At 49.2% G+C, this 63,031-nt stretch overlaps 2 protein-coding genes across 5 annotated transcripts; one reads left to right on the forward strand and one right to left on the reverse strand.

Moving 5' to 3' along the window:
• The first annotated feature begins 19,877 nt into the window (after positions 1–19,877).
• On the forward strand, positions 19,878–25,169 carry Zdhhc22 (zinc finger DHHC-type palmitoyltransferase 22). The gene is made up of 2 exons (XM_050152374.1): positions 19,878–20,403; positions 24,904–25,169. Exons 1-2 carry the CDS (start codon positions 19,878–19,880, stop codon positions 25,167–25,169), a joined length of 792 nt encoding a protein of 263 aa, XP_050008331.1.
• Positions 25,170–41,590: 16,421 nt separating this feature from the next.
• Positions 41,591–59,583, reverse strand: Cipc (CLOCK interacting pacemaker). 4 transcript variants are annotated; one of them, XM_050152414.1, is made up of 4 exons: positions 59,341–59,583; positions 53,740–53,926; positions 47,809–47,978; positions 41,591–45,331 (listed from the first exon to the last, which is right to left on the reverse strand). In XM_050152414.1, exons 2-4 carry the CDS (start codon positions 53,873–53,875, stop codon positions 44,438–44,440), a joined length of 1,200 nt encoding a protein of 399 aa, XP_050008371.1. In that variant the 5' UTR covers positions 53,876–53,926; positions 59,341–59,583; the 3' UTR covers positions 41,591–44,437. The 4 variants fall into 4 exon arrangements, with proteins under 4 accessions (XP_050008371.1, XP_050008373.1, XP_050008372.1 ...); XM_050152416.1 differs by lacking the exon at positions 59,341–59,583 and adding an exon at positions 59,230–59,328; XM_050152415.1 differs by lacking the exon at positions 59,341–59,583 and adding an exon at positions 54,023–57,264.
• Positions 59,584–63,031: the final 3,448 nt, after the last annotated feature.

Raw genomic sequence — 63,031 nt, forward strand, 5'->3', positions numbered from 1 at the left:
CATGAGGGCCAGGAAAGGTATGTGGTTTAATAATAGATATTTGCCTAGTACACTTGAAGCATGGTTCCAATACACACACCATACACACATACCACATACACACACATACACACATACACACACACACCACACACACACATACACACACACACATCCACACACCACACACACCACACACACCACACATACCACACACACCACACACCCCACACACCACATCACACACACCCCACACACAGATCAGGGTTTAGGGGAACATTTATCTCCTGTGGGCAGATGGAAGAATACAATGAAAGGCCTACTAATAACTTAACTACTGGGAATATTTTATTTCTTCAGCTGGGATCGCAGTCACAGAAAAGATATTTTATATGGGCTTGGTTTTGGTTATCACATATTTTGAAAGTAGACAAGGACCTGTGTCTCCAATGTCAGAGTCTCAGAAGGGAAAAATGGAAGAACTGACTTAACCAGCTCAGGAAAGCTGGGCTGCAGAAGTGAACCCCTGACACTTCCAGGGGTGTTCTCGCGGTCCCACGAGCAGCTCCTGAGGTAGAATGAGCAGTCCGGCTGTAGGCTGCGGATATCCACAGGCCACTGTACTGAGGCCCACGTGGCCTGATTATCAACACCACCCTTGGCCTTATTCCCAGGAGGTTATCAGAGTGCAGGGAAGTGTGGCTGACGACCGAGTGCCTTCTTGCGGGAATGAGATGGCTCTTGCTTTGTTTCCCCTTTACCACAGCAACATTTCATATTCTCAGCTTGGCTCCCTCTGTCCTTCCTTTCCCAAAAGAAATCCCGCCTTGCCTCCAGGGCCTCAGCATGGTAACCTGCAGGGTAGGGTAGCTCTGGCCTCATCCTTCAGCAAGGCATTTCCAAATTACAACAGCAGCAGCCCTAGTCACCTACTATGTAACTCTAAATCTGCTTCGGCCCTTTCTATCCAATAGGGAGCTATCACTGTTTTGTTGGCTTGCGTTAGTGAGACCGGTGGGGGGGGGGTCTCACTCTGTTATCCCAGGCTAACTTAGAACTCACTATAGAGCCCAGGCTGACCTCCAACTTCTCAACTTCTTGTGCTGAGATCATAGGCATGACCTAAGGCCTGGCTTAGGAGCTACATTATTATGGCTCTCCTCTGATTTTCTGTGTGTCTCCAGCATGGAGCACATGGCTGCTGTCCTCACAGATGAGACTGTGGTTCCATAATTAAGCTGGGGTCACACCACCACACAGTCACCCAGCTAAGCCTGCTTCCCAGATTTCTCTCTGTACGTGAAAAAGGGATGGATGTCTGAAGGGTAACCAGGACACAGAAAGAAACGATAGATCATTATTGCTTTAAGCCAGGGGATTTGGGAGGTTTGTTACATATCAGTACACACCTGAAACGCATGTTGGAAAATTAGATTGCAGATGAATACTTTGACACAAAAATCTCCAGTGCAGTGAGTGAAAACTGAGGCTGTAAAACAGTGCTGCCTGGAGATTTCCTTGCTGTTAAAATGAAGCACACAAGGTGCTGGAGACGTGGCTTGGCAGGTAAGAGCATCTACCACTCTTGCAGAGGACCAGTGTTCCGCTCCCAGCACCCGCCTGCAGTAGCTCACAACCGACCATCTGGAACTCCAGCTCCAGGGGATTTGATGCCCTCTTCTGGACCCCGTAAGCTTCTGCACTCATGTGCACATGCCCATACACATACACACACGTATACATATAAATTTTTAAAAAGTAAAATATATATCCTTTTAGCCGGGCAGTGGTGGTGCACGCCTTTAATCCCAGCACTCGGGAGGCAAAGGCAGGTGGATCTCTGTGAGTTCAAGACCACAGAGTTCAGCCTGGTCTACAAGAGCTAGTTCCAGGACAGGCTTGAAAGCTACAGAGAAACTCTGTCTCAAAAAACTTTAAAAAAAAAATCTTTTTTTAAAAAACACATTATTGGCCAGGCAGTGGTGGTGTACACCTTTAATCCCAGCACTCGGGGAGGCAGAGGCAGGCGGCAGATCTCTGATTCAAGGCCAGGCCAAAAAAAAAAAAAAAAAAAAANAAAAAAAACCCACACTTTTTAAAAAAAAACGTAGAGAGTGAGGGTTTGGGTTGATATTGCCTGGAAGTCCACAATGGATGGATGGATGGCAAAGTGTCAAACATCACTCTCTCTAAAGAGAGGTGGGAATCTCTATGGACTGCAGCACCTTGAGGGGACATCAATGGACCAGAACCAGCTCTGCTGCCCTCAGGATCACCAGGACCCTCCTCTCCTTCCCACAGGGCCGGTACTCACAGGCAAGGCTGGCATATGATATGATAAGAACCCACTATAAAGACAAATGAACGTCCCACTGTTCAAAAAGTATGGATTCTAAGACAGCAGAGTAATAATCAGAGGCCATCTGGGCCTGGGGCCCTATGTATCGTCATAGCCACTGCCCTGTCGATGAAGCCACCTTCTTTCCAGGCCCCTCTAGCCCTTTTTGGAAGGAGGAGTTGGCGGCTCAAAGAGAGGGGCTGTCTAGCAGGGAAGAGCAACATCCCAGGGCCCAGGGAAATAGAAAAGACAAGAATGGAGAGAAGTAACTGTGCAGGCAGGGAGCGATGGGTGGGGCCCTGTGCTGTCCTTTGGAGCATTTCCTGTGGTTCCTGTAAAGGTCCCTGGGGAACAGAGTCAGTGGGCGCGGAGAGCTGAGAGGGTATTGGGGAAGCATAGCCAGAGTTCCCCTCTCCCCATTTCCTCCTGAAAACTCAGCCACAAACCCCACCCTGGGGGCTTCCCACAGAGCTGCTGGTCACTGTGCAGTGCTGGCCCAGGGGTCATCACCTGCTCTGCACCCACCCAGCCTCCTTGTACCCCAACCGCTAATGCTGGAAACAGAAGGATGAAGAGGGAGGGAGAAGGAGCAACCTGACTCTCTTCCTAGCCTCGCCTGATTGCCACATGTCAGGGCAGGAGCCTATAATTGCTTGTGATGGTTGGTATTTTAATTGGACTAGGTTAATCAGGATTTTCTAATAACTGAAGATGACCAGAAAGCTCGAAGATCTTTCAGGAACATTGCTCAGGGACAGAGAGGGGATTTAGGAAGATGGAGTTGGAGGCTGTGATTACAGACAAAGCGACAGGGGTTGTGCTTACATTTGCTACTGGGCTTTTCTATAATCAGGCCCTGCGAAAAGAAATACCCCTAAAAGGATGTGTGCGGGTATCAGACAGCAACTGGGTGTTGAGATTTTGTAGACAAAAAGCGGCTTTGATGAGAGAAAGCATGGTGTCCATCATGTCACGGTTCCTGGGGCCCCATTCCCTGAGCCACACACGGGCAGCTCCTGTCTGTGGGCTGGCCTGGTTCACTCTCTCCCTACACCCCACCCCAGCACAAGGCCGGGCTCATGAACACTTCAGAACCAGGACTAGGCAAGCGGAGAGGATGCCCTTATGCTCAGATCTGCCTCGTGTCCTGGTCCTGTATCATCCTGGGGTAATCTCACGGCAGGATTGGAGGCAGAGGAGAAGGCCATGTGGGAATGGGACGAGGACAAAGAAGGGTAGAGGAACAGTGGAAGGGGAGTGGGCCAGCAGTGGTTTGCCTTTGCCTGTGTCTGTGGGGTCAAAACTGCTGTCTGCTGAGAGGGGCTCCTTTGCCTTGACTAGAGGCAAAGTGAAGTATGTGTGTGCGTGTGCGTGCATGCATGTAGGAATGTGTCTGTGTATGTGTGCATGCGTGCGCGTGCATGCTTGTGTGTATGTATGCCTGTGTGTGCATGCATGTTTGTGTGTGCATACATGCTTGTGTGTACATGCATGTTTGTGTGGTGCATATATGCATGCCTGTATGTGCGTGCATGTGTGTACATGCATGCTTATGTGTGTACATGCATGTGCTTGTGTGTGCGTGCAGGTGTGCGTGTTTGTGTGTATGTGTAGCACACACTCATTCACTCTCCCTTTCAGAGCAGGCCTGGCTCCCTTCCTTGGATTCTCAGTGGGAATGACTCAGCAAGAAAGCCAGTCTGCTTCCCACCCAGCCCAGACCCCTCATCTCCTCCCTAGTGCACCCACTCTCGCTGACACAGGGGGCCTGTAAGAACTTAGAGGCTGTGCCTCCTGCCACCTCCTCTTTTGGTAACCTTGAGGAGGGGCTGGTCCTCCCAGAGAGCATGAAGCCTCCTCTGGTCCCTTCCAGCTGCCTCTTACAGCATCCCCGAGTTCCTGGTTCATAATAGACTTATTCACCTTTACCTCAGCGGGTGGTGTGCTCATGGCCCTCACCTACAGATCTAGCGAGGGAGAGAGCACTGGTCCGGCACTCATTCATGCCCTGCCGTGACTGATGTGCACACCCACATGGTCTCAAGGGTCAGCGCAGCGAAGCTGTCTAAAGGACCACGGGAAGCAGTAATAAAGAGTAGCAAGCAGCAGCTGGAAGCAACCTGTGCTCATCTGGGAGAATATATTATATTATATTATATTATATTATATTATATTATATTATATGGTACAGTTTTATGGTGGGGCACTGTGCAGGTGCTCAAAACACAGGGGCACTAGTGCATGCAAAGAGGGAGCCGTCACAAAAGACAGCAGCATGCAAGAAAGAGTGCCTATGGTGTGCAAGGGTTGGGGCATGCACGTGCTTGCCTATAGCCCTAGAGGCTTTTGTCTGCACACTGAGTCCTCGGGAGGCAGGAGAAATTGATGGCTTTGGTTGTCCCTGGCAAGAGGAATAAGAGACTGGGGATGGATGCAGAAACAGACCTGTGTTGCAGTGCCTTTGCATGTGCCAGACTCCACGCTTTCAGAGAGAATGTGGTGCTTTTGCATGTGCCAGACTGCACGCTCTGAGAGAGAAGCCATTGCTATAGTTGAAAACCACAATTCAGTCCGTGAAAGAAAACGCCATGACTCTCTGACCCAAGAGCTCAGATTCCTTGCCTACTCATAAAAAAGCACTACCTCTCTGAGTTCTAAGCTCCTCTGCGCTGGGATCCTCCCCCAGAGGTTCACACAGCCTAGGCAAGGGCTCTGCCAGGGAGCTAACTCCTCAGTGGCCTCCGGCACTTTGAGACGAGGACTCACTAAATTGTATCACCCTACACCAGACAGGCTTTGGACTCTCAATCTTCCTGCCTTGGGCTCTTGAGTAACTGTGGGATTTCAGGCTTACATCACTAGGCCTGGCTTTTCACAGAATTTGAACTAAGGCATGTGGGGAGATGTGTGTCTGTGGGTGTGAGCGGGAATGTATTGTGTATGAAATCCCATTGGTACAGTCTTGCCATCTCGGATAAAGCGTGAAGGCATCGTGGGCCTTAGATTCAGAAATCGGATTCCCAGAGCAGCCAGTCAGGCAAACAGGCTCCAGGATACCAGAGGTGTGGGGCTGGCCTCAGGGCACCGGAAATCCATCTGTGAGAATCAGTCACTATGGGGGTCCTCCTAAGGGGCCAAAGGGTTCCAAGTCACCCTTACTGGAAGCGACCACCAGCAGGGACCTCGGTATCATGAAGAAATCATCAAAGGGCCAGGCAGGACTGGAGTCTCTCCACCACCAAGAGCTGTCCTGAGTGAGAAGGCGGGTGGCCGGTCAGGATGCCATGACTCACAGCAGCGTGGAAAACACTTTTGCTCAGCTCACCAAGGCAACCGTAGTCGCCTTGTCTACTGCTGTGCAGTCCCAGCATCCCCACCCCAGCTGTGACTGGAGCTGGATTTCACTTTAGACAGAGAGACAGTGATGAGAGAGGTGTCCACGCTGGCACGGAGATGCCACTCAGGGGCTGCGAGGGACTGAACTGTAGGCTGTGGGAACACTGGCCGTGGTGACGATGGCCACACATTGACGTGCAGAGTGGAAATGGCCCAGGGCTGTATGGGAATAGTTCTTGCTCTATACTGGTTTGATTGTTGGATTCTTGTTTTGTTAGTTTACTCCGGAGTCCATGGGTGGAAACACAGGGACTCCGTAGGCAGGAGGGGGCACCTCATCGGCAAGATGGGGCTCATTCGTAGCCACCGTCCTGCTCCCCTAGGAGTCGGAGGAGTTTTTAGTTAGATTTAAGAATAAAGACTCATCCCTCCCAAACATTGCTGTGGCTAGGTTTGGTCACGTGACTAAATCCCAACCAGTAGCAGCCACATGGAAATGTCACGAACTAGTAAAGAGAACCCTGCTAGAAAGGAGCCAGCCCTTGCCCCTCCTCCTTGTGAGTAGCCACTGGGCCATGGCTGGAAGCTGGGAAGAAAAGACGGCAGTCGCTATTTGTAGGCTAACCACCTGCTGCAAGGAACCGGGAAGCTTGGCCTAGGGATGGGAAGAGCTAAGGTACGCCCTAGGTCTAGAGCGATGGCCGAGGCTAAGAGAGAGGTACCCAGTGACTGAGGGGAAAGGGGGTTTGTGTCACAGACAAAACTGATGCCTCCCAGGCAAACAGCATGTCCTCCCAGGATCAGCAGAGTGACTGCATTATCCCAAACTTCTCTCTCTCTCTCTCTCTCTCTCTCTCTCTCTCTCTCTCTCTCTGGTGGTGGGGTGCTTCGCAGCTAGTGATAGCTGGGATAGCCTTTGCTCCTCACAGCCCAAACTCAAGGAGTATGCTGCACTCTGCTCAGAAGGAAAGCCAGGGTCTGGAACTCAAAAGTCCCTTGCCCAGGGTCACTCACTGAGAAATGCAGGAGTCGGGCCCTGCACTGAGACTTCTGTCCTTCTTGCAAGTTGGAACAATGAGGATTTCAGGGCACCCTCCTCCTGTGAACTCTCAGCCAAGCACCGAGGCCCTGGGAATGGGGGTGGGGAAGCTGGGAAGAAGTGGTTGGGCAAGGGACGGAAAGACTGTCAGACAACCTCTCCACAGCGTGGAGGACTGGTAGACAGATTGCCCAGCTCTGCCCACAACCTAGACAGTACATTTGTGCGCGCGCGCGCGTGTACACACACACACACACACACACACACACACACACACACACACACACACGGCAGGGAGGGGGAGGTACTCTTTAACTCAAGACACTCTACTGCCATCTACTGGGAGTTTGGAGTAACGCCCCCTAGGACCATAAAGGTGGCACCTGGACCTAAAGAGACCTTTTCTTGCCTAGAGAGACTAAAAAAGGCTGCTGCCACTAGGGTATCTGCTCCTTTGCTCCTTTCTTTCCTGTGTGTCCTTGGCTCACAAAGAGAGTTTCTAGTGGTCTGACCCTCCCCCCAGTTTCTCCATCCGTGGCCCTATAGAGAACCATCCATCCTTCCATGACCAGCAGGCACTGGCCCAGATCAGTCACTGCGGGTTATTGGTGCATTCTTGGGGTTTTCTTACAGACCTGGATCCTCCTTTGTTGGGTAGGTTATCTTTGCTGACAGCTTGAGACTTAGGTGAAGTAACATATAATCCCTGGTATAGCCAGGCAATGGTGGCGCACACCTTTAATCCCAGCACTGAGGAGGCAGAGGCAGGCAAATCTCTGAATTTAAGGTTAGCCTGATCTACAGAGTGAGTTCCAGGACAGCCAAGGCTACACAGAGGAACCTTGTCTCAAAAAGCCAAAAGAGAGAGGGGGGAGGGAGAGGAGGAAGAAAGGAAATAAAGAAGAGAGAGGAAAGAAGGAAGGAAGGAAGGAAGGAAGGAAGGAAGGAAGGAAGGAAGGAAGGAAGGAAGAAAACCCATGGCATATAACCAATACTTCCCTTGCACCCAAGGGTGGACTGTTTAATTCTCGGTCTGTGAGCGTTCCCAGCCAGCACTTGACCTGCCCCTGGAGATGTTAGACCTGAGTTGTACACATATGCCCCAGGAGGTTCCTCACGGGAGACAAGCTACAGTGTGTTTCCCTTCACAACCATCGAACTCTAGATACTGGGGGAGCAAAATGCAGACGGTATATGATGCAGACTCAGTTACAGACTCAGTAGATTCGGGCCTTCCTCCTCCCCTGTTCAGCCCCGGCTGGAACCTGGTGCAGACAGGGAGGAACTGAGGCTCTTTGTGTCTCCAGGAATGCTACACAGTTGGTGTCATGGAAACCAGGCACAGCAGCCTTCCTTTACCTGCAAGGGAAAGCTTGCTGACAGCTACTTGGCCAGGTCTCTGGAAACCTCTATTAGGGCTCAAATGGGGCTACCCAACCCTCTGAGATTCTGGTCATTTGTAAAATGAGGCCATCATACTTATTCTGTGTCACTGCCCAAGGATCAGGAGACAAGAGGCAGTAAACGGATCTGCATACGCCATACTGGAAATAATGGTAAACACAAAATATGCTCAGCTGCAGTACCAGCGATGGGCCCTAGGAGGCGCCGGCCACTGGCTGGAGTCTACCAAGCTGGGCAGCGAGGTCTCAAGAGCCAAGCCCTCTCTGTCTTACTCCTCTATGAGGGAAAGGGAAGTTAGAACACACTTTCTAGAAAGCGGTTTGGCTACGGGGTTCCTTCTGACCCAGGACCTTCATTTCTAGGAAGTCAACCAAATAAACAGCCATAGCCTCATGGTGTTAGTGCTGAGACCGTAATCATAATGCTACTAATATTGAGACGTTAGGACTGATCTAAAATTGACTTGTACACATTGAGTGAAGGCCAGATGGTCGGGTGCTGAAACCAGTGTTCGGGCGACATGCTTGGTGTGGCCATCCATGTTTCACCGTTTAACTCTGCAGAGCACGATCCCAGACTTCCAGCCTAAGAGGTAGCTACGTGGTTCTGCTGCTTGGGTCACGCACATTTGCATGACAACACGCTTGTGTTGATGGCCGCCGGGGAATTATGACACCTCCCTTTTTCTGACCACTTCTTTTCTTCATATTCTGAGTATTCTGTATAGCTGAATGTAGCCCCATATTGGATTCAATATGATTCGTTATAAACATCATCTGTGGGTTTAGGGATTTTCTTCCTTATGAAATCATCTGTCTTAGCTGACATTCTGTGTTCCTTTTATGTTTACAAGATGTCAAGAATGATAAACAAGGGGCTGGAGAGATGTCTCAGTGGTGAAGAGCACTGCCTGCTCTTCCAGAGAGGACCTGGGTTCAATTCCCAGCACCCACCTGGCAGCTCACACCCATCTGTAAGTCCAGTTCCATGGGACTCGATGCCCTTTTCTGGCCTCTGTGGAAACTGCCGGAAAGTGGTACACATACATGCAGCCAAACACTCATACACATTAGATAAAATTAATTTAGAAAAATAAACTTTAAATAAAGAAGAATTATAAATGAGGCTTTAAAAGAAAGCCTTATGGCCTATTAGAATAAAGCAACTAGAATTTGAACTGTTTTTGTAAGGTGTTTTATTAGCGTTGTGAAACAATTCTACAAGAATGGAACACTGGGGCTGGAGAGATGGCTCAGTGGTTAAGAGCACTGACTGCTCTTCTTGAAGGTCCTGAGTTCAATTCCCAGCAACCCACATGGTGGCTCACAACCATCTGTAATGAGACCTGGCGCCCCCTCTGGCCTGCAGGCATATATGGAGGCTGAACACTGTGTATATAATAAATAAATAAATAAATAAATAAATAAATAAATAAATAAATATTTTTAAAAAAAAGAATGGAACACTGATAAAATCGAACATCCACTATTTGACTTTATATTGTTAACTTTCTTTTTTAAAATATTTATTTATTTATTATGGATACATATTCTGTTTGCATATATGCCTGATAGAAGAGGACACTAGACCTCATTACAGATGGTTGTGAGCCACCATGTGGTTGCTGGGAATCGAACTCGGGTCCTTTGGAAGAGCACGCAATGCTCTTAACCGCTGAGCCATCTCTCCAGCCCCTATATTGTTAACTTTCATCATTGGCCCATAACACTTCCGATAGAAGCATCCAGTCAACATGCTTCCTCAAGCTTCATGTTCTCTGTCAACATCTTTCCTTCTGTATTTAAGGACTCAAAAGCTTTGAATTATTTCTACATAGAAAAGGAATCATGAGAAGCCACGCACAGTGAGATGCTGTGGTAGTCTAACAATAGAAGATAGATATTCACACCTTCCGTGGCTGATGGAGCTGCAGCAGATTGGAAGGAGGCATTATTACAAGCTGATCTAGGTTACCTATATTTGAAAGGTTTTTTTTTGGTATTTATTTTTAATTATGGGTGGTTTATGTGTGTATGGGGGGGTACTTGCAGGAGCCAGAGACACTGGATCTCCCTGGAGTTGGAGGTACAGGTATTTGTGGGTGCTGGGAACTGAATTTAGTCCTTCCGCAAGAGCAGTAAGTGCTCTTAACTGAGAAGCCTCTCTCCAGCCCCTTGAACATTTTTAACAGTGCGCATGATTGGCAGGCCATGTATGCATGCCGGTTGTCAACAAGCAGTCATTGTGTGTGACGGCATGGGACACGGTCACAGGACCGTTGACTTGTCAAGTCCAGGGAACTAAAACCTGTGGAAGCTTTGGGAGCCCAGGCCTATCTGGGCGAAGTGGGTCACTTGGGCATAGATCTTAGGGGAAACACCTCTGTCTGGTTCTAGCCTGATAGTCTCTCTCTCTCTCTCTCTCTCTCTCTCTCTCTCTCTCTCTCTCTCTCTGTGTGTGTGTGTGTGTGTGTGTGTGTGCGCGCACGCGCATCTCCTCTCTGTCTCACATTTCTCCCTCTTTCTTTCCTCTCTCCTCCCCCTTCCTCCCTTTCTCTCCTCCCCCACTTCCCCCTCCCTCTCTCCTCCTTTTTCTCTCCCCCTCTCTTCCCTCCCTCCACCCCTTTCTCCCTTCCTCCTCTCTCTTAACCCTCCTCCTCTTTCTGTCTCCCCTCCCCCACATCTCCCTCTCTACTTTCTCGCCATCACGAGCAAGCACCTCCTCACATTCTTGCCACCGCGGTTGGGAACTGCTCTCAGCACCACGCCTTCCCCTCCTGGTCAGACTACTCTGTCAAACCGGACGTCAAAAGACGCCCTTCTTCACGAAGCTGCTTCTTGTCAAGGAAAGGCTACTGTGTGCCTGTCCGCCCCTCCCATCCAGAAAAGAATATGAGCAAGATGGGAAAGGCAGGCTTAACCATTCTGGACCAATGGGGCAACAGAGGTGATGGAGCAACAATATGGAAAGAGCCTGAGTCTCACCTCCTCGTGGAGTCAGCACCCACCCTAGACCGGCTCCATGAAACCTCCACATTAACAGACTCACTGTCCCTCTGCTATGGAACCCAGTGGTGATTAATTACGGTCGTATGCAGCCCCACTTCCACATGTTCTGCACAGGTTTAATCTATGTGCGAACCCCGTGAGATCAGAGTTGTACAAAGTCCTATCTTACAGATCGGGAGAGAGCCTAACGGAGGCTGTGGTTTAAACATAGCTCTCAGATTTTATGTGCTCCAAGTTCGTTCTCCCCCCCCCCCCCATGCATCAGGGCGGAAAGGTAACTAAGTCACTGAGGCAACTTAATATATACACGGATCAGAGGGTTTCTATAAAAGTGGCCCATGGCAAAGGAGGGGTCTGCCTGACATACCTACTGTCTCACCATGAGACAAACTTCGCTTTACCCCAGGGTAGCAAGAAGCCCTCCCAGACACCAGCACCATGCTCTTGAATTTTTCAGCCTCCACCATGAGCTAAACAAGACTCTATTCTTTACAAATCACCCAGGCACAGGTATGTTGTTATAGCAACAAAAACTAGACTAAGACAACTGGAGCTTTCGCTCCAGACTACAATGAGTGGTGCAGGGAGCGCAAGCCAAATGTCAACATTTAATCCTACAATTTTCTTTGTCACCGCTTCTCTCTTGCCTTCCTGTTCATCCTCCAGTCCCATATACACGGCTACTCCCTGCTGCGCATGCTCTGTTCATCCTCTGGTCCCATATACAGGGCTGCTCCCTGCTGCGCATGCTCTGTTCAACTCCAGTCCTTCGCCCATCCAGCTCAGTTCCAAGAGGAAGCTTACTCCCTCCCACCCTGGTTCACTGGCAAAGGCTGATTCACACTAAAGCGTAAGAAGCCATTAGCAACACAACGCATTACCTCCCCATAAGAAAATAAGCTATTTATTCTTACATCACGTGAAGACTGGTGTGTGAGAGGCACGGGACTACAGGCTGTGAGATGAGCCTTGGAATCAGGTGACCTGAATTTCCTGCCTGTTACCAATAATCGTCACAACCTTAGCAATTCTGAGCCATTCTGAGCTTCCATATTCTCAATAAAACTGGTGGAGTCTGGCCTTAGACAGGGCTATGGCAGGGCTAACGTAAGTGAAATGAGCGAGGGGTATGCTCCTGACCCCACTGGTCTGGCACAAAATAGGAAGCAGGAAATAGGTGTCTTTGGTTAAGTTCTGTCTACTCATTGAGGTCTCAAGCCTGATTTTTTGTTTGTTTGTTTGTTTTGTTTTCCCAAGACAGAGTTTCTCTGTGTACAGCCCTGGCTCTCCTGAAGCTCACTCTGTAGGCCAGGCTGGCCTTGAACTCAGACATTCACCTGCCTCTGCCTCCCAAGTGCTGGAATTAAAGATGTGTGCCATCACGCCCAGCAATTGTACTTAGTTGCAATTCATTCATTCAAATATTTATTGAGCTCCTCCCCACCCCAAAGCAGACTCTGTGTTTGGGTACAGGCTACAAAAATGCTGCCCGATAAGGCCCTGCCACTGAGACTATTGATAAAAACAAACAAACAAACAAACAAACAAAAGCTATAGCCGCCAGTCTGGTGATGCAGGCCTTTAATCCCAGCAGTCAGTATGCAGAGGCAGGGGGATCTGTGTAAGTCGGAGGACAGCCTGGTCTACAGTGTGAGTTTTAGTCCAGTCAGGACTACACAGAGTGACACTCTGTCTCAAAAAGAGAGAGAAAGAGAAAAAGGAAAAGACACATAGGAAAGATGTCCACAGTAAGCATCCTAAGGCAGACAGGACTGTGCAGACAGGAAGCTAGAGGCCACATCAGAGAGAAAGGAAGGTATTCCTGAAGTGACTTCTTTGCTGCTTAAAACTCATGATGGTAGCTTGAGATGTGGCTTGATTGGAGGAGTGCTTGCCTCGTGTGCAGGAGGTCCTGTGTCTGATCTCCAGTCACATATACTAGACTCGAGGGCACATATCTGGAACCCCAGTCTTCAGAAGGTAAGGGTAGGAAGACCATCAGGACAGTCATCTTCAGGGACAGCGAGCCTGGGGCCAGGACCGTGTTAGAGTCTATCTCGAAATAAGTAAATAAGCAAATAATAAAGATGAACGAATTAAACTCAGTAGGCTCACATTTCATGGAGATGTAGTTGGAGGCTCAGGGAGGCAGAGGAATTCACCCAAGGTTGGACAACCAATAAGAATAAAGAGATTCGTGTCCAGGTCAGTGGGCACCAAATGCTTATGCTTTTATCCTCAGACCACATTGCCTCTCTCCTGAGCCCTGGCCTCTCTGCTGAGACACAAGAGTGAGGTGGGAGGGGCCAGATATAGGAGGAGTGTGCTGCCTGCTGCTCTTTGGTCACAAGGGCATATCCATGCAGCCTCTGAACAGCTAAGGACTCTGCGGTGACCTCACTGCTCTGGTCTTCCCTCCCTCCTTCTTGAATTGAGACGTCAGCCTTCTGCCTCATTTCTTCCTATCCTGGACATCTGGCACGGGAGGGCTCTCAGCAGAGACCAGAGATTTCCCCCTGTGTCTCCAGAACATCCTCCATCATGAAGACAAAGACTGTGGGGTGCCATACTAGACAAGCACACTCTCACCACCCCATCTCCACTCCTCTCCTCGCCCCTCTTCTCTGGCCTGCCCTCTGCCCCCTCTCACTCCCCCCCCACTCTATACTCTCCCACCTCCTGCATACTCTGAGATGAAAGAACCAATTACTCCTGCTACCACCCCCCACCTCTGAGCTGAGCTGCTTGCTGGTCCCCAGCTATCAGCAATCCCTACCAGGGCTGCCTAAATGGTCCCAGAAAAGTGTGGATAATTGGGGAAAGATTGCCTCCATCCTTCCGAGGCCTAAGCACTGCAAATGGGGCTCTCCCAAGCTAAGCAAAGATTTTCACACTGAGGCATCCTCTCATCAGAGAGAGCTGAGGGGTTACCTGTCACCCAGACCTGTTCTTTCTTCCTTGACATTTAGGCCCAGATGCTGAGCACCTGCGACACATTCACCTTCTCTAGTACCACAAGGAGCAGAGCCCCTGAGGGCATCCGATGAGTGTGTGTGTGTGTGTCTGTGTGTGTGTGTGTCTCACTTCAGCAGCTAGTGAGTGCTGAGCACTTACTACACACTCAACACTGTGCTAGGCACTGGGGACACAGAGTGACTTAAATAGTCCACATGTGGCTCTCAGGGAGTTGGCCTTCATTCTAATAAAGAAGGACAAACAGTCAAGTGGTGTCAAATGCTGTCGGGGATACATATATCAGAGTAGGTGGGACATGGGTGAGGGGTAGTGCCGTTTTAGATAAGAGGAGATGGGGCAGGTCTTATTCTGGACAGCGTGTGACCAACCTGCTTTCTTTATGCAAATGTCGTGTTCTAGGAAAGGCAGATATTGGTGAAACCATTGCCTAGTAAATCACATAGAGGGATGTGTATTTATTACTGGGCTCGTTTTGGTTCTGATTTTTTTGAGCCAGTCAGACACAGCCCAGGCTAGCCCTGAACTGGGTATGCAGAGGATAGCCTTGAAGTCCTGAATTCTCCTGCTACTGAGAGATTACGGGAATGCAACTACCATGCCCAGCTTTCAAGTCACATGTTGAGTCCAGCAGGCGAGGTTTACCAGTTAGCCAGCAGCAAACCACTAGAACCTCGGTTTTCTCACAAGAAAAATAAATTTAATACTGTGTTTCCTCCCAGCTCACTTACAGGGCTGTTGAGAGTCTCGTAGAACGAGAGTTTAATTTTGTGGGACTGCTACCTTATTACAGCAAAGTAATGCAGTTGCTGTTAGAATGGAGGCAGTGTGGGCGGAGTAAAGTCGCACCTCTAGGTAGACATTCTGTGGTAATCCAATTCCGATGTGTGCGGCTGACTGAGATGAAGATCACATTCAGATGGTTTTCAAAGCTGGGTGGGCAGGGATAGCATCTTCTTGTTAAGCCTTCTGAGGCTCGGAAGCACTTTGTGGTTCCCCGAGGCTGTGGTTAGTTGTCAGCCGTAGCAAGCATCCTGTCTAGGGCTATCTGTTACCGTTTTAACTTCAGGCTATTGGTTAACCTCGAGATCCCAGTTTCCATTCTCCGTGGTCCACCTGTGCTACGAGCATGAAACTGAAGCATTACCTCGTCAGCGTTCTTTGCCCCAGGTCGTTACATTGAGGAACAGCCTCATCTAAAGGGATGGGGAGTCTGACACCCCGGGGAGAAGCAACTGCTCACTTCACGGAATTTCTTCCTCTGGATACTGCATTTTGTGGCAAAATGGAATGATTGCCACTTGGAAGGGAGTTTATTTCACTCAAATAATACCGCTAAATTGCAAGGTTTACAGCACGTATCTCCAGGAGAGTGTGCAGCAGCAATCAGATACTTCCCTGATTCCTGCCCCCTTGGGAGCCGCTGCAGGTGCCGGCACAGCTCAGCTATGAGAAGAGATGACAAGGCCGATAGAGAGTGTGGCTTAGAAACTACTTTCTGACACTGTTTGTGAAGAACAAGGCTATTGCCAGGGTGGGCAGTGGCAGGACGGAAGAGCAATGGCAAATGTGTCCTGGCCAGCCAGACATTTCAAAACCTCAAAATACAGATTTTTCTTTCCAGAGAGATAAGTATAGACCAGAAGAATACTTAACTCTGGTCTACTCAGGGCAAACTAGAGACACTGCCTTTGCCAGTATTTCTAATACAGGTTGGGAGATCTTATTTTAGAAAGGAGAAGGCAGAGAGGCAGAGATAAGAGCCTACAAGGAAGAGAGGAGGCTGATGAGAGAGAGGAGTGCTGTGGTCCCTCTGGTCCTGAGGTGCCCCAGCTCAACATCGGGTCTGTTATCATCACAAATATGGACACTGTTCTCGCCTCAGGGATGAGAATGCAGAGGGCAGAGAGTTGAGCCACCTTTTCAAGTTCATATGGCCGGGAAGTGGCAACGGAGTTTTATCTGTTTAACTCAGGGCCAGAATCAAAGTGAAGTTTCAAGTAGACCTCCCTATGGGGTTTTGTCACTTGGCTGCTCTTCCTCTTGCTCTGTTGCTTAAGGGGCTTAGAACTCCAGTTCCAGTGTCCTTTTCTGTTGATAAATTTGGTTTCTAAATAAATAATTATCCTGCCCATTCCTGTCTGTATCACCTCCCTCCCGGCTGATTGCTCCCTTCCCCCACTGACATCTTCCCACGGTTGCCTAACTCTTTCTTTTTACCCCTCACACATTAATTTAGCACACACATACACACACATGTGAGCATGCACACCCCACTCACCTTCCCCCCACACACCCATACACAAAATAAAATTAGAAACACACCCAACTCTCAAGGTATTTAAGGAATGGAGATTTTCAATCAGTAAGGCCCAGACTAAACCCTTTGGGTCCCCTCCATCCCGAGCCTGTGTGAGAGGCAGGCAGAGCTCATGCAAGGGGGGGGGGGCAGGAAGCTCGTGACTCAAAGCTGGCCTGGCAGGAAAAAGACCTATTATTGTGCTTCCTTGTGTCTGTCCTGGGCCATCAGAGTCTCGGGAGCTACCGCCTGGTATTGCCGCTCTTCCTCTCATATATAAAATCCTTTTAGAACATGAAGAGGTTTCTTGGCCCCTTTTTTATTTTTATGTATGCTGATAAAATACAGAGAAAACAGTGTCTGATGATTCAAAAATAGAGGCTAAGCCGATCGGCATATGGCCTTCGCTTCAAAGGACTGCTCGTTTTAATCAACCAGTTGAGACACCAATAAGCATTTTTTTTTATGTTTGCTTGCACACAGGGAAGTGGAGAAGGCAGTGGTGGGAGCCATGGCAGTTTGGGAAACTGAGGCTAGTAAAAGCGTGAATATTCTTGCAATGTTTCATGGTCTTAGATTCCTCCCATATTCATAAATGCACACACACACACACACACACACACACACACACACGCCATACACTAGAGTCACCACCCTCTTGCTGTCTTATAGCACACACATGAAAATAGTATTGAGAAGGAGAAAGACAGGGGCAGGAGAAGCTCAGGTTCCAGTTGGTGTCTGGATGTATCCCTGTTGTCCTCCCCTCTCCCAAACCAAAGCTGCCCCCCCCCATCCCCAGGTGGTGCTGAAGTGGGCAGAGGCTGAAAACTAGAACCAGGTTCCAATCCAGGCCCCACCACTCACCTGCTGCATGACCTTGGGTGTGTGACTTCGCATCACCTTCTTGGCCCTAGAATGGGGCTCAGCAAGCTTCAGGAATCTTAGTGGAGGATCCATGCAGCTGTCGTGTCATGGGTTCAGCACAGTGCCTGATACTTAGGAAAGGGCCAGTCTGTAGTGTTAATGATGAGGGTCTAAGACACAAACAGTCTTCATCCCAAGCAGGCTCCACAGTTACCGTCATTCAACCCTCTATTCTACAGAAGACCCTGGAATGTAGGCTCACCCAGTAAACAGTAAATGGTGGATATTGACACCCAGGTAGCCTGACCCTCAGTTCACAGACCTTCTGAGATAATGCTGATTTTCATGGGTGCTGCCCATGAAAGCTAAGCTCTCAACAGCCCACATCCCATCACCCCTCAATATACACACAAGATTTCCTTGGTCCTAGCTGACAGCGAGGAGGGGTCATAGACAGGAAGAGGGGAAGAGGGGAGGTCAGGGTATGGCTGGAGCTTCTGCATCAGGGCTGAATCCCCACCTCCCAGTTGGAACTGGGGTTGCAGTAAGGCAGGGCGCCACAACCCGCCCCTGGGGGAGCCGAGAAGGGCGGGGATGTGGGGGGCAAGTCCTCAGTGCTGAGCCAGTGGCCAGAGCACCGCCCCCAGGAGCGGAGGGAGGGGTGGCGGAGCAGGGGGGTGCCCAGCTGCCTTCCCCGCCGCCTCCAGGCCCCCACTCTCTGGCGCCCAAGTAGGAGGACGGCAGCTACCCGCGCCCTCCTTCCCACACCCCCGCTACCTGCCCAGTCCCCGAAGCGAAGCGTGAGAAGGCTGCGAGCCAGTCGGGCGAGCCCACAACTTTGCAGCCTCGGGGAAAACCAGGGCCGGTGTCTGGGGCTCCTCCTGTCGCGATCCAAGCTCGGTGAGTTCGTTCCCCAGTCCTCTGCGGCGCTGCGGCCGCTTCGGGGGGCGGCTGCCCGGGCGTCCAAGAGGCAGTGGCGGAGGAACCGATGGGCGCCCGCCTGCCTGGGTCCGCAGGGCTCCGGTACCGCCCTCAGAGGCCGGTGGGGCTGGTGCCGGTGCTGAGCGGACAGCTCCCCACACTTCCTGCAGCCAGGCACTCTATGCGGGCCTTCGCGGGACGCAGGGCCCCGGCTGCAGCTGCCCACCCGGCGACCCGCACTCCCCCAGTCCCTGTCCTTCGCCTTCCCTGAGCAGCGGCGCATCTGGAGGCTGCTCCCGCGCCCCCCTGGCGACTGGCGCCGGGAAGACACTTGCTTCCCTCGCCGGATCCCGGCACCTAAGGCTCTGTGAAGTGGGCAGCGCCCCCGTGGCCTCTGGGAGTGCATGGCTATGGGGGCCCTGAGTCTCCAGCGATCACCCTCAGTCATGCCCTGAACTGCGCCCCAGCTGTGCAGAGAGACTGCAGGTCCCCAGAGTGGTAAGCACAGTCACCTGCAAAAAAGATTTCAAGGTGACCAATGTCTCAGCCCAGACGGACGGTACAGCTTGAACCCAGGCCCCGTGGCATCCACCCATCCTGGGTGCAGCCACGTTTCCAGAACTTTTCTCGTGCCTCCTTCTGGTCGATTACTTAGACCACTGGAAAGTTCTTCTCGATACACAGAACCTATTTCCCCGTGGTACCCGAAGTTGGGCAGGGGCTCCGGCTGTAGGAGGTGAGGCTGCATTTGGCTCTGTGTAGGGTTGTCATCCCAGGAAAAGCTGCCAAGCATCCACTAGTCCACCCAGGACGGGCTTCTTGGCGCCGAAAGGGTTTCGGCGCCTTGGGGATTGTTTGGGTTTCTCCCGCCAGGAAAGCGAAAGGCGGGTGCGAATGGGGGATTTCAATTTCATTGCCTCAAAGGAAAACACTCTTTGCAAAAAGATTTTATAGACATAGTCAGGGCAAGCAGCGGCTGGAAAATGAACTGATCAGGACCCACTGGCACAAGTCGTCTAGCTATACCTCCACCCTACCCAGTCCCTGAACACTATCGATTGTTTAATTGATTTTTTTTTAAAAGAAAAAAGCCAGGTGGCAGGGGGTGGGTATACACACATAAACCCAGACGCACACAGATAACACATAAAGTCGTACACAAGCGAACTCACACCATGGTCCACAGCACAACTCCTTCCAGAGAGCCTCGGGTAACCTGTGAGGTCACCGAACATTGCTCAAGATAGGAGGTGGGGGAGGGGTGAACCAGGATTTCCAAGAGTCGAACCGGTCTCTCCACCCCCACTAGATCCTTCTCTTCCTCCTAGAGAAGCCTCAGTCAGAGATCCCAACTACAGTGGTACTGTAGCTGTTCCACCCCTCGGCTCCTAAACCCCACCCCTCCCCCACACGCAATCCCTCCAGACTGCCACCAGGCCCTTTCCCTCCTCTGCCTGGCCTCCATGACGCCAAAGCAACAGGAACTCATCTGAAGTAGGTCTGGCTAGAGGCAGGCAGTTGTGGTCTCTGGGTCTCTAACCGGCTTGGTCCCAAATTAGGGAAACCAGAAAGGGTGGGTCCGAGGGGCAGAGTTTGGGAGATTTGTGTACAGCTCTCCAGTCCTTCGAGCAAGGAGAAGAGCATCAGGTGACCCTGGACAACACTGTAAGGTTTCCTCTCTCCTGGCACCCCATAGGAATGTAACCGAGGAGGATGCTGGCCCTGCGGCTGCTCAACGTGGTGGCCCCCGCCTACTTCCTTTGCATTTCCCTGGTGACCTTCGTCCTGCAGATCTTCCTCTTCCTTCCCAGCATGCGTGAGGACCCCACAGCCACCCCGCTGTTCTCGCCCGCAGTGCTTCACGGGGCGCTCTTCCTGTTCCTCTCAGCCAATGCCCTGGGCAATTACGTCCTGGTCATCCAGAATTCCCCAGACGACCTGGGCACCTGCCAGGGAACCTCATCCCAGAGACCTCAGTGCCCACCACCCAGCACCCACTTCTGCCGAGTGTGCTCCCGAGTCACGCTGAGGCACGACCATCACTGTTTCTTCACCGGCAACTGCATTGGCAGCAGGAACATGCGCAACTTCATCCTTTTCTGCCTCTACACGTCGCTGGCCTGTCTTTACTCCATGGTGGCCGGCGTGGCCTACATCTCAGCTGTCCTTTCCATCTCCTTCGCCCATCCCCTGGCCTTCCTCACGCTCCTGCCCACTTCAATCAGCCAGTTCTTCTCCGGTGAGTGGGCTTTGGCTGGTCTGGAAAACGAGGCCTCCTACCCCAACCCCGAGTTTTTCAAATAAAAGCACAGGATATTCAGCTCCAAGTGTCAGATAAACAGTCGTTTGGTATGATTATGGCCCAGCATTTCAGGAAGCATACTAAGAGAGCAGATTGTAACCTATCCGAGATTCAGATTAACTGGGCATGCTCTATTTCCTATGACCCTTCTCATGTTTCATACTATACGCTACTCATAAAAATTATGGCAACCAAGCTGTACACCTCTTAGGCCAGTCAACTTTCCTTCAGAGCTCATGCTAGGTGCCCCATTGGCCTGTACCCTCCCTTCCCCTCCCCCGTGTCCTGTTAACACATCCCTTCAGCAGTCAACCACGGTGAATCTAGACTTGACTTCAGCGTGTCCTCAGCGGTAGGCTTAACCTCCAACCTCCAGCCTCCCATCCCCTGAGTTGGGTCCCATCAGGCTCAGCAGTTGGCAGCTAGCTCAGAGCTACCTCATTGGCTGCAAGTCCGCACTCCAGAGATGCAGTCTGGAGAGGGATCTGAGCCTCTGACACCTGCTGGAGCCAGGCACATGCTGCTCCCACGGGTACCATGATGAGGACTGTGGTTTCAATAGAATAGTCCGTCTCAAAGAACATCCCATGATACCTGGCCCTGGGAGACTTTGTTCCTGGTGGCCATTCTATTTTTGCTTGGCCTTGGCATCTGTCCCTACTTCATTTCCTTCCACTCTTTTCTTGCTTTGACCTTTGATTCTCTACCATTAGTGGTGTGCACACAAAGATATGTGTCTGGTGTCCTTAGATCCATTTCTCAGATAAAGAGACTGAATCTTAGCTGGGACTAAATGACCTGCCTAGTGGCTTATTCCCTGGAGTAACATCTCTGGCTTTTATCCATGTGTTTAATCCAGTGTTCTTCCTCAATCCCCATAGTCCCAAACTCAGCGACTTGACCTTCGAGTGTCAAAGAAAAACACCTATTTCCACAGAGAACCTGACTGTCCTGATGCACCTGGACTGGACTGAACCAGACTGAAATAGACAGATTGGACTGGACATTTGAAAAGAAAAATTACCCTAGGGGAGCCCTCACTTCATTCTCTGTTGTATCTATAGCCCAGCTCTCTCCAGACATAGAACTATCATGCCATTTGGCAGTAGGAACACAGAGGCTCGGGGAGGACCAGCCATGGGAAATGTCTGGAGGGCTGGTGGTGAAGCTGGGCCCAGAACTTGGAGCTCTGGGGCCTTCTGGATCTTGGTGCTGGCATAGGAGGCTGCCAAGACCAAAATAAGCAGGATGGGGGAGGGCAGGTGGGTGGGCTGGGGGTGGAGTGTGAGAGCAGGCAGGTGGAGTGATGAGGAGAGCCAGAGAACCTGATTACACATCTTTTCCCAAGTCGTCTCGCCAGCCACACAAAAGGGTGGTTCCAGAAGGAGGACCTTGGAATGGTTTGATTTAAGTCTGGCGTGAGGCCCGTCCATATGTGCTAGGCTTGGGAAATATGGAAGAAAGGAAGCCTCTCGCCTTGATCTGATAGGAGAAAAGAGGGAGCCCATGCCCACCTCAGTGCCCAGGCATCTGCTCTGGCTTCAGAATGAGTCCCGCCACCCTCCACTATGTCCACTAGAAAAGGAATTCAAGACTTCTCATCACCAGATCCATCTCCTCTTCCTCCCTTACCGACCCTTCCCATTCTTCCCTGGCCCTCTCCACCTCCATACACCACCCTGTTCAGCTTCCTCCTTTGAGACTTTCCTTACCCATTCTGGTCCAAATGGTCCAGAGAAAACCCTCTTACCTCTCAGGAGAACAGGTGGGCAAGAGGGTGCACCAAGGCAGTTGTTTAATAGAAACCCCTGAGGTCAAGATCTGTCGTTAGTTCCTGAGATAGTTGTAAGTAGGGATCTGAAAGGCCCCCCCACCCTTATGTGGGGGGGTCTAAATATGGAACTTCAAAAAAATGCAGATGCCACTAAACTCCAGCGCCTCTGCTCATGCCAGAGAGAAGGTCAGCTGAGGACGTCTGATAAGGGTTCTTTCCTTTCAGCTTTGTGTCACCTGTGTGAGCTTTGTTCTTATCTAGAGAATGGAGGTGACACCATTTGGCATGTACCATGGCATTTGGATTAGTATCCATTGGTAGATGCCCCTAGAAGACCCAGTAGGAGAAAAAGGTGGCTAGACCTTGTTGAGTACCTATTTTGAGTCCCATTGGATGTGTCTCATTGCTTCCAATACTTAGCGCAAGTCTGGGAGACAGCTTTTTGTCTTTTTCTAAGGCTAGGGAGCCAAAGGCTCCACCAGGTTAAGTTGTTTCTGAGCCGTGCAGCTTTGGATTCTGGGTTTGTTCTTTTCTGCTCTGCCACCCTGCCTGTCTAGTCTTGCTTCCTTGCTGAATTGGCCTCTTTGGGAGGAGGGGTACAGCCTGTACCCAAATCTATTATGGAATATGCTGGGGGATGGTTCAGCAGAAGTGTTAGAGATGGGTGTGGGGGGAGGGCAAGGACAAAGGAAAGTAGATGATGCAATCTTTCAGATCCCTTAAGGAAGTTTTGTGAGTTTTCTGAAAGAGGAACTATTATGACATAGTTTAGAGGTGCTGAAGCAGCCAGGCCAGGTAACTTCAAACACTTTGAAAGAAAGAAAGCAGGTCCCCAGAATAGCCTTTTGTAGATGCTGCATGGGGCCAGCAAAAGGCCGAAAAGTCTTTGCCTCATGCCTTGATTTAGAAACCTGTGGGAAATGGTTTCCATCTGCCTGGCTGGTTCCTGGGGCCCAGCTGCAAGGCAGACCTGAGCTTGATGGTTCTGAGGCACTTACATCCTGACTGGAGGGCTAGCTTGCACATCAGTTTCCCTTGAGCTGGAAGGGCACCATGTCCCCGGGAGTCTCTGTCCTGCACAGGGCTGCCCGAGCTAATTTGTACTGACAAGAAAAAAGTGGGTTACAGGATGGCCCAGCCCATTTGAGTCTGTCTCTTTGATATACCCCCAACAACGGTGGAGGGGCTTCTCTAGATGCCAAATGGAGCAAGATTTCTGTCTCTGGGCTTCTGGTCCTATTTGTTTCTAACTTTGCAAAGAATATCCTGCTACCCAAGCTCCTAGGGTCGAGGAAGAGGCTTCATATGAGCAAGCTAGCAAATCGATTCATCTGGGCTGCAGAATCCAGCATGGATCAGACTAACAGCTATTGAAGCCTACTTCTCAGGAGTCCAGAAACTGGAGCCTGGGAAGAAATAGGCTGGGGCAAAGAGGTGCTGGGGAAGGGAAGACCATGGAGATGTATGGATTATAAAGTGATATCCCTGAAGCAAGCACCCAAGCCTCACTGGAGGAAGTGGTGGTGGGGTTGCCCAGCTGAGAGACAAAGGCCTTTGAGTTTTACTCAGTCCACTGCTCTTGCCTGGAAGGCATGTCAAGGTAAATGCATTTACTACAGCTAACAAAGTTGCAGCCCAGACAGGACTCCAAACCCTGGCAAGGTGGGGGAAGGCTGGAGGGTCTGATTCTCCTCCTCTGAGCCCTGATACTCAGCATTGGGTGTAAGCCACACGCGGGCAACTCCAAATCCCTGCATCCCTAGAAACCTAATCATAGCCATTTTGCAGATGAGCAACCTGCCACTCAGAGAGGTTAAGAATCCTACACAATTTCACACAGTTGGGAGATTCAAACCCCAGCACAGACCAATCCTCCCAACTCAGACTCCGAGGGCACATGCGATCTCTTACTAGTAGACTTTTAAAAACAGTCTCAGGAAAATGCTGGGTTTGGACGGTGTAGGGCGGGTGCTGTCCCACTGTCAGGGTGCTGAACTGAGAGCCTTTGCCTGCAGACGTGACTGTCAGGGCAGCTTTGACTGAGTGTTGCAGTGACTCCTTTTGTTCACGTTAATGACTAACTTGTTCTCTAAGTCGGCTCTGTGTGCTGCCCTTGAAGCTGAGCTCGTGACATGAGCTCGTGACGTGGTCCTGTTCTCCATCATGCTCTCACTTTCTCAGATCCTCCCAGACAGTGCTCCCAGCCTCATCGGGAGAACTGACTGTGTAGTCTAGACAGCTGCCCAGGTGCCAGCTCCCTCTTTAAGGTCCTAAGTTCGCTCCTCTTTCCTCGTGTGAACCCCCACCCCCACCCCGCTTCCAATCCAGAAAGTGAATTGGGGGAGCATTTCTGCCTCTAGAGAAATGTGCGGCCTAGACTGGACCAGAAATACTGAGGGCCCTTTTCGCTGAGCTCACCTAGCTTGTTCTCCATCTCCCTAGGCCCCGAGTTCTTCTCTTCTCCTCAGGAGCCATTAAGGAAAACTTGGGGCAAGGAACTCAGCCACCGTCTCCCGGGCTGCAGAGCTGAGATTGCTACAAATCTCAACTTCCAGCTCGTGAACCTTTCTCCTCGCCTCGCAGCGGAGCGCTCCAGCGCGGAGGTCTGGGTACGTGGCCTGGGTGTAAAGCGGTCTGGTGTCTCCCTCCCCTCCCCCCTGCAGGAGCTGTCCTCGGTTCTGACATGTTCGTCATCCTCATGCTTTACCTCTGGTTCGCTGTCGGCCTGGCCTGTGCTGGCTTCTGCTGCCACCAGCTGCTGCTGATCCTCCGGGGGCAGACCCGCTACCAGGTTCGAAAGGGGGTGGCAGTGAGAGCCCGGCCCTGGCGCAAGAACTTACAGGAGGTCTTCGGAAAGAGGTGGCTGCTGGGCTTGCTGGTCCCCATGTTCAATGTCGGGACTGAAAGCTCCAAGCAGCAGGACAAATAGCTGGCAAGTACGCTTGCCGTTTCTCCATCTCAGTTCCTTCTGAACGTAAGACCACAGCACCCCTGTCTCCACCTGTGACACACCGCACCCTCCGCTAGGAAGGGCCTCATATCCACCCCAGACATTCAACACTCAGAGGATTTATAAAAAAGGTGCATTCTGACATGGAGGGGAAATGACCACCTGAGCATCACTTAGGCTACTCACGACCCAGCCAGGGGGATAGCTGCTAATCTGTGAGGGTGTTTCTGTTTCAAGTTATCTTCTGGGAAGCCCTTCCCCCACCCCCTGTCTGGCCCATCCGCTGTTATGTCTCAGGTGTCACCACTTCTGTTAAAGGCCTTCTCCACATCTTGATAGTGGAGACTCCATTCTTGCTGCTGGTAGGAGACTCCCCAGGCCCTGGAGGCTGGCAAATGGTACAGTTAGCGCTCATGAATAGCAGTCCAGTAAGCTTTGCCAACTGCTAGTGGAAATGGGAAGGGGTGTGGATGCACACCCATCCTCTAGAAGGGATAGCCAGCAGAATGTGCACTGGCTGCTCAGCCTACGTATAAGGCCTTTCCCCTAGATATAGCAGCCAATAGCCTGGAATTTTTTAATGCTGTGCCCTGCCCGGCCTCCTCCAGCTGGCCACTCTAGCCCAGCCCAGGAGTTAACTGGATACTTCTTTTCCCTGGAATTCCTCTGGCATTTGAGCTCCAGCCTCTAGATTTTTGCTAGATATTGGGAAGGGAAGAAGGGAATGCGAAAAGGGAGTTACCCATAAGTAACAAGGGAAACATTTCTATATAGCCTTATATAACCATATATAAGTGTGTGTGTGTGCGCGCGCGCACGTGTGTGTGTGTGTGTGTGTGTGTGTGTGTGTGTGTAAGAGGGGGTAAGGGTGAGGAGTGTTGTTATGAACACAGAGGTAGAGTGAGTATTGGAGGGGGAGGATGGAGGGGTAAATGGGTTGACTGTCTTGCAACCAAAGCCATCTACCTTAGGAGGTATTTTAACGGGATCTAGGCAGCTCTCTGCCAGGAGTGCTATGAAAGAGATTTTTGTTCTTGTTCTACATGAGTTTAGAGATTCCTTTGCATTCCTGACTCTGTTTGTCCTCTTCGCCACTGCTGGGCCCAAGGGCGAGCTCTTTAGAGACACCTGGGAGTCACCGACTTTCGTGAGGTGGGGGCGGGGTGTGGTGAGCATGGAAAAAGCCTAAAAATCAGACCACAGATTTTTCTGCTCCCAGCCCAGCCATTCTGGAGACTTTCCTGATGTTCGCAGTGGCTTAGAGTGGATACGCTGGAGGACAGGGAGCTGTAACTGTGTTAGGGCCAGGCTGGGGCAGTTGTAGGGAGAAAGAAGCCTGAAAATCATGCTCGGCCCTGAGGGGTTAGTGGGAATGACAGAGTATGGGGGTACAATTGCCAGTCCATTCTTTCCAGTCTGACTAGCTCTAGATGGGGGTGCTGACTTGAATTCTGAAACCCAGAGGACCAGACAGACCCCTGGACATATGAAGGAGTGGGAGCCACAGAAAAACCCTCTCCGGCCTTGGTCTCGAGGCCAATTCAACATCCATAAAGGTGTTGAGGCAGAAGTGTCCAATGAATGGCCCCAGTGACCCCAACCATCGCTCCATAAGACCCTGAATTCTTGAGCAGAGCTTGGGAGGATTTTATGCAGGCCCTACTTTGGCGCCCTCCAGAGGGCTAATGGAGTAATGTCGCTCCTTCTCGCTCACTCCCTCCAGCATTTATCCTTTGGAGTCTCCCATGGGTTCATCCTGCCTGAAGTTATCAAGCACCAACAGCAGGCTGAGTCTCGGTCACTAGCAATCCAGATTCCCCCCATCAAGGGCAGTTCATCCCTACAATTCCACTCTGCTACCTTGGCAGTTGTTGAAGTCAGCCCCTTGGAGGGAAAATCGGGGCTGAAGGAGAGTCCAGGCTTCCTCCCACTAAAGCTGATTGCATGCACAATTCTGGCCACCCGTTAGCAGAATGAGGAAACAAGGGATGGGAGAGGTCTGGACGGCTCAGGACTCGGAGCGCTCTTGACCCTAGAGGTCAAACTTGAAGGCCAGTTCTGCATTGTCCAGGCTCAGATCATGAAGTCTGACATCCCAGGATGGAAAGAGGAGAACTTCAGGAGGCCAGCTCCTAAACACTGACCCATGAGGGGTGGCTGAGGGGAATTTGCCAGGTATGGTATGCGAGCAGAATTTGTGTACATGGCCCCCTGTTTTTAATGAAGAATATCAATAAAATTTGTGGTTTTCAACTGTATTTGATTAGACCGTCTGGTTGGTGGCAGGGTTGCAGAATGACATGTGCTGATGCTGATTTACAATGATTAAGGATACTTATGGGACTGGGAGAGATGGCTCAGGGGTTAAGAGCACTGGTTGCTCTTCTAGAGGACCCGGGTTCAATTCCCAGCACCCACACAGCAGCTCATAGCTGTCTGTAACTCCAGGTACAAGGGATCTGACATCTTCACACCAATGCACATAGGATAAAATTTTTAAAAAAATATTTCTGTTCAAGTGAGTAAGTAACTATAGTAAGTTTCCCTGAGCAATGCTGGTACCCCTGTTTCTCCTTAGAGACCCCAGATTCCCTGAACAATCTGGCACTAATCCAGGACTCAGCTTCCCCTCCTCTACACACCCAAGTCTATTGCGACCATCCTGTGTGGCAGTAGTGTGACTCTCAACCTTGGCGGCTGGTAAGTCTACGGCACTGGGGTCTGTGAACCACAAGAGATCATGGATGGAAGATGCCATCTGAGAATTTTCCTCTCCCTTTTCCTTGGTACAGTGGGGTGGGCAGGGAAGAGGATGGAGGCCATCTGCTTCTTCATCTCAGCTAGCAGGCTAGCTTGAGGACAAGCCAGGGCCTCCTGATCTCTAGGGCTGCCAGAGATCAGCAGGAGGGTGCTGGGGTCTGCAGGGTGTGAGCCTCTGAAGCATCCTAAAGACACACAGACCTGGACCAATGGGCACAAAGGGCAAATGTTGACTCTGTGTGGCCCATCAAAGCCCAGACCAACACATAGTGAGCAGGCAAACCCTGACAGATCAGGCAGCCCGTTTCTAGCAAGTTCTAGAGATCATGATCTGTCATCCCATAGGCCAACACCACTCCTGCCGTTTTCAATGCTATACCCTTGATTCCTAGCTGGGATGAGGCTCAACAATTACTACTGAGTGCCTGCTTCCCAACAGTTATTTCCCAGATGTGCCCAGTGCCATGCTCTGCGCACTGCAGGCTCAGGAAACACTGGTGCTGTGGAGTTTTTGCTCCGGAAGAGGCCCCTTTCTGGGAGTGCTCAGAAAGGTAGAGAGTGTGTGTCCAGCTGTCAGGAGGGGGTAGGGTTTCCAATTGCAGACCTGGGTAGAAGGGTAAGATTTGCACAGGTGGTAGGCACACTGGGACAGGGAGGTCAGGATGCTGAGGATGGGGGCCGCAGGAGCACTTACCTTTATCCCTGGCCTATCAGCAGCTGATAATGTCATAGAGACTAACCACTCTGCCATGTTGGTGAGAGAAGGAATTTGGGGGGACATCTACATATCACACTGTGCAGCATAACCGTGACCCCCAAAGCTGGGTAAAGGCTATACGTATTTTAGGAAGAACTCATAGGTACTCTGACTTTACATTCTGTAGCAGAGGGAGGCACCTGCCCCCCCCCCCCGTGCCTAAGTATCCCCTTCCAGACAGTGTGTGTAGTCTGTTTTGACTCTTGTCTTGATCAAGCAAGGCATAAGCACTCACACACTTAGGTCCAAGAGCACACAAAACTATGGAAAGAGAGAAAACTTGTAGAACTTTGAACTTCTGACCCCTCTGATTCAACAAGGTGGCCCTTCGCTCCCAGGAGCTAAACTCCTTCCCTAGAACCTCCACGGTCCTCGTCATTGTCTGTGCCTTTGTCCTTTGTCCACCCCCAAGTGCCCTATTTGTGCCCTGTGTCCTCCAAGTGGTCCTGCTCTTCCTCCAGGTATACTCACAGGGATACTCAGAATGTGTCCTCCATGTGGGTAAAAAGGAGGAATAGGGACTGAGGAGCTGGCTCAGTGATTAAAAACACAAACCACTCTTCCAGAGGACCTGAGTTCAAGTCCCAGCACCCATATCAGGTGGCTCACAACCACCTGTAACTCCAACTCATTAGGATCCTAATACCTCTAGCCTCTTGGGGAACCTCCACTCATGAGCACAGATACACAGCGGCACACCCACACACATACACCGACTCACTCACACAATTAAAAGGGATATTTATTTATTTATTTATTTATTTATTTAAAGAAAGGAAGGTTGTGCTGGGACTAAGGAGCCAACTGCATTAGGGAGGAGGCAGAGCCTAGATGTCCTCTGTGGCCTCGTGAGCCTGCTGTGTGGGGCAGGAGGTGCCTGGAAAGAGCTCCTCTCCGCCCACCCTCCACGCTCTCATTGTACAGCGCTGGCCCAGCTACTCCACTCATTCCTCAGGCATTCACCGACTCTGACTCTGTGCCAGGCATGATGCCAAGAACCAGAAAAGCAAAGATGAATGAGACCTCAGGGAGCTCACGGGGAAGAAGACAAATTGCGCACGGTTGTGATTCAGCAGCAGGAGCAGGCTGATGGGAGGACAAGGCGCTACGGGAGCCCAGAGGACAGGACAGCACCCCCTCAGACGTGGGTGGGCTGGAAGACTTCCCAGAGGAGGCACTGTGTAGAGCAGGCAGGATCCATAGGCGCACGCCAGGCAGGCAAGCAGGGCTTGGGGCTGGGAATGGAGGAAGGATGTGCATAGACAGAGAGGCTCCTGAGATTTCTGGGAATTGCAAGTCAGAGTTTGAACACAATGAGGTGTGGGATGCGTCCATCAGCACAGTTAGGGATCCTGTCCTTGGGCCATGCTCCCCAAGAACCCTGCCTCATCTCTGATGGTTTTTATGCAGTCGAGCCCCAGCTCAGCTCAGTGTCTTGGGGTTGATGTCGGAATGGCCTCGATATTGGAGACCACTTCTGATGCAATCTGACCGATGCTGCTGATGGATTTGCCTGGGAACATAAATCATCTCTTGACTCGCTATGCCAGAAGAGGGGCTCGTGGGAACTCCTTACCACCCCTGCCTTCCTGAATAGCTTCAGCAAACAGTGGAAGGAAGCCTTCCTATGACAATGACTTACGGGAAGACCCTGAGTGTAGGGGCTGACCCTTCCTTGTATCCATCACCCTAACCCTGCCTGGCAAGGCAGTCCCTTGTTGCTTTCTATGCCCAATGGCCTGGTGGCCGCTCACAGTTCTTCCTTTAGTCCGGTTATCGTTAGCCTAGATATCTCCCACAGGGTGCATCTCGCTCCTCTACAGGACTTTGCCTCACCTAGACCAGACTAGTCTGGAACCATGGGCCTAAATTCCCATGACTCTCTGTTGCTGTGATTGCCTCCTCCTGTGGGTTTGTCTTCTGCCTGCACTACACACCCTCGGAGGCAAAAATGGAGAGGGTGGGGTCCTTGGCCTCAGCCCCATGCTGACATATTTTCAACAGGATTTATAGTGACTCTCATTGACGGGGCTCCCCCATCTGCCCGGCCCTCATCATTCACAAACTCCACCTTTATTAGCTCATTTATTCTCTAGAGCAACCCTGTGAAGAATCAGCTCACCATAGCCCTATTTTCCAAGTTTAAAAGGGGTGGAGGGGGGTCAGAGAAGTTACTAATTTGCCCAAAGCCTGACAGCTACTAAGTGGCCAGAGTTTAGCTTCATAGCTGCTTAGCCTCTGGTGTTTAGCCTTTCTCTCCAAGCACCAGCCTCTGCATTGTGGATTATTGTAAACATTCAGCAAATTCCCTGCTGAAAAGAACAAGGAGTCAAATTTTCCCTTGATAATTCTTGGGTTCATGCCTTTCATTCCTTCGTTGTATGCATGGAACAGCTAGAATGTATCAGGAATTAGCAGTACAGAAGCGTTAGGCTCAGCCTCTGCCTGGAAGGGTTGAAAGCCGGTGTGCCAGGCCTCCGCAAACTGGGGATAGACACCACTTTACAGCTTCCCAGGGTGAAGTCCCCGCTCCCCCAGGGAAAGGTATGAGTTCCTTCTGGCTCCATCCCTACAGAGACCAAACGCTGTCAAATCGCAGCTTCTGGAGATTCGGGTAGAGGAAGTATGGGTTCGGGGAGTGGGGTGGAAGTGGGGATCAGAGGGAGGAGAGAGAAGACCTCTCCTCCCGCTGAACCTAGGCCGACTGCTCACAAGCTAAATCCTCCAGACTGAGGCCAGAGGTGTGAAACTCTGAAGGAGGGGGTCCGGAGCTACCCCAAACCGGAACCCCGGCGAAGCAGGGAGGAGCTGGGCTCAGCACTACGGTGCCTTCAGGACAAAAGACAGTCACACGTGCGAACTCTTATGGCCCTCCCTGTCCCCGAATGCTCCCTCTCTGGCCTGCTTGCGACGCCTTAACCCTCACCGTTAGAATCTCCCCGCAAAATATTTTTAAATTCCAGGCGGCTTTTGCCTCTAAACCTTTTGAGATGAGATGCCTCCTTAGGTAGGAAGACAGCGGACAGGTGAGCCAACGGCTGGGGAAGGTTTGGACTGGCAGAGGAGGGTGGAATCCCAGGGGTGCACTGGGAAGGAGGCCCTCCCAGCAGGAGCCGTGGGAGGGACGCTGGCTGAGACGTCTCCAGAATCTGCAGCGGGAAGCAGGGCGGTGACACAGCTGGGCAGGGAGCAATGGCAGAATTGAACTGTGGCCTCAGCCAGTGAGTCCACTCCCTCCCACCCTGGTGATTCTGAGTCGCTGGGATGACCCCTAAAGAGACAAGCATTAGGATGCACTTTGCCAAAGACTGCTGCCCCGCACGCCTGTCTGTCTGGTCCCGAGAGACCAACCCCCAAAGGCCAAGCCTCGGGAAAGCTGAGTTCTAATCCTCTCTGTGAATGGATGGATGTACTGTGTGACCTGGGCCACCCTGCCCAGTCACAAACCTAGTATGTTCTGCTATAGACAGTGGGTGAAAGACGGGAATCGAACCTAAGAGGAGAAGCAGTGGAGGTGTGTATAGTTTGAGAGCTGGAAAGACAGACGATGAAATAACTTAAATTTGATTTTGATGGATAGGAGCTGCAGAGGTCGCACGAGCCAGCTGAAGCTGTTCTTGCGTTTAGTCCAAGACTGTAGAGATTGCTTACAGTGTCCAGGCACAACAGAGCCCGACGATGGAAGAGGGAGGCCAGCCCTGGGCCGCGAGGCCCGTCCACGGAGCCCGCCGAGGCTGAGAAATCTCTCGCCTGAGCCGCGTAATTAATCCACAACAGCAGGGGAGAGAGTGCGGCGGCTCTTAGAGAAAGGAGTTAATTAGCAACGCCTCCGGGAAAGACAATTAAATTACAGGAGACTACAGTACGCTTGGAGAACCCCGGAGCCCCCTTTGCAGATCGGTCAGACCACGCGTGGGGGTGGTGTTTCCATCAGTCGCGCAGGGCGGGTGGGTGCTGCAGTGCTCGAGACCGCCGGAAGGGGGCGCCGCCGCCCGCCGCGCCTGAAGCCGCGGCCTTCGGGGACCATCTGCTGAAGACCCACCCCCAGGGCTAGAGAGCTTGCGGCTGTTTACCTCGCCAAGCCACAAAGGACTTTATCCTGGAAAGGGCGTACTCTGAGGTCCAAATCCGTAGTACCTATAATGGGCCGACCTGAGACCTGACTCTGGTCCCCTAGCGCAGCCAGACTGTCCGGGAGGGCGGGGACCCAGCAGCTTGGTCTGCACGGCGGTTGTGGTTCCCCAGAACCCGCTCCTGGCCTGAGTCCTCGCTCTTCAGCCGGTAGCTTCACTGCCACCCGGTGGCTTTGATAAAAGAGAGACCTTTGGGTCTCTCACCTAGCCCCCAGGGAAGTCCACCCAATCATAACTGCAGCCCTGTTTATTAATTGTGCAGTGTGATTATTAATTAACCTTGTTCTGAAGAAGAAACCCGGGCTCAGAGAGGCTGAGGAAGTGGCCCAGAAACACAGTGAGTGGAGGTTGACCTCTGAGCCCTTCCCCAGCCTCTAGCCTGTTTTTAACCCAAACCTCTAGCGCACACCTCACGTAGGTGCTAATTAAAAGCGGACTCCAGGATGAACAGCAGTTTCGTTTCTTTGTTTGTTGAAGAAGAAGCGTAAGTATTGAGAGGAATGTGAGAATTACCCGAGATAGTATGTGTGTAAAATCCCCGGCGGAGTACTTGGACCAGCAAAAGGTGGTGTCCCTGACCCTTGACGGTTCTGGGGGTCCCTGCGGAATCCTATTTAAAACGCAGCAGGGCCGGCCACTCTGCATTTCTCACAAGCTGCTTCTTCTCTTGCTACCCTGAGGAGCGCTGGTCCCCATCTCCTGCTTGGTCTGCATATTCAGCACTGAGTTTCAGAGATTGCAGATGGGCGTGGGTCAGGAGGAGGTCCTCCCTCCCAGAGAGTCTGATAAAACTGGTCTGGGTGTGACCTGGCATGGATTTCTGCTCTGCAGCCAAGCCTAGAGCTCTCGGTGGGTGTATGTGAGGATGCAGGCGGGAGCAGAAGGGGTTTTATTACAGGTGTGAAGGACGGACAAACTGTGCCGGGGACTTGAAGGCTGAGTCACCAGAGAGGGAGAGGTGGGACCGGCTGTGAGATGAAGGGTCCTAGCTAAGGTGGGGCTGACAGCCAGGGTCCTGACCCTTCGGTGGCAATTGGCCCTGGTGGGGTGAGGCCTGGGATGGACTGGGAAGCCGCAGAGCGCCTTGCCGTTTGGCAGGTATTCTCCAGTATGTGCCCTAGGACGGGCTGTATTGGGGTGTCTGGGCGGCTGCCAGAGGCAGGGAGGGAGCTGACCGATTTGCTGACTAACTGACTGTAAGTACAGAGCAGATGCTGGTCTTGGACTGAGGCCAGTTTGGGCAGCCCAGCCCTCGGTTTCTTAATCTGCACAGTTCACCTGTAGAGATCACTCAGTGATTGCTGCTATCGAGTGCTCACCACAGGGGATCACACTGAACTCCTTTACTTTAAGGCCCAACAATCTTTTAATGTTGATAGGAGCGAGACTGCTAATGAGGAAGCGGGGCCCATTGGGGTTATGCAGCTAGCGAGGCTGCTACAGACTGACTGAGGCCTGCCACCACGTTCTCGCCCACCATCAGGCCTCCAATCAAGCTCTTTCCTTGACTGAAATGCTATTCCAATCAGTCATGGTGACACACAACTTGTAGCCCAACTCTCAAGAGGCTGAGGAAGGAGGGTTGGAGACAGCTCTAGGCCAGCATGGGCTATAGAGAGAAACCCTGTCTCAAAAATAATCAAATTAGGGCCACTGAATGGCCCTTCCTGTAAAGGCCCAAGGAGCCAAGTTTGAACTCCTGGACCCACCTGGTGGAAGAAGGGAAGCAACTCCTAAAAGTCATCCCCCAGCCTCCACACATTTGCTGTGACATGCAGGCACACACACATGCACATTAAAAAAAATGTTTTTTAAAAAATATCAAAATTAAGTTGGGTGCAGTATTACATGCCTTTAATCCCTTCACCCAGGAGTCAGAGGCAGGCAGATCTCTGTGAGTTTGAGGCCAGCCTGGTCTACAGAGTGAGTTCCAAGTCAGGCAGGACTATATAGTGAGACCCTGTCTCAAGAAAAATCAAAATTAAATAAATAAGACCAGGCCAGGTGGTGGTGGTGCACTCGGGCAGATCTCTGTAAGTTCAAGGCCAGCCTGGTCTATAAAGCGAGTTCCAGGACAGCCAGTGCTGTTAGAGAAACCTTGTCTCAAGCAAACAAATAAAACCAAATGCTATTCCCCAGGATCTTTCTGTGGGTGCTTCACCCTTTGTCTGAGCTCACATTTCCACCTGCTTTAGCTCTCCGAACCTTGCAGAACCCCTGCAGTTCTGGTCTGGATTGCCCTGGACTCCAGGCAGCACCTCCCGGCACCGTCTTCACCACAGGCTCCTAGCTCAGGTGTCAGGACTCCGAGGATGGGTGACGGTGCCTCCCAAGTGTTTGGTGTTGCTGGAGCAGGCAAGCCAGGATGTGTGGGCACCTTTGCTGGCAGCTGCTGAGGCCAGAAGGGGCTGCTTTTGGTAACGCAGGGGAGTAGAGAGTCACCTGAGAACTCTCCCAGGGCACAGGCTTGGTGTGAGGGTGGTGAACTCAGCAGCTTAGGGGTTGTGCCTGTTGCAGCGCTTGAACTGAGGACTCTGACCTGCATCACGGGTTATCAAGGTATCAATCTTTGAAATAAAAAAGGCAAACAGGAGGCATCAGTTCTCCGGGCTTCACACACCCGGCTGCGGTGTCTCGGGCCTGCTGAGAAGGAAACTGTCCAAGGTGTAATCGTCACTGGTGTCCTCCTGTTTAGTCTTTATCCTCCTTAGTTTTTATTACTCGACATAAGCAACTGTCACCTAGGAAGAGGAAACCTCAGCTGAAGAATTGTCTCCATCAGATCGGCTTGTGGTCATGTGAGAGACTAACGTAGGTGGGCACAGCCCACTGTGGGTGGCGCCACCCTAGGCAGGCGGGCCTGGGATGGGAAAGGTATTCCTCTCTGGTTTCTATTCCAGTTCCTTCTGGAGTTCCTGCCTGACTTTCCCGATGATGGATTAAGACCTGGAAGTGGAAGCCACATAAACCTACTCCTCACCTAACTTGCTTTTGGTCACGCTGTTTATTAACCCAACAGAAAGCAAACCAGAACAGCCATAATATGTCACATGGCTAGGGCAGAAACTGGACCACAAACCACATTGACAATTTTTGGACTCTGTTGCCCCGAAATAACAATGGCATTGCATTGTTCAGGGAAGGCTGGGAAATCATTAAAACCTTTAGACGTGAAAATGGCCAAGATTGGAGAATGCAGTGAGTGTGTGTGTGTGTGTGTGTGTGTGTGTGTGTGTGTGTGGTTTTATTTTGGGGTCTTTTGGGAGATGCGTTTGAGCCGATGTTGAGGCAGCATTAAATGTAGCCAGGCTGGCCTTGAACTCCTGGTTCTCTTGCCCCCACCTCCTAAGTACCAGGATCACAGGCATTGTGGCGCCACTCTTGGTACTAACTCAGAAATTTTCCCCTAGTCAAGCTTTCCCTGGGCCAGATGGGCTTCCCAGTAGGGAACACTTTATTTCCAGTACTTGAGCTCAAACCCAGGGCCTTTCTAACGCTAGGCAAGTACTCTGCCACTAAACTGTATCTCCAGTCCTGGAGAATACAAATCTTTGAGGGGGCAAATGAGCAACTGAAGGCTGAGGACCGTATCTAAGGATATTTAAGGTTCCTCAAAGGGAAATCTCCTTGGGGCTGACCCGTACTGTCCGGTGCTGCTCTCCCGGCTCTGTGTGACCCAGACCTCTTTCCTTTCTACCGAAAACAACAGCAACAGTGAAAGGAAGTGCGGCCGAGTCAGGTCACACTCATCCTAACCCTCCCATAGAGGACAGGTCAAGGAGCCCATCCCAGCTATGAGCAGAAACGGCACCATCACTGTGATCCGACCTGACTAGGCTAATCAGCAGTGTTAGTAACGTGGGCTTCATGGAACAGCTGAAGCCTGGAAAATGCAGTATGAAAGAGTCACCAACCAGGACAAGGTTGGAGTGCTTCTTTCTGCCTACACTGTGGTTTGATGAGCATCTGTTAGAGAAGCCTTGAAAGAGGCTTCCTCCTAGGGTTAGCTTGACCTAGCTGCCTGCCACTGGGCAGGGGACAACCGTTCAGGCCACGCCTCTGCTGTGATTTCAGGTTGAGTACCCATGGCTGTTGGCTGCTTGCCGTGCCTGCTGACCTTCCAGTTTGCTTAGGTGGATGTCTGTGTACATTCCCTCAAGACAGAGAGGCCCAAAGCCTGCTTAAAACCAGAGGGCAGCAGAATGAAACGCTCACAGGAGGCCCCAAAGCCTGAAAGCCAGGCTACCCCGAATGACAAAGATGTCCTGAGACTGGTGTGTGTTAGTGTATGCCTTCTTCCCATTTCTCTTCTTCCCCCTAACACTGAAGTAAACGAGCCCAGGGGATCTTACCCCAGGGGCTGAAGAGATAGGTCAGAGCGCTTGCTCTACAAACATGAGAAGGGAGTTTGAATTCGAAGCACTGTAACCCTAGCACTGGGGAAGGGGACACAGGGAGATCTTGTGATTCTTGTTCTGGGAGAGAGCTTGTACTAAGACAAGGTTGAGAGCAATAGAGGAAGACTTCCAGTGTCTTCCTGCTCCAGCTTCTTGTGCAACCAGGGCATGTGCACACACACACACACACACACACACACACACACACACACACGTGCGCATGCACACACACGCTACCCTTGAGTGCTGGTTAGAGGCTCTTAGGCTGACAGCAGACACAGGAAGAGGCTTTGTTCCATTATTCCTTTATCAGATTAAAGCCCAGATTTGTCAAAGACATCCCTTCCCAAGGAGTCAATATTCTAGAAAGGGAGGCTAAGGGACATCACATGTTGTCAGAAGCTATATTCTTCTTAAATATTATCACCCCTGGACACGTCTGCATTTTCCCTCTCCCCCACGCCCTGTGCCTAGATAGGTTACCTACTGAGCCAGCACTTTCCTGAGATTCCCCATTCACAAATGCAAAGTTCTTTCTCCTCACAGGATGCTCTCAATTCATTGCAAAGAACCCTCAGGGGCCAATGGGAAGCTCTCCTTTGGCCCCTCCAGGGTCAATGTATTCATTCTAGAAGCAATGGAGGTGGCCACTTTAACATAGCCTCTGTGAAGACATGGTTTCCATCAGGTCTGCGCAGATCTCACTTTCCAGGGTTTCTGATCTTTCACTATTACACCAAATGAAGGGTGCCAGGCCCTCATGGGCTGACCCAGTGGGCAAAGCTTCTGGACTCCTCCCAGAGAACAGAGGCCACAGCTCCTCTGTTACAAGGGCCTTTATCAGGATAGAGTGTTCTTCCAAGGCCACTGCAGTTTTTAAGATAAAAACTCGATAGGAAAATTAAAAGCATCTATTTTTACCCCGAGACTCTCAAGCCACTCCTGAAAACCTTGCAGAGAACACAAGCATTCATCCTGACCAAGGTCCTCAGAAGAGCCAGCCTCAGAAATCCCACTCTCGGTGTTTTTTTTAAAGCCCCCCTCGTTTCCTGCCAGCTTCCGCCCACTCGCTGTGTTCACTCGGTATGCCACGGGCTTTTCTCTTTCTTGCTCATCTCCAGCTGCTGAAGTTTTCGGCAGGAATCATGCAGACTTTTTTCAAGCAATTCTCTAATGTCTTGCATAACCAACCCTCAGAAATACAGGGAAGCCACGTGTTCTAAGAATGAGGAAGGATTCTTAGAGGAGAAGTCAAAGCTGTCACGTGTGGACCCACAGAACGTGTCCTTCCAGGAAGCCGGGCACAGTCGCCATCCTGGGGTACCATTTGCTCTCTTGGGATTAACTCTAACTATACATTTTGGCAGTGGAGTCTTAATTACCCCCAAGCAAGTGACAGCCTTTCTGAGGCTGAATTCCATCACAGGGTTTACAGACATGCCTTGCTCTGCGATTTTAAGGCTTAAGATTTATTCTTTCATGCTGTGATCTTGGGGTGTCTCATCCTGTTCTCTACTACAGTGCCAGAGACAAAGGCTACCAGGGCCAGGACACACAGGACACACGGGACACACAAGACACACAGGACACATCACACGGGACACACAAGACACACGGGACACACAGGCTCTTCTTTCCCTGCTATTCTGACTGGGCGGCGCCATGGAGGATCAGACAAAAGGTGACCCCCGAAGGCAGGGATGGGAATACAGACCTCACAGGGCACCAGAGCATCTGTGTAGCCCTGACGACACAGTGACAGTGTCCACTCAGCTCCTGACAACGCATGGAGAAACATCCTGCTTGGGGGGAGAGAAGACAAAAAGGAAGTGAAAAGCCAACCGACACGCTCTAAAAAGACTTTTTTCAAGTGACATCTTTCATCCCTTAAGAAAGGGCCATTTTCAGGTAACTGACCAACAGAAAACAGAATGGGATTTGATCCTCAAATTTTCAGCTAATAAGAATTTGTTTGAGAGCCGGGCGGTGGTGGCGCACGCCTCTAATCCCAGCACTCGGGAGGCAGAGGCAGGTGGATCTCTGTGAGTTTGAGGCCAGCCTGGTCTACAAGATCTAGTTCCAGGACAGGAACCAAAAAAGCTACAGAGAAACCCTGTCTCGAAAATCCAAAAAAAAAAAAAAAGAATTTGTTTGAGGCTGGGAAAACGGCTCTGTGAGGAAGAGTGCTTGATGCCCAAGCACGAGGACCCGAGTTCAGATCCCCAGCACCCATGTAAAAGCTATGTATGGTCACATGCACCTGTATCTCCAGCAGCAAGGGGTGTCAAACACTGGATTACTGGTATTTGCTGGCCACCAGTCTAACTAAAAACCATGGAGCTCCAGATCCAATGAGTGACCCTGTCTCAAGGGAATAAGGCAGAGTATGGCAGAGGACACCTGAGCACACACCTGCATCCATGTGCACATGCATACATACATATATATATATATACCACATACATACAAATAAGTCCTTTTCTGAAGGACTAGGGATGTAGCTCAGTGTGGCACGGTGCTTGTCTAAGATGCAAGGCCCTGGGTTCAATCCTCATTCAGCACTCAAACAAGTAAATGTCTTACTTGGCAAACTGAGGCAAGAGGGCCACAAGTTCAAGATCAGCCTGGGCTATATAGCAAGATATTATCTCAAAGCAAGAAAAAAATCTGAATGTGGCAGTTTGTTGTTGTTGAGACAGACAGGGTCTTGCTTGTAGCCCTGGCTGTCCTGGAACTCTGATTACCAGACTGGTCCCAAATTCACAAAGATTCACTTGCCTCTGTCTTCTGAGTGCTGGGATTAAAGGCATGTGCCACCATGTCTGGCTGAAGGCAGTTTTTATATGGTCATGAGCAAATGTGCAGGCGGCAATCAGGTACTTACGAGAAAGGTTAAGAACGGCAGACTGACAACATGCTTGTCCAGAGTCACACCACAGGTGAAATCTGACCCGACACTGACATAAAGTCACCGTACTACCGCACAGGTAATCAATCCCTGTTCTAAGGTCCTCAAGTTCGTCCTCTTTAGCCTGATGATTTTACTTATGGCTCATCTAATGCAGCTACAGGTCTTTCCTAAGAATCAACTTGTAAAATTCCACTTGTGTGTGTGTGTGTGTGTGTTTGGAGCGAGACTGTGTGCATGATGGTGTACATGTGGAGGTCAGAAAACTTTCAGGGACCAGTTCTCTCCTTCTAGCATATGGGGCTCAGTGGTCGACTCAGGCCACCACAACGGGCAGTCTTGCTGAGCCACAGCCACAGACCTCATAAACGGCAATGCTGGGGAGAACCTTAGAGATAATTGCTGCTTCATTAGTCAGCTCGGAGGCTACATGATGTAGCCAAGTCACCAGGAATAGTAGGTTTGGCAGGACGGGACTTCACCCAGCGGCAGAGCAGCTGCCTGCCATGCCTGAGGCGCTAGGTTCAGCCTCCAGAGACATGGAAAAACAGGCTATGAACTGTAGTGGAGGCTATCAGATGTAGCTTTACAGGATGCTCACCAACAGGCAGCCCTAGATGCCTGGATGCTTCCTCTCATGGGAACCATGGGGTGGGGTGGATGAGGAGACACTGATCAAGGAACTGGGCTCTCCCATGCCTCACAGCATCTAGTTTTTGTCTCTCCTCCTTTTCTGGATGCCACTTCTGGAGAAGGATGGTCTCTCTATTTCAGAAGGCCTTCTTGGGCAATCTTTATTATTTATTATTATCTTTTTATTTCACTTTAGTGGCCTTACAACCATATTTTAAAGTCACTCAGACCACTGTGTGGATCAGAAATAGTTCTAGAGGACTTTACACTGCCAACCCTGCAGATCTTTCCATGAGAGTAAACTTGTTAAACTCCCAGCACCAAACATGCAGGAAGCATTTGCTGGCTGGATTGGGAAGCAGGGAAGCTGTCTCCCTGTAGAGCATAGAGGGCTAACACACTTGCTGAGGACCTCGGATGTAGAAAGAGCTTCAGATTGTTTCCTCCCAGTATGCAGCTGTAGCTTTGTCATTTAAAGTTCTCTGTGGTGCCAGATGGAGCGGCCACTGGACAGTCCCCTCGGTCTCCCACCTCTAAGATCAGCCGGCACACGTCTCGGGCTGTCTGTGCACAGCACCGAAGTCTGAACAGTCTGCAATATCCAGCATCCAGTTTCATATCCCAAATAACACAAAATGATGTCTGAAACTTTGTAGCAATCCACAATTACCCTAGACGAAAGGTTGTCATGAAGGAGTGGCTAGGAAGGCAGAGGTGCTGTGGTGGAGCCCAGGCCTCACACACACTGGGCACGTACTCTACCAAGGGCTACATGCCCCATGCTTGGAAGTCTCAAGCAGTTACAAAGCAAATAGTTTTCAAGTAAGTGACTTTTATTTTTTTCCTCTGACATTTCACAGCCAGTTTCTATATAACTTCACACGCTCTGAAAAGATTCACATTTGGTAAAGTCTATACCCTAAGGAGGTTGTGGCTGAAAAGCCACTTCAGTATATGTGCAAGAGTAACTGTGTGCTGAGGAATCACACCAGAGAAGTCAGATGATGCTATAATCCATAAAACAATGTAGTAAATTACAAACGACGGTAAATTCTATACCTAATTCAATCAGGAACCTTTCTAAATGTGTTCCAATATTGTCAATACAACCCAACAAAGGTTCTCCTATGGGCTGGCCTGAGCGAAAACTGACTTCTCACTTTGGGAAAACAACAGCCCTGCACAACGCTTCATCAGGACCTACAGCATGCACCACTGGGGCTGTTGCTACTTACAGCTTTGGGCAACCAACGAAGATCTTTCCGGTCCACTCCAGGCTTCCTCCAAACGCTGGTCTAGCCTCTGACCTCAAAGGCTCGCTCCTTCTAAGATCTAGCTTCTCTACTAGCGTCCACCTGCTTCCAGCTCCACCAGGAACAGAACACAGCCTAGAGACTTGCAGTTGTGGCTCTAAGATCACAGAGGAGCGGTAACCCTCCCTGCCACCGAACCCTGAAGATCTACGGTGGCTTTCATCGTCTTTTATGGAGATAGGAAGGGACATGAAAAGCCATATCTAGGAGCAAGAGTCCAAGAGGCTTAGCTCCACTGAGGTCTTTTCCAGTGGAGTACATTTGGTTCTCAGCAAGTGCTTCCAGCCTTCTGACGCTCGGTAAAACTCGCGGCTGGTGCCCAGGCTGTTCTGAATGCACCTGTCTCTACAGTTTTCCTGCCAGACATTCTGCCAAAAAGGAAGCTTCCTAGTGGAGTGGCTATGATACCATACAGATTGTGGGGAGGCATATCACAAGGAGCTGAGTTTGCCCAGAGACACGGGCTCTGATTTTGGAAACTCTTTCAGAGCACAAACAGCAGGTAATGATTCTGCACTGATCAGAGAGTAAAGAGATTTTACCAAGTTGATTATTTTTCAACTAGTCATATCCAAATCATATGTCTATATGAACACAGTAGAGTTAACCTGAGTCTTACAACCAAGTCCTTAAAAACTGTGACCCATGGGTTGGAGAGATGGCTCAGAGGTTAAGAGCACTGGCTGTTCTTCCAGAGGTCCTGAGTTCAATTCCCAGCAACCACATGGTGACTCACAACCATCTGTAATGAGATCTGGTGCCTTCTTCTGGTGTGCAGGTGTACAGGCAGGAGGAACATTGTATACATAATAAATAAATAAATCTTAAAAAACAAACAAACAAACAAAAAACCCTATGACCCTTAACCCTGGATCTAGTATAGCCCCATGAGCATCTTTCTCTGTGCAGAAAGATGATGCTGGTCATAAAACCAATTTGCGAAGGACAAAGATTTTTAAGGGATAAAAATTTTAAGCAAGAGGATAGAATCCCTTGACTCTTTACTGTTTAGGCTATGGCTACCAGCACAGGGGAGCTGGGAAGAATGTGTCATCTGGACCCTCAGAGTCTCCATCCCTAAGGTCAGCCTCTGAGAGGAGCACCACACTTCAGCCCTGCTGCCACAGCTAACACGAGACACAGGGCCGCCACACTGCTCCCCATCACCACAGGGGATGGACAGAACTCAGACGTGAGGACAGGGAAGGATCCTCTCTGACTTTTGTGCCTTCTTCTAACCTCGGGGCTTTACTTAATTCAGCTTAAAAGCACAGTCACTTTTCCCCACAGAAAGAGCTGGGTGAGGCACAGACAAGAGACAGCAGAGGGTCACTTGCACCAGACCCTGAGGACCCACTGAAGCCATCTCAAGCTTCTGATTGCTAATGTTGATGGTGGCTTGTTTAATTTTATATTCATTTACTTTTCTAGCGTGTGTGTGCATGTGTGATGGACAAACTGCAGCAGTGGGTTCCCTCCTTCTACTCTGTAGGTTCTGGGAATCAAATTCAGCTCAGCCGTCTTGGCATTAAGCACCTTTACTCACTGAGCCATCTTGCAGTCCTGTCTCAGGCTTTTTAGATGTAAGACAGGTTGTGCTATTTCAAGTATGAACTAACAAAATCTTCCAGCTAGTGACAAAAAATGCTGGCTTCCCTGACCCTTTAATCAAAGAAGCAATTCATCAAACACAATTCCAGATGGTACTGAATCCAGTCTATATTTTAAAAATCTGAAGTATATGCCTACTTATGTGAGATCTGATGTATGACCAATGTGTGAATCAGATGCTCTGCCCTTTCTCTCACAACTTACAAGTGTAAGAAACAAAGCCTCGTGTGATTAAATGCTTGCACCCTGGCACAACCTGTGCCCAAAGCATTTTAGGTTTCGCCCAACTGGCACAATGCCTGGTAGAATTTAAACACAGCCTCATATTTTTCTCTGTGAGTAAGATACTTGAGGGCGGGCCGTGAAGGGCTCCTTAGGTCACCGAGTCCTTGGTTTGACGGGTGTCATTCTGTACACTCATCTATGTCACTGGACCTTGAACCATGGACAGTGAGTGGGAAGCTGGGAGACACCCACAGTTATCTCGCCTTTGTCCCAAGATCCAGCTAAGTGCCACAGGCTAAGGAAAAGGGACTCAGAGACACTCCAATTGGAGGTCTTCAGAGAACATAGATGCACTTAACCTGTGCGTGAACCACAGATTAAGATGGCAGCCAGGGACTGGCACGTGGCTTTGTGAGTGAGTTTAGAAAGAAAGCTCTTAAATAGGCTGTGGAAAACAAGTGGAGATAGAGTGCAAAAGAACCACCCAAGTAACTGGAAAACGCTTCTGTGCTAGATGACTGGGTGATCAGACAATGCGTCTAGATCGCTGCCTGAATGACTGGATCCAGATGTTAGTGAGGCCTGCAACTTGGCCCACGCCTGAGGAGCCCTGCTCTTGGTGGCCTCTATAAACATCTGGGTTTGCTCCTTCAGCTGGTCTAGTTCCACCTGAGTTGCTTGGTTTTGACGAATCAACTCCTTGGTTTTCAAAGTAATTTCCAGCAAACCAGACTTGTGGAGGACCACTAAGGTATTCTGGAAACGCCTGTGCTTGCTCTGCCTCTGCTCTGAAAAGATGTCTGGGCTGCGGCAGAGCTGCTCTGCCGCCCAGAGCGGTGAGCTGTAACTGGCCGAGAGCGGCGAAAGAGGGGAGCTGCTCTCCAGGCCGTGCAGAGTGCTGTCTGACGCACACACAGGACTGGCGGGCGAAGCGAAGGTCAGACTGGGAGCTTTAGCCACGTGACTACTGGACACGGGCTGAAGAGTCTGTGGACTCCCACCGGCCCCCAGGGAGGGCACTCCTTGCAGCGCTGAGTCCTCGGTGAGTTTGGAGCTGGGTGGGGCTGGAGTGGAAGGACTGGAGAGCACAGGGCCAGTCTTGGCTGGCTCGCTGGAAGACAGGACTGGTCCCAGTCTCTCCTTACAGATTTTCTTTGGCACCCCACTCGCTCCTCTTTCTTCCGAGCTGAGGGAGAGATTCCTTTTGCCTGGGTGAGGGGCTATTTTGGTGTAAGAATTGAGAATGGGCAAGTAGTTTCTGGAATCTGACTTTTTCTCCCCAGTATGGCAGGGGCTGACAGGAGATGGCACCGGCGGGTGAAGGACAAAGAGCTGTGGCTGTGCTGAGATCACTTCAAAGGAGGGCTGGACAGTCCAGGACTGGAGCTGGGATGAGCTGCTGCCCTGCAAGCAAGGAAAAGAGCACTGCATTCAGGATGGGGCGTGCAGCTCCCAGCTTTCACCCAAGGCAAAGGAGGCAGACGCTCAGCTACAGATGCTTTGGGCGCTGTGTGTCCCTCATGCTCAGGGGAGCCCTGGTTGAGAACAGGGAGGAAGTGGTCTAAAATACACTTATCTGATATCATACAATAAAACAAAAGAGAACCAAATCCAAAAGCAAGCACAAAAATATTTTCCTAAGGGAAAACTTGAAAAAATATCTGGGGTTTTATTTTTGTTTTCAATTCTGTCTGTGTGCCTGTGTTAGGTAGGTGCAGGTGAGTACAGGTGCCCAGGGTGCCACAGTCCAACAGGGGTGCTGGGACCAAGCTTGGGTCCTCTGGAAGAACAAGTGCTCCTAACTACTGAGCTACAGATAGAGAAACTGGAGGTAGATGAAATAGTGGCACAGTCAAGGCACAGCTGAGGCAACAAAAACAGAGAGAGCTCAATTTCCTGCAAAGTTAAGAGATGCTAAGCTCAGGCTGGGGTTCGACTCAGTTGCTGGCATGCTTGCTGAGCATGCCTGGAGTCCTGTATTGGACCCCAGCACCACATAAGACCTGGCATGGTGGCAGATGCCTATCTTCTTGGCATTCAGGAAGTAGAAGCAGGAGTATCAAGAGCTCAAATTCATCCTCAGCTACAGGAGAATTTCAAGATCAACCTGGGCTACTGGAGACCCTGTCTCAAAACACAAAGATACACCCCCCCAAAAGAAAAAAAACCCTGGAAGAGGCTAGCTTGTCACTGAGCTTCCTAGCTCCTAACCACCCTAGCAGCCTGCCAGCTGTCCTGTGTCCCTCCTGCACGTCCTGGAGCAGCCACCCTAAGCTGTAACCTGTGTGGCTTGTCGACACAGCCACAGGAGTAACAAGGAAGGCAAAAGAGAACCAGAGAGGGAAAGAGCCTGGAGTAGACACCCAAAGGTGCCAGGCATCACTGGTGAGCTGGAGCAATCTCACTTGGGCTCTACTCCCTGTCTCTATGTTCTCTCCTTTCAGTGAGGAGAGCTGAGGTTCCCGCTGAGATGGATCTACCGAGCAAAATGTTCAAATGATTGTCCAGAACTCACCAGCTGCCCACGCTGCTGACCTCGGTGTGTGTTCTTCAGAAGTGGCCAGGCAGTGTTCGAACACTAAGGGAGTGCCATGCTATGCTATAGCCATGTTCTTAGAACCTCAGCTAAGATGGGAAGGGTCAACACCAAAACCAGATTCTCAATACTCCAATACATAAATGTATCTATTTTCAGAGTAAATTACTATAAGTTTAAATGTTGTCCAACTTAAATCACTTATTCTAACTTAACCATATTTTTATGAATGAGTTCTCAATCGCAGACCCTATAACCTAACTAATATTTTCATCCACTTGTGTTTCACATCTAGATAACAACAACATGATGGTCATTGCTCTGGACTACAGCCCAGTTCAAACTACTCACAGACTTACAATCACCCACTGGACTCACACCCTTTTGGCATTGCCATCCTCAGCCCACAGAGCTGCCCTGTCACCAAGGTGTGTCTCTAGCTTAAAAACTGCCTCTGCTGCTGGAGCAAAGATGTCCTTCCTGCTGTGTTTCTTTGTTTGAAGTGTATCTTTGGCACAATGTTAATTATGTATGTCAGGTTGCCCTCTAACTTACAATCCTGCCTTCGTGTCTCCAGTGCTGAGATTACAGGAGTACACTACTGTGCAGGTTTATAAATGTTCTTATACTCCTAAATTCCCAAATCAATTCAAATTAAAAAGGTTTCCAGGGCTGTTATGTAATATGATGGTGTGTGTTCACCTAACATACACAGGGCTCAGTTTCAGTGCCCGGAGCTGGGAAAGAAAACAACAACAACAAACCCTTCTGTTTCTCCCCTGAGCTCCACCTCACGTTAGAATGCACTGCTGGAGTGGCTTTTTGGCTTGGTTCCATTATACATTACTATAGCAGGTCAAGGTCCCTGTAAAACTAGAAATCCAAAGGTAACACATTGACAACGTAAGCCCTGACTCATGTACGTCTATTTTTTGTTTTTAGGCATCTCTCTCTCTCTCTCTCTCTCTCTCTCTCTCTCTCTCTCTCTCTCCCACTCTTCACTTTCTCTCCCCCACTCTCTCTTCCCCCCCTTTCTCTCTCTGTGTCTGTACACATTAAGTAATATTATGTGTACATGTGAACTTAGGTGTCTTCAGGTCAGAGGAAGCATGGTAGAGTATTTGCAGAACATACATACAATTTAAAAAATAAATCTTAAAGTCAAAACTTTAAATCAGAAAACAAACAAAAACAAACAGCATCAGTAGTTGAAAGGTAACACTCTCTCCCAGAAGGAAAGTCCCCATCAGTGTGACTCTATCTAGTTTTTGAAACCTCCTCCTGCTCAGCGGGAGTGTCTGCACAGGAAGGCACAGAAACTTCCATGGGCAAAGGTCCTCCTCACCTGCTTGACCAGCACATTCTTCATGATCACCATCGGGGACAGCGCGGGGAAGGCACTGTTTGCAGCTCTGGAGTTGGGCTGCAGCCTGTCCTCTCTGCTCCAGCCCGAGGCACTCAGCAAGTCCTCTGATTCCATCTGCTCTGCAGAGCTCAGGCACTCTGAGCTCCCATCTGGTGGGCAGAAAAATGGTCAGTTCACGTGGGCTCTAGGCTAACAGCTCGTAACCCAGCCATGGACTCCCTAAAAGAGAAAGGAACATCTTTGACAGGTGTTTCTATGAGTTTTCTGAGGTGGAAATTTCACTGGATATTCAACAACCATTGCTCTTGCTCTAAAAGTCTAATCACTCTGCTTGACTTTCTTCAGATCCTTAGAAACCTGCATCAGTCAGGGTTTCTGTGAAAGTACTCGGCCCCAGAGTACATGAGGAATGAGTGGAAGACTCCAAAGTGAGATGATTACTTTTATTTTATGATATTAACAACTTTTTTGTTACACTTTGCATGTGTGGGGATGGGGGATGTGCATGGCTCTATTTTGAAGGCTTTGTAGGTGGCTGAGACAGGCCTTTGTGGGTTGTACCAGGTTCTGACTCTGGCCTGCTTTCTCTGCTCCTGGTCCACTGCCACACACTTCTACCCCCATAGACGAAGCTTCTATGCCTACCTTCCACCTCTAAGGATTGACTGAGACTATTATGAGCAACATAAACCTTTCTGTCAGATATTTTGGTTGTGGTGATGAGAAATAAAACAAATGTTCTCCCTATATGAATTCCACATAAAAGGAATGCAGCCAGGTGCATGCTAGAAGAAACCAAGAGATGATTGTACCTTGTTACAGAGGTTTCTTGGACTATTCTAAACGTTAACTAATGTGGACCTCAGTTGACAGAGAACTTTCTGGGCATCACAGCCCTAGGGTTCATCTCCAACCACATAAGCTCGGTCTGGTGGTACATGCCTCCACTGAAAAGGTGGAGGCAGGGGCTGGAGAGATGGCTCAGAGGTTAAGAGCATTGCCTGCTCTTCCAAAGGTCCTGAGTTCAATTCCTAGCAACCACATGGTGGCTCACAACCATCTGTAATGGGGTCTGGTGCCCTCTTCTGGCCTTTGAGCATACACACAGACAGAATATTGTATACATAATAAATAAATATTTTAAAAAAAAAGATGGAGGCAGGAGGATCAGGAATATAAGGTCATCTTTGGCTACATAGTGAATTTGAGGTCAGGGATACATGAGTACTACAGAGAGAGAGAGAGAGAGAGAGAGAGAGAGAGAGAGAGAGAGAGAGAGAGAGAGAGAAGAACAAACCAGGTGTGGTAGCATGTGCCTACAATCCCACCACTCTAGAAGCTGAGCCAGAAGGACTCCAAGTCCAAAGTAATTAAAATAAATGTAAACATCAACAATTTTATCTTGTGCAGTTTGGCAAAGACTATGTGATCAGAAAGATATTTATCAAGAGGTTCATGTACCACTAGGCCCAACTAAAAGATTATCTTTACAATAAAGAAATTTGGTACATAGTACCTTTTAACCAAGGGATCAGTGATGTGGGATGTCCTTCTGTATATGTGTTGCTTCTACTGGTTGATGAACAAAGCTCATTTTGGCCAATGGCTTAGCAGGGTAAAGCCAGGCAGGAAACAGAACAGAGATATAGAGAGTAGGTGGAGTCGAGGAGATACCATGTAGCCGCCAAAGAAGAAAGATGCCAGATCTTTACCAGTACCATGAGCCTCATGGTAAAATATAAAATAACAGAAATGGGTTAATTTAAGATGTAAGAGCTAGCTGGAAATATGCCTGAACCATTGGCCAAACAATGTTGCAATTAATATAGTTTTTGTGTGATTACTCGGGTCTGGACAACTGGGAAATTGAAGTGCAGTCTCCTTTTACAGATCAGAGTACCATCAGCAATGAGGATGGGAGCTGGAGCAATGACTCAGCAGTTAAGAACACTTACAGAGGACCCAGGTTCAATTCCCAGTACCCATATCAGATGAGCCACAACCTTCTATAACTCTAGTTCCAGGGGATCTGATGCCCTCTGCTGGCCCCCAAAGGCACCGGCATGTATGCAGTGCACAAACTTAAAAGAGACACATACATACAAATAAAGAACCAAGTATTTTTTAAAAAGAAAAAAAAATGAGACTAACTTAACAGTTTTCTTGTGCTTTGGGATATGTACAACATCAACAATGCAGTGATCTAATGACTCCAAATGGAGAAGCTATCAGAAAATCCAGAATGCGGGACATTCTATAAAACTACAGTCCTATCTTGTTCAAAGATGTAAATGTCATAACAGAAAGAAAAGATGGGAAGCTATTCTGGGTTAAATAAGGTTAAAAAGGCAGGCTATCTATATACAATGCACACTTCTCAATGGCAAATAGCTATAAGGACATTACAATGGGAAAAATCCAGATAGACTGCGGTCAGAGAGAATTCAATCAGGGTTGACTCTTGGATATAATAATAGCATTATAATTCTATAGAAGAATGCCCTTGTTTCTGAGATTCATACTAAAAATTTAGAGATGAAATACTCATTGTTTGAAATTTACTTTTCAAACAGTTAAGTCAATGTATGCATGGGGAGGATATGAATAAAGAAAAAATAAAAATTCTTAGTGGATCTGAAAGAAAGCATCCTTGTTGTGGGGGACTCATTCACTTTCCTTTAGGTTTGAAATTTCTCAAAATAAATTTGGAAAAATAACTAATATAGAAAATACCATCCATTTTGGTTCTGCAAATTTTACTGAAGTATTTCTCGACCAGGCTTCTGGCTAAGACCAAGTGAGAATTCCATCATCTCCAAGGCAACTGGAATAATTCAGGCAGCAACCATGTCCCTGGAACCTGCCCAAGAGTGACCAGTGTTCACTGGCACTGCCTCCTCAAACAGGAATGAGGGTGGCCACTTTTACCACCACTCTGTGTAGAACTGTACTCATTCAAACAACCGGCCTGACAAAGCTGGAGACTTTAGAAGACAGAGCTAAATGCCAATGGTCCTGGGAATTAGAAACAGAAAGACTGTGGGTGAGGTTTGTTTCCTTCTTTGACTCCCCAAGTGACTAGACTTTTACTATGAGCATGGATTACCTTTATGATCTAGAATCAGATCAAAAGGCAAATGTGATATTGAAAGAGAAAAAAGCCCTTCAGTGTTTTCCAGACCTTTGACCTTGTTTTATAGGCCCCACTTTCCAGGCCCTTCCCCAGCCTCAGTACCAGAATCTCTAGGAGGGTCTAGGAAGCTAAATCTTTAATAGATGTTTCAAGTGGGCTTCATGGTACAACAAACCTGGTAAGCAACTCCATTCAGAGAAGGGAACCCAAAGTACTTCAGGCTGGCTCACCCTTCCCTGGACTGTCCCTGGGCAGGACACTAATTCCTCTGTTCTAATCCCCTGGGTCAGTGCTGTCCCTCTCTGAGTAATATTCTATTTATAATTGAGCTTCTCATTCAGCATGCCTACTAGACAGAAACATACCAATCTAAGAGGTGGAGAGTCCTCGATTTCCTGACAGCAGAGTTTCCCAGTGTAAGTTAGTAAGGCAGTTACAGGAGTGGATTGTCTCTGCAGTCTGGGTAACACGTATAAACCTTTCCCTAGAAAAAGCTCCAATCCCCTGGCATCATGCTGAGAATCTCCTGGGACAATACTGTTGACACTAATTCAATATTTAGAGTAGTACTACCCTCAGCCCTGGAAAGAAGAAGCTCAGCAGGAGATTACGAGGTTGAGGTGGGGGTGCAGGCAGCCATTCTGAGGGAGGCTTTGGACGGCTGCCCTACTATCATTCTTTTTTTTTTTTTTTTTTTTTTTTTGGTTTTTCGAGACAGGGTTTCTCTGTGGTTTTGGAGCCTGTCCTGGAACTAGTTCTGTAGACCAGGCTGGTCTCGAACTCACAGAGATCCGCCTCCCTCTGCCTCCCGAGTGCTGGGATTAAGGGCCTGCGCCACCACCACCCATCTAATTTATTTATTTTTATTCTATGTGCATTGGTGTTTTGCCTGCATGTATGTCTATGTGAGGATGTTGGGTCCCCTAACACTGGAGTTACAGACAGTTGTGAGCCTCCATGAGGGTGCTAGGAATTAAACCCTGGTCCTCTGGAAGGACAATCAGTGCTCTTAACCACTGAACCATCTCTCCAGCCCTTTTTCCTTTTTTTTAAAGATTTTTTTTTCTTTTGAGCCAATGTGTGGTGGTGCATGCCTTTAACCCTGGCACTTGGGAAGCAGAGAAGGAAGATCACTGTGAGTTTGAGTTTGAGGCCAGTCTGGTCTACACAGTAAGTTTCAGGACAGGCAGGACTAAATAGACAGACCCTGTCTCAAATAATAGAAATGATGATAAAGATAATAAAAGATTTGGTTGGGGGCGGGGGTGTTTAGTTTTTATTTTTTGAGAAAGGGCCTCATTATGTAGCCCTGACTGACTTGGAACTCACAGAGATCCACCTGCCTCTGCCTCCCAAGTCCTGGTATTAAAGACATATTCCACCATCCTCTCTCAAAGATTTGTTTACGTCCCTTTATGTATATGTGTGTGTCTGTTTGTCTGTCTGTATAAACATTCACCAAGTACATGCAAGTGTACTCAGAGACCACAGAGGGAATCAGACCTCTGGAACTATTGTTACAAGTGGCTGTGCACCACCTGATGTGTGTGTGGACACTGAACTCAGGTCCTCTGCAGAAGAAGCAAGTGCTCTTAACCTCTAAGCCATCTCTCCAGCCTCCTGTTCTGCTTTCTTAGCTCTAATGGAGTTGACAGCTGGGCTAGACGGATCACAGTCCAAACACAAAGTGTATAGTTATTAGGAAAAGCTGTTAGGAGGGGACTTTTTTAAGTATAGCAAAATTACTTTCTAGGCAACTGTTAACAAATCATAATTGGCCTACCACATAAAGATGGTTCAGCCAATGATGGGCCACATATGAGATGATGACTATACCATATAGCCTAATTATGTAACAGGCTGTATCATCTAGGTTTATGAAAGTAGACTCCAATGTTCACACAAAGATAAAAATCCCATAAGGACCAGCTTCTCATTACATAATACATGACTGCATCACTTTTAACTGACCTTCATGCTGTTACAAGGCAAAAAGATATGAAAAAGGAGTTAATGCAACAGAATTCTGACCATTTTTAAAAACACTTGTCTTTGAGATAGAATATCATGTAATTCAGATTAGCCTTGAACTCATATGTAGTTAAGGATGACGCTGAACTTCTGACCCTCCTGTTTCTCCCTTCCAGAGCTGGGATTCCAGGCGTGTGCCAGTTCACCCAGTTTTATGAAGTGCTGGGGACCCTGCCCAGGACTTCCTGCATATTAGGCAAGCACTCCACAACTGAACTGTATTTCCAGTCCACGTTTAAATAACTTTTCTAGTAACTACAGTTTGAAATGTAGGACTGAAAGTTAAAAGTCAGGAGCTGGAGAGATGGCTCAGTGGTTAAGAACTCTGAATGTTCTTCCAGAGGACCCAGGTTCAATTCCCAGCAGCCACATGGCAGCTCACAACTGTCTGAAAATCCAGTTCCAGGAGATCTGACACCTTCACACCAATTCACATAAAATAAAGTTAAATAAATCATAACAAATTATTCTTTAAAAGGGAAAAAGAAAGTTTAAAGTCTAAATTGAAAAGAACAGCAAATTATTTTTTCAGAACTAATTCCATGGAGCCTTGATGTATATATGCCATGAGATACCAGAATTACCACCAACACCCCTTGCTTTCAGAATTGCCGTTTTTAACAGCTCAGAGGGTTATTTATCCTGCGTGTGAAAGCTTTTTATTTTTCTTACACAAATGAGTTTCAGGGAGAAATGTCTCCACACAAATCATTCAGTAAAAGGCAGAAGAGTGAGATATTGCTAACCTGAAAAGCCAGAGTCCTTGTCTGAGTCGGCAGCCACCACGCCGAGCGGTCGAGCTCCTCTTTTCACCTCTGGGCCGCGGCCTGGCTTGGCAGAGAGCCTTCGAGGGCTCTCTCTGGATGGCATTTTCCTCTCCATGGTCAGTGTGCTGGGAGCTGGACCACAGGCGATCTTCGCATATGGACTGCTCTATGAAAACAGCAGTGACATAAGAAGTCATTACCTGGAGCGTGAGCCAGGTGAGCCAAAAGGTGAAGAAAGGAAGGCAAAGGATGCTAGCCTCACCCACTGTAGGAGCACCTCCTGTGGTCTTGGCTGACCAAGCTTCAAGTTTACTAAACAGAAAGGTTTCCACCCAAATGGAGGTTCACCATCCCCTTGCTGCCCTCTGCTTCCATTGTGAATTCAAGGCACACAAACCACATTCAGTGGAAGCTTTGTGAACTGCTAACAAAGGGACATTTGATTAGCCTTTTTGGAATGGGTAACCAAATAAACTTGCCCTCCTCCCTGAGGAGAGGAGAGGTAACAGCAACCAGCAAGGGTGCTTTCCCGGTAGACCTCTGCATGATTAAAGCCATACTTACAGTTCTCAGAATGAAGTACTGAGCAGAGTACCAATGTCAGACACGCATGCATAATTACACATACGATCTCAAAAGATTTTTTTATGCTTAGTGCATTTATTTTTGTGTATGTGTATACACTTGAGTGAGCCCCCATGTGCCATGATGCATGTGTGGAGGTCAAAGGACAGCTTGTAGGAGTTAGGCCTATCCTTTCATGTCATGGGTCCTGGAGATCAAACTCAGGCTGCCAGGTGGCAAGCACCTTTACCTGCTGAACTACCTCACTGGACACCTATATACTACTTTTTAACATAAAACAATAACCCCCCCCCCAAAACAACCCACAAGGGGACTGGAGAGATAGCTCAGTGGTTAAAAGCACTGGCTGCTCTTCCAGAGGACCCAGGTTCAATTCCCAGCACATGACAGTTCACAACTGTCTATAACTCCAGTTCCTGGAGATCTGACACCTTCACACCAATGCACATAAAATAAAAGCTAAAGAAATTATTAAAAAAAAAAACACAAAACTTTTACACTCCTGAAAATATAGCTCAGTAGTAGAATGCTTACTTAGTATACTAAAGGCCTAAGTTTGATAACAACAAAAAAGCAAAAACTTTTACAATAAACGTCATATTTAAGAAGTGTTTACGGAGAGTGGGCTGAAAAGATAGCTCAGCAGTTAGGAGCAGGTTTGATTCCCAGCACCCACATAGTGGCTCACAACTACTCTAGTCCCAGGGGATCCAATGCCCTGTGTGCACTAGGCACACAAGTTGTACACAGACATACATGCAAACAAAACACTCCATATACATAAAATTTTAAAAAGGTAAGTGCTTAAATTGCATAAGGGTATGTAACATTCATTGCTGCTAATTCTGTTCTCAAGTTTCACAAGATCCTGCTCAGCCCTAATCCCATTTCTCAATGAAGCTCAGATACATCACATTCAGTCACATGTATACATAAAAAACATGTATCAAGTGCTCCTATCAACTGGGCATTGTGACTAGAACAATTGTGTTTATATCCTTCCTGCAGCCTGTGATCTAGAGAGAGAGGAACAGATATTAAACAAGTATTCACACAACTGACGGTTAAGTTGACAGGAGCTATGAAGAAGTGAGGCTAAAGGTCAGGAGCACCAGGACAGTGCCGTGCGGCTGGAATCTGGAGCACGAGGATACCCTAAACTGACAATGGGGTGGGGGAAGAGCAGACACACAGGACAGACAGGCCTTGAAGTTGCACATGCTGGAAAGACTGTGGATATTAACTAGGGGACAGTGGAAGTGGTGGCACACTCCCAGAACTCAGGGGCAAAGTTAGGTGGACCTCTGTGAGTCTGAGACCAACCTGGTCTATACAGTGAGTTTTAGGCCAGCCAGGACTACCTAGCCAGATCCTGTATTAAAACAACAAAAACAAGGGACACTTTGGGGATAAGAAAACAGGATGCCACAAAGGAAAAGAGTAATATCGAAACTAGGCAGGCATAAGCAAAGTCTGGGGATGCTTTAATTCACAGTCTACTTAGGACTCCAAGCTCCTCAGCCAAGCAGCACTGTGCCTGGAATATCCTGAAGCCATACCTGAACATTTCTGCTAGTTCAGGACCTAGTGAACTAGAGGGAAGACTCACGGTGAAATGAAACAGGAGACACATGCTTCCATGCTACCGTGAGTAACCTCTTGCTCATATACATACAGACCACAGGTTCTCAACATGTGGGTCGCGACCCCTTTCACAGGTCCACATATTAGAATCCTTCATGTGGATACTTACATTACAATTCATAACTGTAGCAAAATTACAGCTATGAAGTAACAACAAAAGTAATTTTATGGTTGGGGGTCACCACACATGAGCAACTATATTTATTAAAGGGCCACAGCGTTAGGAAAGTTGGGACCATGTTATAGACCATTGCAGTCACTCATCCAGATCAGGTCAAACCACTCTTCTACCAGTCCCACACAATGACAAGCAATGACACTGTCACATTGATCAGAGCACTGCCCAAAGGCAATGTTTCTCTGTTGGACAGCGATGATGTCTGATAGCCTGGGCAACCCTGTTTAAAAAGCAGACTAAAATGTAAAACCATATCCCTAATTAAAGCAGGAGCCTATGAAAACCCAAGAAATGCATCTAGTATAATTTTCCTTAACTAATGCTGTTCAAAAATGAGCAAAGCCTTCTTGAAAAGGAAACTAGATGTGGCTTCTGGACAGCATGCAGACTAAGGTCTACCCTAGCTGCTGGCCCAGGGTAGGGCAGCTCACGTCAGATGCAGCTAATTACGAATCTGAGACAGCGTCAGGCTAGCTTACTAGACACAGGACATTTTACAGGCATGTTAGAAAAAACATCCCAAATTAGTCTTCTATGACCCTCGTGACTAGACAATGAGAAAAGTTAATAAAATGTTAGTACTGTTTAAAAAAAATGCAGTCGGTGGAACTACAGAAAAACACACAGGAAGTTACTCTGGTTCACAGAGAATTTACAGGGTAATGTTGACTACAGAACCAAAATACAGAAACTTTGATAAATCTGTTACATTCTAAAATTTTAGATTCTAGGGAACTGGTGGCAATTGGGAATAAAAACAACAAAACCCACACAATTGGCTTTAGAATGGCAAGATATCTATTCTGGATGCAAAAAAAAATGATTAAAAATATGAAAGCCTGTCTTCTTGATAAAGTTCTGCTTAAGCAGGAAGACAGCCTTAGTGTTACAGCCGAGCCGGCCCATGTGGGAAGGAGTACCAAAGTTATACCCACCTCCCTTCTTTGGGAGGGAGTGGGCTCACATACACAACAGAAGAAACCCTGGGCAGAAAAAACGGAGCGGTGGTATTTCCCACCAGCACCCCTTAAGCCCAGGACCACACAAACGGCAAAAGCTAAAACCTCAAGAAACCAAGAGGGTTTTATTTTTCCCTCCTCAGTACTATGTTATGATAAAGTTACTTACAAGCATTTGAAAATGGGATAGGTGGTCTTTACCCGCCACTTCATCTCTCTGCTTCCCGACAAAGACAGGAAGCCACTATGGCTTTCTACGCATGAGGACTAACTGATGCTCCCACACAGCAGAGCGACCCTAACTGGACCTCATTTGAATATACTTGCTACACATTATCCAAAAGGTTATCACTCGGACAGTATACAGCAAAATTCAATCTGGGAGCTCAGTCAGCACAAAGGCTCATATCAACTGGCACAGGACATTCCCGGAAGTACTCCACAGCACCTGGGGCTTACTTCCATTTTTCAGTCTTGAATTAGCGTCATTATTCGTCGCTAGAACCTCAGAGTTGTTGGTTCTGTTTTTATTTTGTTTTCATCTTTGCAACAGACTTGTGAGGTATTCAAGAGAATAATAAATTCTAACAAATCTCAGTCTGGACGTCTCTGAAAGCCAAAGCAGTTTCGCTGTCGTCAAAACACCGGAATGCAGGTATTGACAGTCAAGACTGCATCTCCAAACACCAGGATCACCTCAAGATCTAAATTTCAGGTCTAGCCCAATATACCCCATACTCTAAGATGAAGCCATTGGGACACGTACATCAACTGAATTAAAAGCTGGTGTGACCCACTGTCTCTGGGGAGTTTGGAGTTTGGGATACAAAGCCACCAGAGGGCTCCCCTTTTACAGCTACTTGGCAACATTCCTGAGAGCGAGCTCATGCTCCCTTTAAATGTGTCACGTGTACGACATGCTGTGTCACGTGTATGACATGCGTGCACGGAGAGGTGTGAGGTGAAGGCCCAAGCAAAGGCTTATTTAGAATAAAGTGGTAAGGCCATCGAAAGTAGATCCTTTATCGGCCATAAAACCACAGCTTTTACAAATGGATTAGTAGGTTTTCTCTGAAGTTCCTTTCTTTTAATCTGCGTTCTCAGAATTACCATTCCAGGCGAATGTGCATTTTAGTGGCGGAAAAACTGCACCTGCCTATGTGTCTCTTATTCATGTTCTCCTTCGTTCTCCTCTCCATTCCCCAAAACTGGCTAAGATCCTGCTCTGCACCACACAGTCGCACGGCTTCCCACGGCTCTCTCCATCCTCCTTCGAAGGGGGCTGTGGGATTCGAGAACGTCCTCAGACCACACTTTAAAAGGGGGCTCACAGGAACAGTGCCCACCTACCCACTCGCACCAGCCCACATGACGTCTGTGCCAGGCACCATGCACTCCCTCCAGGCATCAGCTAGCCTGCCAACTCAACAGGGCAGAATTGGGCAGACCACAGGACTGTGCCGTGACTGGCATACCACCAGTCGCCAGGGCAAAGGCTCAGGCAATGCCTATTGCCAGGACTTGGGCAACAAACAGAGCAAAACTGCCCGACCCACCCACTAACCACTGACTTCTTACTTGGCACTATCCAGCCGCCTTCTTCCTCACAACCCTCTCTCTTTGGCACCACGCCTGGCTAGTTGGCCTAAAGTGGGGGACCGAAGGCCTCCGGAATAGACAGTGCAACCTGTGTCCGGGCATAGCTCCTAAATGAAGATCCTGGACACTCACTCACCTGGGCTGACTCACTCGGTAAGCAGCCCTCATGCCCACCAACCGGCCCGTTCCCAGACCCCTCTGCTTACAGCCCGGCAAGGCTTCAGGCTCTCCTCCCGCAGGAGCCCGGGTATGCGGGGCCAGGCCAGGGCACACGTGCCCTAAGGGACTCACACCACTTGCCCCCTCACACGAGGCCCCTCCCTACAAACACACCGTCTCGGCCTCACCCCAGATTCCCTATCCCACGCGGGCCCGACCCTGACAGCACACCGACTAGAAGCAAGCCAGGGATGGCGAGTTCCTCTGCTCCCAATATTTGGCGCCCCCGTTCTCCAAAAGTCCTGGTTCTCCTTTGTGTCTACTCCGCTCTCCTTCCTCTCCCACCTGCTTTCTCGGTGCTTCCAGTCCCAGCCTCCCAGTGTCGCCATCCCAGTTCCCCCACCACACAACAACCACCGCCGTGCCCGGAGTCAAGCGAAGCCCTGCCTGTCTCACCTACGGCCAGGGTCGCCGCTCCACCACCAGCCCGGCGGGTCAGCCGGCGCATGCGCGAGCCGGGCCCCACGACTCCATGACAACCCGGTATTCGCCGGGTCTCTAGCTATCCCCCAGGCCTCCCGCCCATTTCTCCACCCCCTCGCCTCCGCGACGGCTTTCGCCGGTCACGTGACCCGGCTCCGCGGAACCAGCACCACGGAGACTGCGCGCTGTGCTCCTAGACGGACACTTGAAGACCCGCCCCCCCCCCCCGCTTGCCCGTTCTACGCCGGAAGACCTGCGGCGCTCTCTCCGCAGCGGAGGTCCTCTCTATGGTCGGCACCGACGGCTTCGCCGCCATTTTGTCGCGTTCCTCCAGTTATTGTGTTGAGAGCAAGCACATAGGAATAGGACTGGGTGTTGAGGGCAGGGGTGGTGGCTTCTAGCCACCCGGCAGGAGTCGGGGTTCGTCTGGGGACTCTGAGGGGAAGCTACTCTCGGGGTGTGTCTCCTGGGGACCGGAACCGGACGCGCCGGGCCTGGGGTGGCCGCAGCGCCCAGCGTGGGAGGACTCCGGCGGGCTGGCAGCCCGGCGCGGTGGCCCTGCGGCTCGCTCACATTTTTGCCACGCCTGTCGCCTGGTTTGCTTTCCCGTCAACCCTGCAGACCGTGCCCGAGGGCTAGACGCAAAATTAGTGGGATGACTTCATGCCATTTGATGTTTGCCTCGCTTTGCCCGGGCTGTGGGAGATGTCGGGTTTTATAGACGATGTCCCGTACCTGGCCCTGGGAAGCTGCCCCTCGAATACCATGAAGGGAAACGGGAGCACAAAAATGAGCGTAATCCCTAAGAGGAGTGCTTCACAGCTTAAAAGGAGGACTGTTCGAACTTGGTTCTGGAGCTATCCTTGTCTGTCCAACCCGGTACTCCAGGAAGTGCTGTTAAACATGAAATAAAATGAGGGTGTTACGGTTTCGGCCGCATTAGCGGTGTCAAGAGCTCAGGGACCACATGCAGCTAATGGCTGCTTTATTGGACAGCGAAGATTATCGCATGTTCTTGGCACTGCAGATAGTTAAATTGGACCTTGCGGATCTAGACGGCGAATGGTCCTGCATTGGTAATCCAAGCAGCTTAAAGGTCATAGTTAATCACATTATTCGTCCAGACACAGATGAAGCTAATGTATTAGCATGAATGTACTTACTAGCATAAGCCCTCCCAGCAAGTAATAGTTGAATGCCTGCACCGTGTAAGGCTGTTGTTTGGGAAATGGAGGAAATGAAAACAATGGCTAACCATTATATCATTAAGAGCCTGTAGCTTTGCGGGCATTTCTCAGGACGCCTCAAAAATTGTATGGCGTCGATGCCCTTGGTTATACACCAGGGAACTGAATTTTGTGCCTCTGACACAGCTGCAAAGCCTGAGCTTAACAGGGAAGACATACTGCCCTTAACTAAAAACGATCCTTGCTTCAAACACCTTAAAGATTAAACACTTGAAATAAAACGGTCTAATAACCAGCATGAGAAAATGTAAGTGCCAAAAAAAGTGAGCAAATCAATAAAAGCAAAGGAGAAAAAAAATTATTCAGCTTGAGTCATTGTTGAAAGGGGAAGACACTAGGTAAAGCTGTAAGTGCAGATAAAAGTCATTTTACAGTAACGGAAGTGGGATAATGCACACGGACGGAAATGAGCAAATGAAATATGCAGATTCGTGAGGAATGACTTTGTCTTGGACCTCAAAAAGGGGAAAATAAGTCAGATTTCCCTTGCATATTAGCAGACAGCTACTTGCATTTCAAAATAAAATCAGTGGTATGTATGGATAAACGTAATTTTATAAGTATTTTACTCTGTGAGTCTATATGAAGAAATTCATAAAAGAAGATAGGATATTATTGGGTAGCCGAATCATTTTTTTTCTTCCTTTATTGATTTCCCAGGGTTGTAAATTGGCCCCTGAATGGATAGTTCCTGTGGCCTGGGGCCTTTAATCATTGTTCTAAGATTCTTGGTTAGGCTAAGGTCCCTGTTAATGAAGAATAGATTTTGAAGCATGATTCTTTTGACTTTCAGGTCTTAGCAGTTTAAATCCTCCCCAGTACCGCTGGAGGCTAAAGACTTACCTTACCAACACCATCTCCAGTAGGGGGAGACATGATACCTTAAATGCTGCACTAGAATTTGAGACTAGATTTCTCCCTGCAAGCAGAGGTGGGTCAGAAATCTCAACTCTGTCCAGTCTACTTCAATAAATTATCACCTATTCATATGAGGATTTGACTTTTTAGTTTCATGTGAGGTGTGGATTGTGTATGTATACATGTATGTATATGTATGTACATGTGTGTGAGATTTTATATTAATATTATACACACACGTATATATACATATATATAAACCTTTCAACTTGTAATTTTTCTTTATTTGTACGTTATGTCTCACTATGTAGCTGTGTCTGGCCCGGCCTAATACTCACTTTGTAACCCACGCTGACCCCACTTTAAGCTCACAGTAGCTCTCCTGCCTCTGCCTCTTGAACGCTGGAACTACAATGCCTGGTATACTGTCTAATATATATAAGTAAAAATCATTTTGTCAGGCTTGGTGGTACATTCCTATAATCCTAGCTACTTGTGAGGCTGAGGCAGAAGGATGACTTGAGCCCAAGAGGTCAAAGCTACTCTGGAGATAGGGGCTGGGGAAAGATCCCAGTGTTTAATAATTAATACATAGACTTGAATTTAAAATTACAGTTATTTTAAAAATCATTTACTAGATACTAGTAATATGAACCAAGGAAACCATCCAAAATAACTAGTTTCAAATCCCAGCTTCTTTCAGTATCAATTTATAAAAGAAAAGGCATCTTGAGATCCCCTATACGAAAGATGTAGCTATAATCACAATGTAAAAATTGGATAATTTCAAGATGGGCATGGTGGTGTACACCTTTAATCCCAGCACTCAGGAGGCTGAGTTGGAGGCCAGCTTGCTCTACAATACAAGTTCCAGGACAGTCAGGGCTGCACAGAGAAACCCTGTCTCAGAAATCAGAGTCATGCAAAACCAGAGACACGTTCTCATTTCTCCAGCTTTACCAAGAACCAGAAAAAAACACGAGGACTGGATCGGTTCCTGGACCAGCATTTGGGAGCCAGTGATTGCATTTTTCTGATTTCCCTTGGCCATCTGTAACATCCTCTAGTCTTAATCAGTACCTGGCATTATTATTATTATTGTTTTTTTTATTTTTCGAGACAGGGTTTCTCTGTAGCTTTGGTGCCTGTCCCGGAACTAGCTCTTGTAGACCAGGCTGGCCTCGAACTCCCAGAGATCTGCCTGCCTCTGCCTTCCGAGTGCTGGAATTAAAGGCGTGCGCCACCACCACCCGGCAGTACCTGGCATTATTGATGCTGGCCAATTAGTAGAGTGAAAATCTGCTGGTGTGGTAGACACACGTGTGTGCACCGGAGGGTCTGCTGGTGTGGTAGACACACATGTACACTGGAGGGTCTGCTGGTGTGGTAGATACACGTGTGCACTGGAGGATCTGCTGGTGTGGTAGACACACATGTGCACTGGAGGGTCTGCTGGTGTGGAAGACACGTGTGTGCACTGGAGGATCTGCTGGTATGGTAGACACAAGTGTGCACTGGAGGGTCTGCTGGTGTGGAAGACACGTGTGTGCACTGGAGGG

The sequence above is a fragment of the Alexandromys fortis genome, unplaced genomic scaffold, assembly GCF_014885135.2.
Source record: "Alexandromys fortis isolate MF-2015 unplaced genomic scaffold, M_Fortis_MF-2015_v1.1 scaffold_47, whole genome shotgun sequence".
NCBI lineage: Eukaryota > Metazoa > Chordata > Mammalia > Rodentia > Cricetidae > Alexandromys > Alexandromys fortis.

What these genes read in the sequence shown, in the direction of transcription:
- Cipc (XM_050152414.1), bottom strand. Translation starts at nt 53,875, where the DNA reads ATGGAGAGGAAAATGCCATCCAGAGAGAGCCCTCGAAGGCTCTCTGCC. An exon ending in CAAGGACTCTGGCTTTTCAG is followed by an intron (nt 47,979 to 53,739) that starts GTTAGCAATATC and finishes TCTGCCCACCAG; the next exon opens with ATGGGAGCTCAGAGTGCCTG. An exon ending in AGAATGTGCTGGTCAAGCAG is followed by an intron (nt 45,332 to 47,808) that starts GTGAGGAGGACC and finishes CCTTGCTTGCAG; the next exon opens with GGCAGCAGCTCATCCCAGCT.
- Zdhhc22 (XM_050152374.1), top strand. Translation starts at nt 19,878, where the DNA reads ATGCTGGCCCTGCGGCTGCTCAACGTGGTGGCCCCCGCCTACTTCCTT. An exon ending in AATCAGCCAGTTCTTCTCCG is followed by an intron (nt 20,404 to 24,903) that starts GTGAGTGGGCTT and finishes TCCCCCCTGCAG; the next exon opens with GAGCTGTCCTCGGTTCTGAC.